Here is a 65,134-nt window from a genome sequence, read left to right as displayed (position 1 = left end):
GTTGCTGCCTTCAAACGAAGGAAGCTGACTGTCCTGAGATTTTAAGTGGTGTCACTCTGCTGACCTTGGGCAGCTGATGCCTAGCAGGTAGTTGACGAATATGTGGACCATGTCTAAATCAAGAAGCAGTTAAGGACAAAGCTCAGTCAAAAACATCACCCGTCTAATGAGAGAGTAGGCATGCACTGCGGTCAGCAAGTGGAAACTCTCAGCTTCCACTTCATTGGGCCTTCTTTTTGCCCACATATGCAGCCCTATAATTTCTTCATGAGTCAGTGAGAGTTGTGTGGTTACTGCTGAAAGCAAACAAAAAATGTGCCCAAATAATGCATTTTATGTGGCAATTGGCATCTCTGGATATCATATGCTGAGCACATGCCCACTTTCCTCTGAAGCAGAATGCGTGCCCAGCAGTGCAGTGGGTGGGTGAAATGAAATGGTGTTTGCATACACTGGGGGATATCTTGCAACCCATTTATGGCAACTGATCATGTAAACTTAAAAGCACAAGAAGAGCCCTGATGCATCAGACAAAAGGCCTTTCTGGCTCAGCATTCTCTTTTTCCAGTGGCCAAATAGATGTCCATGGGAAGCCCACAAGGAGGACATGGGCACAATAGCACCCTACTGGTCATGACCCCCAACAACTAGTAATCCCTGATAATACTAGAGGCTGGCAGCCAAAGATTTCAGACGAGTATGTGAAACTGAGGAGCTTAAGTTGCATGCTCATGTTATGGGCAGGGGCTCTTATACCAAGGAAAAATGCAAAGGAAGAATTCAGTGTATGCCTTCTTCTGTGTGACGGTCATGACTTTTCTTTCACTCATGGGTACAGAGATTACCTAGGGGCTGGCAAAACCAACTCCTGCCAGGGGATGCAGACCTAGTGAGGGGCACAAATTACCCATTAGACTATGGAGTGCATGATGTATATGCGTGTGGCAACATGATGCAGCTGTTGTGGCAATATCAAATGCAGAAGAAACTTCCTGTCCTTCTTGCACCATGGCACAAAGGCATGCAGTAAAGTGATCCCCCCCAGGGAGGAGCGCTGATACAGCTCCTTGCCAACAATGCAAGACACCCCATGTACACCTGATTTTCAGGAGGATCATTTGCTTTCCAGTAATAATGAGCTGACACCCATACAACAAAAGCCAGGAGTCCTGATGAGAGAATCACCTGAAAGCAAATGCTGACTGCACCAGCTGGAAAGTTAGGGAATATTGTTACCATCACTCCACTTTTCTAAGCAACGAGAATTTCCAGGAGCACAGTGCTTACCTGGGGCTTAGTTGCCATTGAAAGAAAGTCACTAGAGGCTTATGGTATTTTTTTAAAATAAGTGAGGTGTGTGTTCTCCTATATAAATAAAAAGGTAAGGTGTCATCATGCTCTGCAGCCAATAGGCTGCCCTGCCAACTGCAGCATGAGGAACCGCAACAGGACCAGGTAAGTTGTTTAACAGAGGGCAGGAAGCACCATGAATCACCTCTACCCTCCATTAATTGCACATCTACTGTGAGGTTTCACAGAGGGTGGAGGCCCTTTGCACAGAGGAGTGGTGGAGACCTCCACCTCAATATGTGTCTGGGCAGGAGGAAGTTGATGATATGATGGACCTGGATTCAATGGACCCAGATTTGTGGTGGTGGAGAACAGTACACATCCCAGAAGAGGAAGCCAAGAACTGGGAAGCAATGGAAGATGCGGAACATGAGCATGCAAGCAGATTCTCTAGTCCTGAACAGAGACAGCATTCAGAAGTGGGATAAATAGTACAGCATACAGTGGACACTACATCACTTGTGAAAGCCTGATGGAACCTCCTTCTTCTCCATGGACCAAGCAATCTCTTCGTATCTTAGAGCAGAAGGCAAAACAGAGACAGAAAGATTCCATTGCTGGCCACCATAGGCAGTAAGGAGGGGTTTGGAAGCTAGGAATTGCTGCAAAGGGGATGGAGCGGACACTTTGAGCAACATCCCAAGACTGAAGGGAGCATTATCAATGGTCTCTCTGTGTATTCTGTTGATTTAAAATAAAAGAACTAATAGAAACTCTCTGCATCTCTAATTTCACTAGGCAGCTAGCCTGGAAGTCATGACAGGTAAGGTATAAAGGGAGGTGGATTTGGTCAGGTGTCATGGAAGGGCAAAGGAGTAGACAGCCCCTGATATCTATCCATCATCTATCTATCTGTCATCTTTCATCGATCATCTATTTGTCTTTCTTTATATGCAGGTTGAACATAGCTGAAGGCTTCAACTTCCAGCCAGCTAAACTATCCAAAATGAGATCTCTGTTGGCAAACAAGTTAACTATATTTCAAGTTATGTTTCTCTGAAGAGTAAGGCCTTGACACAGTTTTGTAAGATTTGCAAGGACACCCTTTTTGGTGCTTTGAAAATGTTATATAATTGCTGTGGGAAACAATGTGGCAAAATCAATGCAGAGTCCCTTTGCATGTTGAAAAGAAGTACATGAGTGAGTCATTCACTTCCGCTTTCCTTGCTTTGGCTGCGACAATGGGAAATGTGACTTATTTAAGGAGTCCCCCCTCCCCTCCATTGCAAATCCATGAGCTTCAAATAACTTCTGGAGCTTGTCAGTACACCTTGGTAAAATGATGATCTGAGAATCCTACATTCAGGGTTACATTAGAAAGGCAGTGAGGAGGATGTGCAAAGGACTTGGGATGCTTCTGGATTGTCACATGAATAAAGTGGAGAGGGAAGTTGTCCTTCCTTTCTCATAGCACTAGAATGCAGGGAAATCCAATGAAGCTGAATGTTGGAAGCTTAAGGAGAGATGTACAGTGGTACCTCGGGTTAAGTACTTAATTCGTTCTGGAGGTCCGTTCTTAACCTGAAACTGTTCTTAACCTGAGGTACCACTTTAGCTAATGGGGCCTCCTGCTGCTGCCGCACTGCCAGAGCACAATTTCTCTTCTCATCAAAGTTCTTAACCCGAGGTACTATTTCTGGGTTAGCAGAGTTTGTAACCTGAAGTGTATGTAACCTGAAGTGTATGTAACCTGAGGTACCACTGTACTTTTTCACAGAGCACATAATTATACAGAGGAGGAAGTGATGGCCATAGTCTTGAATTAGCCAAATTCATGGATGATAAAGCTATCAACAGATATTAACTGTGATGACTATGCTCTGCCTCCATGGATAGAGACTGCAATGCTTCTGAAAACATGTTCCTGGAACTCACAAGTGGGGAGAATGCTCTTCTGCTCGGGTCTTGCTTGAGGCATCTGGCTGGTTGCTGTGAGAACAGGATGCTGGACTAGATGGGCAATTGGCCTGATTCAACAGGCTCCTATTATTTCTTATGCCATTTTTAGGTGGGATTCAAATAGACACCAGCAAATTCAGGTTGCACAGTTAAAGCTGCTTTGGAGCTCTGGTATAACAAACCCAGTTCTCAAGAAGAAAACGGAAAAAAGGTTACTTTTTCAATACGAAAAATGCATTGTAAAGTGTGGAATCACATTTACTTGATGCAACATTGTTGAATTTTTCTGCAAATGAATATAACGAATGCTCAATAAATAGCCAATGCCATCTAAGCACAAATAAATCACAAACAAATCAGAACACATCCTCAATAAACAAGTTATCTGGAAGCAACATCACTCATCCTATTTTGTTACTTCTTTCTAATTTCGAACCTCTCCTAAAATATCATGTTCACTGGCTCTTCTTTTTTAAAGTCTTGACTGGCAAGCGTGGTGAGATTCAGTTCATTCTTTCCAAGTTCTCCTTGCATTGGAAAGCTGAGTCTGGCCTGAAACATTTTATTATGATTTCCCACAGAATCATAGGGTTGGGAATGATCATATGGCCATTTTATTTAATCTTCTGTTGCACACCAGTAAAGCTACCTGCTTGGCATTGCTTGTTTGGATGGGGGAACGCCACCATACTGCAGGATCATATTTTGTCCCCACGTGTTGCTACAGTAAAAAACAAACAAAAAAGCAGCCTTGTCAATTAAAAGAAGAGCGCCATTCCAAGGGACAGGCAGGTCGGGCTCTGCTTGCTTTTGGAACATGCCCTCTGCCAGGCTGCCACCTTCGTGTAGGTCAGCAAAGGGTGTCTGTGTTCCAACTCCAGATGACTACGATTAGATTGAGATTAAATTCTCCCTGTCGAACCCTTCTGTTATCATTATTCCTACACCGCAGCCCCGATGCTCCAGGAGAAAGGGGACGAGAAGGCTGGGCGAACGCGCGCTTGCAGAGCCCTTTCCCGTTGCCACAGCCCTCGCATTCCCGCGCACTGCAAGCCGACGAGGCGGTGACTGAGAGTGAGGGCAGAGCCGAGCAAGGGCAGCAGCTTCTCCGAGGCTTCACGTCCCCACTGCCCATGTGCAAAGGGGCCGCACATGCTCCCTGGCCGCCTCTCCTCGGGCAGTGTGCACATGCTCAGTAGCAAGATGGACGCTTTTCTGATGCAGGGTTCATTTTGGTAGCGCCGCGGCGGCCGCCGAGCCATCGCTTCCCCCTCGAGCCGGCTGCAGGACCTCGGCTGGGCGATGGCGCGCTGCAGGCTGCTCAGCCATCTCCGGCTGTAATCCAGCGGGTGGACGGGGGCGCCGGTGGCATCCCGGCCGTCTCTCTCTTTCTCTCTTTCTCTCTCTCTTCCCTGGCTTGTGGTAAGTCCTGGACGTTGGCGGAAAGGGCCGCGTCGCTGGGCTCCGGAGGGGTTTCTCCATCCGCGCCCGCTTGGAGGAATGGCAAGGCTTCGGGTGGCCGCGGGGAGAAGCCGGGCGATTGGCCGTGCCAAGGCAACGGGCGCTCTGTGCGCTCCGTGCGCGCCCAGCCCTGCCTGGCTGCGTCCCCCTGCAGAGGTGGCCATCTCCAAGCCGCCCTCTCCCTCTGCAGCAGCTCCTGTCTTGCTTCCTTCTTTCAGTACCTCGGCCAGCACCTTTGCAGCTCCTGGCGGGGTGTTGCTGTTGCGCTTAGTGGCTCATTCTTCATGGCCGGCCCTTCCCAAGGTTGGGGAGGTATCTGGGGGCCTCCTTGGCGCTGTGCTGGTTGACGAAGGAGCCAGCCAGGGAGCCTGCCCTCGACTGTAGAGGCGGGAAACTCCAGTTGGTCCAAGAGGGAATATTTTGCTTTAGTCTGGAAATTGGAGGCGGTGGAAGTGGGTAAAATCTAGGGAGGTCTCTAGGCACCGCTGTCTTGATTTGTGTGTGAAGCAGGCAAGAAAGTGGCTTTGGCTTTGGCCAGAGATCCATGGTGCACAGAGGCCTTGTTGTTCAAAGGTGGGAGTGGGGAGGGCAAGCAAGGTCCTGCAAGGCTGGAGGTTTGTGTGAACACCTGTTGCCAAGGTTGCATAGGCAACTGTTAGAAGACGACAAAGAAAAACACCGACTGGCTTCAAATTGGCTTTCAAGACTCATCTTCTGGTGAAAAATGTGCTGTATGCCTTTTCCCTCTTCATTGGACTTTTGCCGCTTGCAATTCTTAGTGCTCCAGTGCTTTCTGCTGACCTTTAGAATACTGTAGGGGAAGAGGTCACAAAAGTCCCCTGGTAGGGAGGGTGGGGAAGGGTTGCTGGGAGACCTGGTACTGTGGTACTGGAGGGATAGGGGAAGCACCACCACCACCACCACTTCCCCCAGTGCTGCGGCAGGGAAGAACCGCCATTGTGATCATAGCTTGGCTGTGGGAATGGAAAGTCCCATGTCTTGCAATTTGGCTGGGAGCCCCGGCTGCTGTTGCTCTGGGCATAAGGAGATGCTTCTTCTGTTGCTCTTGGAAGGAAGACAAGAATGTCTTCTGTTGCTGTGACTGAAGGGATATAAATATCTTTCTGCTTTTAAGAAAAAAAAATGTGGCTGCATCTAGAAAAAGATGAATGGAGATGTAGAAAAATGCAGCCACCGTTATAAGATTCAGGCACTTGCTCTAGAGAGTGAAGCCCGGACAATTCCCCCCACCCCCCACCCCCGCTGCCATATAGTGCGGAGATCATAAAATGCAGAGGATTTTTTCCCTCCTTCAGTCAGTGCAGCTAGGAGCAGGCAAGCAGTATTTGGTACTGAACATGAACACTTAGCCCTGTTGGAAATGTGTTTGTTATTCTTTATGCCGATAAGAAATATTCAGTAAGAAAGATGCTGTGCAAATATAGTGTGATAGTAAATGTTCTCAGTGATGCAAGCAACACATGCAATTTGTTTCACTTTGTGAATGGGGCAGTAAATGCAAGACTAATGATAAGAGAGGTGATTCATTGTTAGCAAAGACACATGGTTCAGTGGGATGTCTTAATTAGTACTCATTACTAAAACTTCCCACTGATATTAATGGAACTAGTAGTGAAAATAAGGGTTGGATGGACAAGGCCTGGATCTGTATGTCTTGTATTTGCTCAATAATTGCAAGTATTTTTTTGTTGAAATGTTATAAATATGTGTATGCCAGCATACATATTGTAAGTTTTAGTTCTTGGGAAGCTCATCTAGGTGGATTTCCATTTAGGTAGCTTCCTCTGGAAGATGTAAATTTGTTCTGCAAACATATCAACACCAGGTCTGTAGGTATAAATTACCAACTATTAGGCAGCTGCTCATTTAGGAACCTAAGAATAATCCTGCTCAGTCAGGCCAAAGGCCTATCTAGTTCAGCATTTTGTTCACTTAGAGGCCAACGATATCTCTATGGACCCCCAGAAGTAGGACATGAGTGAAACAGCACTCTGCCCATCAAGATCCCCAGCTACTTCCTGTGATGCTGGAGGTAGTAGCCATCATTAGTAGCCTTATTGACATTGACAGCTTTATCCTCCATGAATTTGTCTGCATCCAAGTTGACTGTCATCACTACATGTTACGGCAACAAATTCCACAGTTTAAATAGGCATGCTGTGAAGAAGTACATCCTTTTGTCTGTCCCAGATCTTTCAACATTCAGCTTCATTGGATGACTTCTGGTTCTAGTAATATACAAGAGGGAGAAAAAGATATCCCTACCTATTTTCTCCACACTATGCAAAATTCACATAGCTTTGTCATTTCTCCCTACTCTTACTTGCCTTTCCCCCTCAAATAATTTTCATAATGAATGCATGTTCTATTAGAACACAATGGTCATGATCCAAGACAGAGTGAGTTTACTGGGTTTAAGCATGCCCAACACTATTCTAGACTGTAGCCAATAAATCTATCTAAATTATTCATACAAGCATTTCTAATTAATGAGAAATCCACATAAATTATCAGGGCAATCCTATACTTAGGTATTCGGAAATAAAAGCCCTGAGTTCAATGGGACTTACTCCAAAGTAAGCAGTAATAGCATTGCAGCCTTTGTCCAGTAGCTTGTCATTGGAATGATTTAGTGTTTACAATGATTTACTTCCTTGGTAGGAAGTTTTTCCTATTTTTCACATTCAACTTCATTAATATATGACTTTTTTTCCTCTTGCTTATCACAGGTCAACTTTTGTTCTGGACTTAAAAGTCCCCACAATGAAGTTTTCCCTGGCGATTCTTGGGTTTGTTTTCTTCTTCTTATGCATTGAAGAAGTCTACTCCAAAGAGAAATCTTCAAAGAAAGGAAAAGGGAAAAAGAAGCAGTATCTCTGCCCTTCGTATGTCCCTTACATATATATTTTTAATTGTGTATAATGACAGTGCGATAAAGTGCACGTTTATAGTTTTCTTATGAAATGATAGAGTTCAAATAAACAATATTAATGCACTAAGGGTGACATCCAGTGATGTCCACCCACTTGTGCAAAGGAAATCCACTTGTGCCACAGGACCTCTAGTTTTTCTCCTCCCCCCCCCCAATCCATCTCCCTGTGCACCCCCACAATCTGTGATCCCCTAATCCTCCATAGCAGCTTTCGGAAGTGTGTGTCGAAAGGGATTGCAGGTGGAGGGCAGGATGAAGAAGCCCTGTTGAGTGGATGCCCACTCACACTATAATGCACAATAATGTATTCATTTTATTTATTTATTATCAGATTATTGGAATTTTGGGAGCTATGTTTATACCAGTCAGGTGTTTTGTTAGTTGAAACTGCCATCAGCTTCTCAACAAGGTCTAACCATCAATCATGTATGTATATAGATATGTTACGTGCTCAATGTAAAGGGATGTCAGTAATAGAAAACTGATGGATGGTTCAACATTTTTGAGAGAAGCAAAGGGTCAGGTTGCATGGAAGAAACTTCAGCACATGACCTGTGGATAAAGAAGCCATAAAAAGTTGGCAAGGAGGAGTGACAAGGAAGGGGGGGCTTGGAAAGTGGGAAAGGGGAAGGGGATCGGTACAGCTGACGTTTACAGGGCCAGTGGCCGAAAGGAAAGATTGTTGAAAGCAATGGGCTGAGAGGCTGGGATTTGAATGCTTGAAGATGGGACAAATAGAAAAATGTGGCAGAAAAGAAGGTTAAAGGAGTAAACAGAACCAGGAAAAACCTCATGGATAGGTAAAAGGGTTTTTGGAAACCAAGGATGATGTGAAATCCAGAGAGGGGGTGGAACATCAGCAATGCCCTTGTTGATTTGATCAATTAAATCTTTGATAATGAGTGCCTGGTTTCCAGTTAATTTACATGCTGAATATTTTCACAGGCAATTCTAAACCAAAAACCCATGATATTCCCAGACCTCCTTTTCAGATGCTTTCCTCTGCCCATTGTGTGAGCAGTTGAACAAGCTTGTCCCCAAACCTCAAAACTATGGTTAGTGACTTCAAAGCAAGACAATATATGGCTCAGTATCCTGGGTAGTTTTGAAGCCATTTAACTATTGCTTCTGGGTTCACACGTAACAGGAAACAATGATTAGGTACTGAATCTTGGCTTGTTCTGTTGTTAGCACGAAGGGAGGAGGCAACTGTTTATTAAGTGGCTGTCTACTATTGAGTCTATATAATAACTTGGTAAGCCACTGATATGCAACAGAGATGGGGAAGTGAGCCAGAACTTTATCTGCCCCATAGTTCAAAGAGCTTGTTAGCCCTGTGTGCTTCCCAAATGCCTGACAACCATCTGATTATCAGGCTTTGGGAAAGTGGTGTGCAAAGTGCTTAGCCCAATGCCCACAAAACCCATTTTTATTTTATTGACCACACCCTTACCTGGGCGGATGGGTATGGCTTGCCCAAAATGACCTCCTGGGTCCAATAGGATGACCTGGTCCACAGCCTGCCATTTCCTAACCCCTGAACTATAATGCAGATTCTACATGGTCTAACCAAGAAGTGAGAAGTAATCAAAATGTGAGGCAGCCGGACAGCAATAAGATTCTCCTCACTATTTGAATATAGACAACTTGCTTAAGAAATGCACACTTTGGTAAATTATCACTTGGTAAATGCTTCTCTCTATCATCCATGGCTTAATAGAAAGTGCACTAAGTATTAATCTTTGCCTATATTTTGTCATGAACACATAGGCTTGAAGAAACATTCTGCATAACTTATTTTTTTAATGTTATATTTATGTTCCACCTTTCTTTCAAGTAGCTTGAAAGTTTCCCCCACACTTAAAATAGTAGCTTGTCTAATAAAAATAAAACAACACTCAATTGCTCAGTGATCTGAAGATGAATTATAAGGAGGATGTTGGTGTTTTCTATTTCTGGAAAGTACTGTGCAGAGAACATTTTCATGACACAAACATTTTATAGGTAGCTACAATAATTTAGCTAGTGTACTGCAAGAGATTTATGTACAGTCCAGGTTTATAATGTGTCTGCTTAAGGACAGAGTGTTACAGTGGGCAATTTGGCAATGCAATACATCTCTGGGCAAGTGCTTATAATTAAGTGTTCTTGGGCTGGTAGGGTTCTGGGTGCTGTGTAGGTAAAAGTCAGTATTTTACAAAATGTATCAATGCTGTTCCCTCAGGGCAGGCTGTTAGCCAGGTGCCATATTCTAGTGTTAAGTTGGCTAGTAGCAATATGAAGTCAACAGACGGGACTGCGGGGATGAGAATCTGCATGGGAAAAGAAGTTAATTATTATATTGCAGGCAAATATTTACTAGAAATGCTCTTCCATTTTCCAAATAGGAGAATTCTTGCCATGATTACTCATGCTTCTGTTTAGCTCTAGTTATGTAATTATTGACTGGTTTGAGAGGCTTTTCTTCTGTCTGTTTAGATCTCAGCCAGCTTGTTTCAACAGTTGCACTTTATATAGCATAACCATAAAGGAGTCATCAAATTGATATTGTATAGTTCATCTTTTTGTGGGGTTCTGCCTTTTAAGGAATGTCTTTCATGTATTATCTGCTTAAGTATAAGCTTGCTTAACCACTCCTTGTGTAAGATAGGTTGATGCAAAATTCACTTTTGGTATATGTTGCTTTTGTGTAATAGAAGGATTAGAGTGGGTCCCATTGACTTAGGTCGAACCACAATGGATGCAAAACTTTCATCAGTGCTCTGTGCCTGCCATTATTTCTATGTCCACTGCTGGAAGATAAATTATAACATAGTGTTGGTTCAGTAATTGGGGGACCCCATTGTAAGTATTTATTTGCCAGCATCACAACTCTTAGGATACTGTTTACATAATGTAAGGCAAAGTTCTCATGTACAAGGACTTAAGTGAGTACTATGGTTCCTGTTGCTTATTACAAGAAAGTGGATGTATATTTCTGGTATGTGCAGTTAATACAAGTTTGGGGTGAAATCTGGCATGACATGCTTCAGGTTAGGCCCAGTGTCTGATAATTTAAGACAGGGATGGGCAACCTCCTGCCCATGAAGCAGATTCACCCCAGAACTGTGTTTCATTCTAGCCCTTTGATACTCCACCTCACGTATCAGCTGTTCAGTGGGCAGGGGCTAAGACTGAAAAGGACTTTGATGTTGATGATGCAAGTGCAGCTACTTCTACAAGGAAGATCTTTTGCAAGAAGATCAAAGCAGAGGAGGAACTATCCTAGCAAATAGGTAGGCTCTTTGTAGTGCTGGGATAGTTCAGTTGGTAGAGCTGAGGCTATAAATCTCCGGGTCATAGGTTTGAGCCCCATGTTGAGCAAGAGATTCCTGCATTGATGAAGTTGGACTAGATGAGTCTCGTGGTCCCTTCCAACTTTACAATTCTTTTATTCCTTTTCCTTGGAAACATGCAGAGCATCCCTGCAATCTTCAGGATGCTGTTTTGAAGTTTGTGAACTTGAATAGCTGTAAGGCAGGCATTGCATTGTGAATTGATATTATTTCCATTCTTATGCTGGAAGTACTGAGTTCTTTTTGCCTTTTGAACATTCAGGACAGATAAAGGGTGTTGGGAAAATGGAAGGTGACACTCGACTGGAGTTACTAAGAATAATAACTATGACTCTGCTTCCATGGGAAATAGCTTTGTGTTTGTGCATGCAGCTGTGTGCATCTGTGCAAATGTGTTAAGGTGAGCGATTGTATGTATTGATTTGCTCCCATCCATTTTGTTGTCTGGCCTTGCCCTGTACCCACTGATGGGTTAAGATTCAGTGCCTTAAGACTCAATGTGTTGCCCAGAATAGGAAGTGTGAAAGGCTGCAGTGTTTCAGTAATGGATGCAAGCATTCTGTTTTGTGATTTTCCTTGACTGTAGTTTAACCTTCAACACTGTGAAACAGAGTTACTTGGCAAGAGAGCTTCTGTATGTTCCTAACAACCATAGAAACAGGAAACAGGAATGGACCACATTTCCTGTTTTCATGTTTCTTCTGATACATTTGGAAAAAGAGGCTGGTGTATCTATTCTATAGTATGGAGAGATGTTTGTCTTTTTGTTGTGGGATGAACAAACCAGAAATATGTGCATTACCATGTAATATACAACAGTCCATAAAAGTAAGATCCCAGTTTGTAACTGATTTTGTGTTGTCATAGTCCAACATGTTAACCACTACAGCAAAATACCTCTGTACACACTTGACTTACTGTATGCAGAACAGCAATTTGGGCTCATGGCCTCATGCATTCAAATCTAGACTGAGAGAGGAGAAGGGAAAACCTTTATGTACTGCAAAGGAAGTAGTAGTCATTTTAATAATCTATAGGAGTTTTTAAAAATAATGTAAATATTAAAGAGTCATTTTATTTTAAATTCCAGGCTATATAGCCAAAGACAAAATCCTCTTTACTGAACCTGAAGGTATTACTGAATTAATCAGGATGTTTAGTTGATTAATGGTTTGGTAACAAATTAAAAGCATGAGCTCATTAATCAGAAATGCTGATCCAGCGTCTTTCACTGCAACGACTGGAACACAAACTTCTGCTGTCTGCTACTTGTAGGCTCTTTCATGCCTTCCGTTAGAATCTGGAAGTATAGCCCAGCTGGGTTAGCGCTAAACAGAACAGATAGATAGGCCAGAAGAAGAACGAGAAAGACGAGAACAATTTTCCTCCCTTCCTGCAGGTGTTGTCCTGTGCTGTGTCTCTGACTATCAGTGGAATTTGAATTGAAGTAGGGCAAAATGTGTTATCCTAGTGTTAAGCTTAATCTTCCTTTGTTCGTGGTCTTTGTACATGTGGGCTGGCGGGAAGCGGAGCTTAGCCTACCCTAATAAAATTTCACTTTTTGAACAGAAACATGTGATTCCATTGGATGTAGGCAGGGATATGCTAACACTGGGAGTAAGGGCTCTTAATCTGCAGTAGCAGCTTGCCTAATGGTATGAGGAGTTTCCTGCACTGGAGAAGCATAGGGGGAAAGATCCCCATGGTAGCATAAGCCATAGAAAGTACCACAGGGGTAATACTACAGATCACAAACAAGGGAACAGATATATATATATATATATATATATATATATATATATATATATACATGAGATTTATGATTGCACAGGTGTGTTTCATCAGTGTTACATAGCAGCATGGGATTTGTAGTGCTTAAAACTCTGAATTGTTGTTGCTCATATATAGCTTGCAAAACTAGCAAGCTATAGAATTCATAGATTGGCTCTGCTGGAGCAGGCTTTTCTACAAGAATCCAATCTACCATGGAAGTATTTGTTTGAATTCATGTGGCAGCTATTAGGCAGCACTGCATCAAGGAGTGCTGTGATCCTGCTTCTCAGGAGAAAAGTGAAAGGCAGAGAAGATATTTGTTGCTTTGTTTGCCTGTATTCAGCAATGACTTGCTGTCTAATCACTGCCAGACATTACCCTGTTCTGTGAATATGCTTGCTACCATGTGATTTCCTATCTGCTAGCCTTGTGTCATCGCTAGCTTCTTGCTTGAATCTGCCTGAATGAACGGGGAGGGAACAGAGTCACTGCCACAAGCAATCCATAGCAGTTCTTCTGCTGGTGATGGACAAGCACCTTATCTGTCAGTCAGGGCTTTGGACCTTATGGGAACTACAACCTCTACATGGATGGCTACTACGTGTCATGCATTTTTCAAATAGCTATGCAAAGTTTCATTTTTGTACTGGTTTTAAAACAATGTACACCAATCTGAAAAGGTGTTTTGCCAGAGGCCATACAAGATTAAAATTCAAAGGGAGAGAAGACAACTCCCACCCCATAACCATCCACTCCTACCTGTCCCCATTCCCACAGCCCCCTCCCCATTCTCTTTCAGCACAACTTAGTTATCCAGGGCAGCCTTTGTTATTCTTATACCATGTGTGAAATGCCATTGCCTCCAATAGGTAATTTGTGCTGGAAGAGAAGGAAGAGGATTTTAGGGGTCAGGGTGAATGGGTGGCATCTAGGGGAGTTGGGTGAGTGGATGAGTAACTTACAAACCTTGGATTAGGTGAGAAAGCGAACCATTTTGGGGGAAATCATTAATCGTAGCAAGTGGGAGCAAGCTTACCCATCTCTATTTTCTAATGGCCTTGTGTCTTTAGACTTTATTATCATACCTGCAGCCCTTATGAGGCATTCTGGTTAGTTTTTAAGTGAAAGTGTAAGAAGTGTCCTAGAGAGACAAGTTGTCACAGAAACGTGCCAGTTAGTCAACACACAGTTCAAAGTTGGAGGTAACTCTTTATTAGCAAAACTACAATCTTTACAGATTTGGTTGAGTGCCTGGCCTAATGAGCAGAGTAGCTCATTGCCAGTGGTCTTACTCCATAAAAATCCATTGCCAAGACAGAAATTCCCCATCTCCTTCTTTCCAAGCTTTCTCTAAGCAATCAGAGACTGTGGCTTTGTGCAGCCAACATCTCTGCTCTTTTCATGCCTCTTCTGGTTCTGGGAGAATGGGGGAAGGGGAGCTTTTTGCAGCAGGAGGGGGAGAGACTCGTGACTCTTCATTAGCCTGACTCATCTCTACCTTTTGGACTCCCTCCTCCCACTCTCCTGCTTCAGCTTCTGACTCTGATTGTGAACTTCTCTCCGCCCCACACTCTCCCAGCTCACTAGGCCCTGTGACCTCTTCAGCTTCCAACACCTCCTCTTCTCCCTGTTGTCCTTCAGACCGCTCACTGTTGTCCCACCACTCCTCAGGCTCTGAGTCCCTGGTGGTTCCCCAGCCGGTTCCTCCCACCATTCCTCTTTGTTCAACCAATCCATGACTAGCTCATGTCCCCTCCTTACATTTCCCACCATTTCCCAGACTTGGGATGGCAGTTGGATGGCAGATGTGAAAAAAAGTGGCCCTCCTGTATTCATGGAGGCTCCCTACGGTTTTTGGAACCCTAATTTTCTAGGGCTTCTAGAACCCTGATTTTTCCAGGGTTCCAAAATGTGTTGGGAACCCAGCACAAATACAGAAGGTTCCCCATTGCAAACAGGTGCCCTTTGCAAGTTGGAGGGAAACTGGAACAGTGATGTGGAATGGAGAAAAGGTAGTGCATTCATTCCCACAGCTCTCCTTCACATGTTTAATGCCTGAAGGTGGCATATGTCATTTTATGAGATGCACTAAGGTTAGAGATGCTCTGTTGATATATCTGTAACATTTTTGGTTCTCACGAGGCAGGCTAGGAGATTCCAATACAGTATCGCTTATGTGTAGGAGGCTCTAATTGTGGGCATCAGCTTTCTTTGTGGGCTCAGCCACACTGATAGCTGTTCCTGCCACTTCTGGTTTTCTTAGCTTTTTCTTCTTGCCATCTGAGCTGACAGCAGATGCTTCATCATGGCAGTCGTTGAGTAAGCCTGGCATAAGCAGAGAGGCCCAAGCAGAGAGAGCTGCAGTGTTAAGGCCTTCTGGCCACATGGCAGCATTCCAACCTCACAGTTTACTATTATGTAGAAGGTTATGGTTATTTAAGCCTTGCCATAAAACCCCTGTTAGAACATCTACTGTATGCCATTTCACTTATAATTTGGTCAACTTATAAAACATCTCCAAGCCAAAGTCCCCCCCCCCCCACTCTTTTTGCTTCTGACCGAACCCAACATTTCCCATCAGTATGTATTGAACGTAAGGCTTCTTCACAATATTGGGAATTCCTGCCATTTTCATTTGAGGGCATTTGACTGGCATTTGGGGTGCCTTCAAAGTACTCATGCTGCTGCTTCAACAATGGTTGCACAGCTGCTAGCTTGCTGGTTGGCTGGGCACCCTCTTCGTCACCAGCATCCTACGATGCCTAACTTTCTGGCATTTTATGAACGAACTCTTTAACTGATTCGAAATAAAAAAATTCCTTCCTGTAGCACCTTAAAGACCAACTAAGTTAGTTCTTGGTATAAGCTTTCGTGTGCATGCACACTTCTTCAGATACACTGAAACAGAAGTTGCCAGATCCTTCTATATATTGAGAAGGTGGGGAGGGGTATTACTTAGAAGGGTGGTGGGAATCAGAGATTGGCAGATAGCTGAGATGAGCCTGTTGACGACTCTTAACGACTGTAATAGGTCTTACAGGAAAAGGCAAGGGGTGAGAAGGTGAGAAATGGCTTAGTCATATATAATGAGATAAGAATCCGATGTCTCTGTTCAGACCAGGTCTCTCCATTGTTTTAAGTTTGGTAATGAGTTGTAATTCAGCAGCTTCTCTTTCCAGTCTATTTCTGAAATTCCTTTGTAGTAAAACAGCTACTTTGAGATCTTGTATAGAATGTCCTGGGAGATTGAAGTGTTCTCCTACTGGTTTCTCTGTTTTGTGATTCTTGATGTCAGATTTATGTCCGTTTATTCTTTGGCGTAAGGTTTGGCCTGTTTGTCCAATATAGAGAGCTGAAGGACACTGTTGGCATTTGATGGCATATACAATGTTAGACGATGAGCAATTAAATAGTCCCGAGATGGTATGTGTGATGTTGTTGGGGCCAGTAATGGTGTTGATGAAATCTTAAGATCACCATGACCTAAAGACATCTTAGCAATTGTAACTAGGTTTTTAGAAAACAGCAATGCCACCATATTAATAGCAAGAGCTCTCCAGACACTCAGACCCTGCATCCCATTTGATGCCCTGCATTCAATGCACTTCCATAAATGGGTCAAGCAGGTATACATTGTTCAGAGGGCCAGTGTATGTTGATGAACCCAACCCCATTCTCAGAGTTATCCAAAGCCACGACAATATGGTTTGGAGACCTACCACCTCTAGTAGTATGTGCAACTCCTTACATCTCAACCACACACTATGTGATGCCCTGCACTCACCATGGCGATGCTCCTTATCTCATAGGGCATGTCCTGACCAATATGCATAATGGATAAGTAAGAGCCCTCCCAATAGTTTGGGGTCATGGGGTACATTTGAAAACCTCAAAAATTGGCAATGTTCAGAATGTCCCCCCAACCAACAGCCCTCCTCCTAAAAGCTGAGTTTGTTTGCTTTTTAAAAATTAAAAAACGGGGGGGGGGCAGGAAACCTTGGTGGACACCAAGGGGATGTCTGAGAATGCCAGGGACACCACGGGTGCCACATTGGGGACCCCAGGGCGAGATCATGCACAGGTTACAGCTTTTCCAGGGGGTTGCCAACTTTTGCTGGATAATGAAGACAGATGACATTTTGCTCACAGTGACATATGCGCTTGACATTCACAGAGACATTTACATCTACTTTTGTTTCTAATCACTTTGATTTTGAAGACAGAAATGGAAGAAGACATGCCTGTTATGAATGCAGAAAATCACGGCAACTCTGTATAGTCTGGTTGAGCCTGATTCTAAACCAAAGGAAAGGAAGACTGGTTTGTGTGAACCTTGTATCGGCACAGCATCTGCTATTCTGTTAACGGGGGGTGGATTTTATTATTTATTTATTTTTACATTTTTAGCTTTCAATGTGCATACAGTGGTACCTCGGGTTACGGACGCTTCAGGTTACAGACGCTTCAGGTTACAGACTCCGCTAACCCAGAAATAGTACCTCGGGTTAAGAACTTTGCTTCAGGATGAGAACAGAAATCGTGCAGCGGCAGCATGGCAGCAGCGGGAGGCCCCATTGATTAAAGTGGTACCTCAGATTAAGAAGAGTTTCAGGTTAAGAACAGACCTCCAGAACGAATTAAGTTCTTAACCCGGGGTACCACTGTATTAGACAAACACCGTCTCCCTCGGCCTGAAAGCGAGATGAGCGCTGCAACCCCATAGTCACCTTTGACTGGACTTAACTGTCCAGGTGTCCAAAACAAAACAAAAAACAAACAAAAATTAGATCCAGGTTTTTCAGAAAAAGTGTGGCTCTTTCGTTCAAATACATTACAAATTTATCTTCTGCACTGTTTTTGTTTAATTTTTGGAGCTTGAATCAAATATACTAAGATCAACTGTCTAATTCTAACACAAATAAACAGTGTACATTATTTTTAACAGACAGCAGTCAGCTGAAGATCTTGCAAGGGTGCCTGCAAATTCTACCAGCAACATCTTGAATAGACTTCTGGTTACTTACGATCCCAGGATAAGACCAAATTTCAAAGGTTGGTTAATGTACAATAACTTCAGTTTAGCTGTTGAAGCTACTTAAAAATTTTGTGTGTGTGTGTGTGTACCAACAACCAATTACATTTTATTCCCTTAATCCTATGGAATGGACTGATGAGATTCCAGTCCACAATAAACAGAGAGGTAACGGAGCCCTTTAATCTGAGCCTGGCTTGTGAAGTTAAAAGAGAAAATCAATTAATCACTTAGGCTACAATCCTATGCATGTTTACTGAGAATACTTCTGAGTAGAAGTTGGGGCAATGGCCAGGAAGTGTCAGATAAAGTGATGGGCAAAATGGAACCAGAATAGAGACTCAAAACCAAATTAATTCCATCATTAAAAACTCCTGTGGGGGTTGTGCCTTATTCATCTCACCTGCCTCCGAAGGCTGCCCTTCTGTCCTTGATTTGGAAGGAGGCCAGGCCCAGATACGTGACTCAGGCAGACATGCAACAGGCAACCTTCTCCTTGGAAGGTGGTTCATTTCTGCCCATCTGCATCAGGGGGATTGTAGAGCAGAGGTGGTTAAGTAGATGCAGTGAACCAGATCCTTATTTCTCCTCTTACCAAGCCGCATTGTGACATGCGGGTGGGGATACCCACCTGTCAATCACATGATGTCACAGTGACATCAGGTGACCCATTTTTTTTTTTTTTTGGCTTCACTATTTGAAAAATGTTTTTATTTCCCTAATGCTGTTGTGAAATTCGAAATGTGCTACTTTACCAGGGATCATTGCTCTTGCAATATCTGGGGTTGTATCCAACTAAGTTATATTTTGAGTTGGCCAATTCAAATTTATAGGCCTAAGCTAGTGATATCCATTAATTTCATTGGGTCTGTTCTGAGCAGCACTACATTGCTCAACAGCTTTGGCAGCCCTATTAATATATCTATCTTTTTTTCTCTCCCAGTTCTTCAGCCTCCCTACCCACTGCATGAGTCTTGAAACAGAACTATCCCAATTCTTTTTGTTATAAAGGTTTTTTAAATGTGGGGAAGAGATTGTTTATTTTTACTATTGAAAACTATGAGACTTATTCTCTCTCTCTCTCTCTCTCTCTCTCTCTCTCTTTTAGGAATCCCAGTTGATGTAGCAGTCAACATTTTCATTAACAGTTTTGGATCAATACAAGAGACAACTATGGTGAGGCTGCTGTTTCTTGGATATCTGCTTGTGGGTTTATTAACATAATTTATAGCCTACTTTCCATGAAACCAAAATAGAGCTGTGTAAACATGCTTCCTGATTTAGGCTTCATATGTTGCCATTTTCTTGCCTGTCTGATGCATTCTATAATACGTTTCCAATAGGATTACAGAGTGAATATCTTCCTAAGACAGAAATGGAATGATCCTCGACTTAAACTGCCCACTGACTGGAAGGGGTCTGACTCTTTAACTGTAGATCCCACCATGTTTAAATGTCTGTGGAAGCCAGATCTGTTCTTTGCAAATGAAAAAAATGCCAACTTCCATGACGTCACACAAGAAAACATTCTTCTCTTTATATTCCGTAATGGAGACGTACTGGTCAGCATGAGGTACTTTTTCTTTTCAACTGCAAAGTTTTATTATAGACTTTGAACAAATGAAAGTCTCTGCTTGATTAACTGAGGCACAGATTTGGGATTTTTAAAAAATTTAAATTAAATTAAATTAAGTACACAATACTTTTGAGAAATAAAGTGGAGCTACTATATGGTCAGTGAGACTGAATGCTTGCTTGAAAATTGTGAGTTAGAATGGCTGTTGATCTGAAATGGTATGGCTATCTGCAATCTTTCTGAGGACATGAACCACTGGATTTGGGAAGTTAGAAGGGTGTTCACACGTTACGTTCAACAAGTGTACAATGAGTACCTGTGTGTGCAAATAATTGAGCTGTTTTATAACGTTGAATGAGTGTAGTCTGTATACTTGCATACACAATAGCTAAACTGTAGGAAACATCAAATCCTTCATACAATGTAGAGACAGCTTATACCTGTATTCAGTGTAACATAAGAATATGACAAGCACAGGGATCATTCTCTTCCACTGACAATTTCTCCCATTCACAACTCCACATGGATACTATACAGATAAATCCACGAGCCTGATCATGTCTCTGTGCTGTATGCTGTAATGAAGCATGTGTTTTCTACGTGCTGAAAATGTTGCAATGAAACACTCCTAGAGTAGAAAAATAAGTGCATCTTTATATGAATACATTGCATACTGATCTGCTACATTTGTGAACATGAAAGCAAACAACAGCCACCACCTCCCCTTTTAACTTGAAGATTGCTTTGAATTGCTCACAAGCTTTCGGTTTATATTTCCAGATTATCCGTTACGCTTTCCTGCCCGTTGGACTTGGCCTTGTTTCCTATGGATACACAGCGTTGCAAGATGCAGTTGGAGAGCTGTATGTAAATCAGATTGTGCATAAAAATAGCTACCGCTTCCTGTTGTGCCTATATAAACTGAAGAAAGGATACACAGTGCACAAGGCTTTTGAATGTGGACTTGTACAGTGGTTTCAAAAAATCATGTTCATTGGTCTCCGTCTTTTATAATTCAACCCCTAGCTGTGGTACTTTGATCCTATGCATCAAAGTACCTGGGAGTAAGTCCCACTGAACTCAGTGGGAGTTATGTCTGAGTTAAAGTACATATAATTGTGCTCCATAGGCCTGATCTTAAAATAATTTGCTTGGAAGCCCAACTGGTTTTCACTGAAATTTATATCTGTCAAAGGCTGTTAGGATCATGGTGTAGTTTTAGCAGGGATGCTTATCAACTTCAGGGATTCTGTATCACAAGAGACAGCAGAGGGTGGGTGGAACCATGCCAAAGTAATGTATGTGATAGGGAGGAAAGACCTGTGGACCTACCTCCCTGCTCCTTGCATGGATTGGGGTGGGCTGGGTAGCAATGGTGTTGGAGCCATGCGGTTGCATGGGGAAAAGATTCACAGGTGGGATATCAAAAGGGAGAAAGCCCAATCCTCAGTAGAGATATAACTCAACTTTGAAGGAGGCACTTGCAGCATAGTTTCAGAGGACAGTCTTAACCAAATGAAAGGTTATTCAAAGAAAAGGTGGTCCTTCAGATAGACTGAGACCAGACCCATATAGGGCTTCTCAAGTCAAATAATGCATGCTGAATTGTGTCTGAAAACAAATTGGAAATCAGGGAAGATGTTTCAGCAGCAGTGAGATATGACCAGCATAAAGAATACCCATGAAATAATGAGGCTGCCATGTTTCGAGTCAAATAATCTAGGGGACAGTATGATTGAGAATTATAGAGTTGGAAGGGACCACAAGGACATCTAGTCCAACCCCCTGCTATGAAGGAATATATTTTGGCTATTGCATTTGTTATTTTTATCTCTTAATCCTTTTTTCCTAAACACCTAGTTGGTTACACTACCGATGATTTACGATTTATCTGGCAATCTGGTGATCCTGTTCAACTGGAGAAAATTGCTTTGCCACAATTTGACATTAGGAAAGAAGATATTGAATATGGCAACTGCACCAAATATTACAAAGGAACTGGTATGTAATATCAAACATTGATGAATTTCATGGCATGATCAGACTCTGTTCACCTATAGCAGTGGTGTCCAAACTTTTCAAAGAGGGCCAGATTTGATGAAGTGAAGGACCAACCAAAGTTGTTGAGCTTGCACCCCAGGAAATAAACTGCCATAGGGGCCAGATTAATGTTTGGATTAATGTTTAGATGATCATTGACATGTTAACCACAAAGTGATGAGGACAAATGCTCTCTCTAAAATAAGATATCAGAATGGAGGGGAAGTCATGTTATGTTTTGCAGCAGTTTATGCAGTCCCAATATCTGTCTTATCATTCAAAATATCTTGATATTTCTAATGGGCTATCCAGGTAGAACAGCAGCAGCCAATGTCGTACCCTTTAGATGTTGCTGGTCTACAGTTCCTGTCACCCTTGACTATTTGCTGTGTTGGCTGGGGCAGATGGGAGTTGGAATCCAACAACATCTTGAGAGCACCACATTGTCTACCCTGATGCAGGATATAGATAGCACTCAACCCTATGAATGGTATACTTATTTGTGAGATAGAACATGTTTGAGAAAATGCACCTATATTTCTGAATGGTGCCAGAAACCGTAAACAGAAATATAATATGTCAGTTACTCTGGATGTGAGTGAAGCAGTTAATGATTCACCACTTCCAGAGCCCAACCATTTTCCATTTTCTCCCCCAGCATTCTTCCTCCCCCTTTCTCATTGAAACCGAAGGTGGGCAAATTACTCGGGCGATCTTCAGGCTGGTGCAAGTAAGGGGCCCAGTCCTGGGGAAACAGAGGGACTTTGGCTGTAGCAGATCCAAGACGGCTTCTACCACACATATGAAACCTGACACCACCACCAACTGGTGGAATCAGCTCTATGCCAGTAGAACTTTTTGCAGGTTTGAGGTTGGAGAACCTCCCCAGAGGACATGACCCTTCCTGCCAGCAGCCCTTTTTTCCACCAGTGGAGAGGCACCTCTGCTCAGTCCTAGCCTCCTCCAGTCAGCAGATCTGGGGTTGGGATTGCTCTGTTCCTTGTTACACTGAAGAAAATTAACCACATAGGCAAGAACTCCAAGGAGAGGGGGACTGAGATACTTAATTCACTGGGTCTGTCAGAAGAATAGGTTTTTCACTGGCTGTCCTAAAACATGGAGCTAGAGCCTAAGTAGCAACAGACCTGTAACATTTGCTTGAGGGGTTTGCCTGATCTGAAATTCAGCAAGTGCACTAAAATAGGGTTTGTTCAAGTGATGCATTCCAAGTAGAGCTCTTGGTGATGCAGCCAGATAATTTTAGACCTTGGGCTTAATGGCCTGGACTATATTAAATGGTCTGATTTGGGATTGGCCCCATATAGAAGAGTCAGAATGGATATTTTATGATGCAAAAAAAATAATTTCTACTCTGGTGGTAACATATACTTTGTGATGGAATTAATGGTCTCCATTATCCTATTTTGGAGAGGTCAGAAGGGGAGTAAATTCCAACAAAGTCAGTCAGGTTAGATGTCTGAAATTACATGCATGATGTACCAACAGTTAAAACTTGTTTCATCCATGTAGCTTAATTGTTGGTTCCTGGAAGCAATTTTGGTAGGGCTTTCATCTGTCAAGTGACCCAGCAGTTGCTCATGGGACGGGTAGTGTTGGAAATGCCATGACTTTTGTAAGCTGTCTAGGTATCCTTTGTACTTAATGACATGTATTTTCGGATCTTCTACTCTAATACTTCTGATGGCTTGATGTTCAACCAAATACTAGGTCTGTTAAGTGGTTAACAAGCCAAACTTATTGCGTGAACAGGGGAACAGATTAGTACTCACTATGAAGTTGTGCCACACTTTTTAACAACAACAAAAAGAGGTGCTGATATTGCATACCATAGAGTACCCCCTGAAAAATTTCACCACTGACGCTACTGCATTAAACCTTAGTTCCTGAAACCTGATCTGTGATTATGCAGATTGCTGCTAGGTAGCTGCAGATATTTCTTGCTAACTATGATTGTATTAGCTGGCCTTGATAAGTACTAGATGATTAGCTTAGTGAGTCATACTAGTTGACACTATAATCAGCATGGGGGCATTATGATGAGGTATGTAAGAGGGGGAAATAATCAGACCCTCATCAAAGTGATCAGTGGAGGGGGTGGATTGCTGACTCATTTGCATTAGAGCTTTATTTTTGCCTGACATCAGTCCATTAATTAATTAATTTCATAGATTCAAAATCAGTTAATGGCTTCAGTACAAATGCTAGATTTTTGTGTGTGGGTCTAACTGTAGTAGCAAGATGAAGAAATTCATAGTCTGCCGCCATTTTATGGGGCAGTATCTCATCATATCCTGAAGATTGTAGGAGAACGTAATACAATTACAAGGTAATTGCATTCAGAAACAAATGGCATCATATATTTTATTCAGTTATATCACTGTTTCTTCCCTATTTCATTTCATTTCTCTCTTAAGCAGTGATTGCCAAAGTCCAGCTACCAGACTAACTCTCGTTGTTGCCCCAGGCTGGTTTTTACAGCTGCATATTCTTTGACTGGATTTTGAATCAGATTGTAATTCTGCAAAACTGAGATGCAATGTGTGTATTGGCAGCTACAGCATGGGGATTAATTGTTCTCCCAGTTATGAGCTTACTTTTAGAAGAATTGGAATCCTGATAGCACTTAACACTACTAAACGTATGCTAAAGAGCAATCCAGCAAGTTTCTATGCCAGGCAGGGAGGAGAGTTGGATTGAGTTGTTGCAGTCACTTTGCTTGCTCTGCTGTTACAAGGGCAGGGCTGAGACAAAGGGATTCTGAGCCAGTCTTGTAGCCATCACCTGCTGTGGCCTCATTCAAACCCAATTGTTGCACCAGCCTAGACTTGGTGCTGGGATTGGCCCTGATTGCCCTGGCCCTCCTCCAACTTCTGTAACCACTGTGGTGTCACTGCTTCATAAACCCCACCTCCAACAGGGGATAGGAGTTAGGATTGCACTCTTAGTGTGTTGGAGCAAACATGGATAGAAACAGCACAAGCAGGAGGAAGTTTCAAGATATCTCTTGTGTCCAGTTTTGACTATTGAATTATTATTATAATGAAACTGCCAGCTGGCTTCCCTTAATGTGAAATTTACATTGTTCATCTCGGTGACTAGGAATGTTATGCTTTCTATTGAAATATAATATAAGGGCTTTTAGTCAGAGCAGGAGTGAATTTCTGACCTAACACAAACAGCTGAACACATAAAAGTCATATATAGTATGGAAAATGAAATAAGAATTTGACAATCTGTGGAATCCGTTTATAAATGGCATAGAAAGCATTCCACTAGCTTAAGATCATAAAAGAGGAGAGGATCAAATAACCAGTACATGTTCAATATGTTAATTAGACAATTTTGCTCTTCGTGTTTAATTTAGTTGTATTTGCCCTGGACTTTTTAAATGATTATTCCCAAAACCATTAGCAGCGAACTTTATGTTTTATTATGAATGTTCGTACTTAGGTTTGTTGTGTAAAGAGGTTGACTAGAGAGTGGTCAGTCCTGTGTCTGAAGCTCTGCACTCATGTGTCACTCAAAATCATCGAGAAAATTCATCCAAACATAATTTTTTTATTTTACAAGAAGAGATTTGTACTGTCACACAATGAAATTTCATTACATAGATTTTATTTCCCACAAAAAACTAGGAAATGGAATACTGCCATATTGGCTATGGCGTAATATCTGTCTATGTTTTATATATAAGAAGATGTAATCCTCTTATGGAAACAGACCTGCCCTTTTTGTCACTATAGGCAGAGGAGGATACTGTAGGTATATGTGCACATATGTGAGTGTGAGAAACCTCTTACATTCACCAAACCTTAGTCTTGCTTTTATTTTTCTCCTTTCAACTGACACAGTGCTGCTGAAAGCAGATACTCTCCTTGTTCAATCTCCCCCCACCCAAAGTATTTAAACCTGATTTAGGGCAAGCTCAAAGTTCAGGACAGCTTCCTTTGAAATCATATGAAGAACCCACAAAATGTGCAGCAGGGAGCTGGGTGATTTTAAAGCATCCGTATCTGAGACCAGGGGCTTCTAGAAACATGAATACCTAAACATGTCTATTCTTTCTCCAAAGGTTATTACACCTGTGTAGAAGTGATCTTCACTTTAAGAAGACAAGTTGGCTTTTACATGATGGGCGTTTATGCTCCCACGCTGCTCATTGTCGTCCTGTCATGGCTCTCGTTTTGGATCAATCCTGATGCAAGCGCTGCAAGAGTGCCTCTGGGTAACCTGAGTTTCACCTGAAGTCAGAACCACCCAGTGTCACCCAGTGTCTGTTCTGTGGTTGCTTCAGTAGCAGATTTCATTGGATTACTGAAGGCAACTCAACTCTCATGGCATGCTCTTCACTCTCATCCCAATCTTCTCTTTTTCAGTCCCATACATGTCTCCACTTTTTAAAAGACAAGATCTGTAGCCTATAAACAGGTTGCTCCTGTCTCTGCTCACTAAATCACCACTGTGGCGTGTATGAGTGCAACTGTGAGTAGAACTTCAGAAGCATTATCAGCTTTGGGGTGCAGGGGTAGAATAACAGATCCTGGATCTTTGAACCTTAGCCAGGGGGAGTATATGGGGCTTCACCAACATTTGTTGAACATATGGGAGTGGGATGATGAAATGCTATGATACCCAATTCCATCTGTAGATTTCGGCTGAGAGTGAGTCTCACTCTCAAGTGAGCATTTCAGCAACAGCCCAGAGAACTTGGATTCCTATTTTTGTTTCATCACCAATAGGTTTGAGGGCAACCCCCCCAGCAAACCACCTTAGCACTAGCCTGGCTTTAGTGTAAGTTGGTTTCTCGATGGGCCCTAGTGAATTCTAGTATGCACCCACAGTGCCCCTCAAGCTTACCTAATGGTGGAAAGTGAGTAATGGTGGCTCTAAGCAGCTGTCAGATGATGAACCACAAGAGCCAAGTACCAAAATAGCCATGAGGTAGACAGCAACAGTGGCGCTTTAAGCATCCTAGCAGCTGCCATGTTCATTTCCTAAAATGACCTTGATGTTCAATTGTTTCAAGAGTGATGCTACATCCAGGGCATTGGAGGAGTTGGAAATAGTCTGCACCCAGCAGTCCTTTGAACACCAGTTCCCAGACTACCCTATCCCCAAAAAAGTAAGCTTAAGCTGCCCTGAGCATGCATCTGTGTTGGTGGGCCCTGAGGCCCTAGCAGTTTTCCAAAGATACCATGTGATGCTGTTGCCCCCTTCAAGGAAACTTGAAGATGGTAATACTGATGGTATCACACAACTAAGTTTCAGACTTAACTATGAACCTTGCAAATAGAAAAGTGAGACAGGACAAGCTGTCACCAGCCAAAGGGAAAAGGCTGCACAGGTACACTGAAAGGGCCCCCCACATTTATTCAGTTTGTGGGGTGGTCCTAAGTCACTTTAGCAGGGGGAAGATGGTGTGTCACTGTCTTTAGTTCTTTCTGCATGAGAACTAGGACAGGACAGGCTCCTCTAAATCAAAAGTTGTTGTTTAGTCATGTCCGACTCTTTGTGACCCCATGGACCAGAGCACGCCAGGCACTCCTGTCTTCCACTGCCTCATGCGGTAGGGAATCCTTTTTAGACCACATGCCAGAGGCAAAAGAGGATGAAGCATTCCAGGCAAGCAAAAACTCCTAATTGTGGCAGAAAGGAGGGCTGGCAAGGGGTGTGGCCAAGGGGGGGGAGAGAGTTGCAAGCGCTAGATAGAGAGGTCTGGTGGGGCATATTTTCCCACCTGGTCTGTGGTCTCTCACCCAGCCTATGGTCTACACAACCTGTTGTCCTCCTGTTGGCTAGCCCCCAGGGCCTTCAAATTCCAGCATGTTCAGAAGCCCTTCTCTGACATTTTCTGAAGCCATAATACTGTTGGTTTCAGAGCAAAGTGGCTACTTGATAGAAATCTTTCTTCCACCCCCTTCAGCCAGATTACACATTTCCTTTGAAATAGAGTAAGATCTTATTCTTTTCCATCTCTCTGAGGCTGAACTTTTCACCCTCAGATTCAAGGCAAATGGAAAGTAGCAGCAGGCCACAGTGACCTCCACTGCCCTGTTGAACAAAGCAATGAAAGGACAAGCTGAACTCTTATTCTAAAATCTGAAATCCATTGACTGAGGTTAGTTTTCAAACTTTAAATAGCTGTGAAGTACAAGGTATTTGAAGGACTATAGAATGTAGCTCTGCAAAGATGAATATCCTTGGCTCTTTGCTGTCAAAGGTGGGCAGTTGTTAAATTCAACACACATTTTTCAAAGTAGCAACATAACAACAGGATGGACGCTTCAGACTGTTTTGAGATGTATAAAATTAGTACCCATATAGACAACCACTTTGATTGCTACATTCCCTGCAGGGAAACTCGGGAGCAGTCAAGGCACTTGGTTTCAATATTACTCCATCATTTTGTGACATCTAAAACACCATTTGATTGGTGGTAAGAACTAGCGCTGATAAGGGGGAAAGACATAGTTGTGCCATGATAAATAGTGCAGTTAGCAACAATAAAAACCGTTTGTAGCCATCATTGCTTATATATGTGTTCAGAATTATTATGTGATCAGTGCATGCACCGGAATCCATAATTCACCTTGTACATTCATTTTCATCTCCTGCAAAGCATCAGCAAGTCCTGTTCCTTTTTAGGAAATGTCATCCTTTAGGAACCGGCAGCATAAACATGGGAAGAGGCAGCAAAGAGGGAAAGGGCTAGCAGCGCAGGAAAGCTTCTATTACATTCTTGGATCTTTCCCACTCCACTTTAGGTATCTTTTCAGTGCTCAGCTTGGCCTCAGAATGTACCACGCTTGCTGCCGAACTCCCCAAAGTGTCTTACGTGAAGGCCTTAGACGTGTGGCTGATTGCCTGCCTTCTCTTTGGGTTTGCTTCACTGGTTGAGTATGCCGTGGTTCAGGTTATGCTGAACAACCCAAAGCGAATCGAAGTTGAAAAAGCCAAAATGGCCAAAGCAGAGCAAGCAGAAGGGAAAGGCGGAAATGCTGCTAAGAAGAATACTGTGAATGGCACAGGCACCCCTGTGCACATCAGCACTTTACAGGTAAGTGCCCTTATTGTGTCTTTACTTTTGCTAGCTTGCTCAATTTTCGGTTGTTTGTTTTTTTTAAGCATAGGGGGCAATGCTGTGTAGATGCTCAGTTGGAGGGTTTTTGCCTAAGTAGTTCATTGTATTTGATTGTGATGCTGCGGGGAAGCATTTTTGAAAGTTTAAGATGCTTGCTGAAAGAGCTTCTGAAGTAGGCACGCAAAGAAGGGTAAAAAAAAAATCAGACTTCTTGTCCCTGCCTTTAGCCAGAGGGAGTTATCTGCCTCAGGGAGCTGATTTGGGGTGTCATGGCAGCAAATGGTTAGGTATCCGATTTATTGTTTTATTTTTACTGCGAGGGAGGGGAAAGGCACTTGTGGGATTTTCTTGACTAGCCTTAGGGTAATATGTGCCATGGCTTGTGGGGAGAGGCATCATTTGCCCCTCCAAAATGTCATGGGAGGGCCCTGAGAACAAGAGATGTGCAACCGTGGTCCTTTGCATCAAATCCTAAGGGGGTGCCATTCAGAACAGCCCTTTTTTCTTAGAGGCCGCATGACATTGCCGTGGCAGTATAATGTAGTATTAGGTATTCTCGAAGGACCACCACCACACCTTGTACTAGGAAGATGCTTTAGCCATAAGTGGGATTAGTCTTTTAGCTCTTTAAACGAATCAAGTCTTTGACCCCAGGAAATTTTCTATTCCTGTCCATCATAAGACAAAATGTCATGCCTCGTGTTAAATGCTGTGATCCTGATCCATGGACATAATTGATTAACCTTTTTTTAAAAAAAAGAAATTGCAGTTCCTTGGGAATGGGGAGGGTAACGGCAGCTGCACTTGCCTTAATAATAATAATAATAATAATAATAATAATAATAATACATTTTTTATTTATACCCCACCCTTCCCGGTTCAAAAACCGGGCTCAGGGCGGCTAACAACAAATTTAAAACACTTAATTATAAAAGCAGCAAAAAATACAGTATAAAAACCATGAATAAAAATCAAAAATCAATTAGATAATCCCCAAGGCTAGCTGGTCCTACTTGGACAGCAAAGAGGCCAGGGGAGAATTAGCTGTGGGGTCTCAGAGCGGGTGATCTTCATAAAAGGGGAGGGGGAGGGAAGAGAAGGGAAATAAAAGATCAGGCTGAATTGCTGCAGTCTCATAACAGAGGAAGCAAATGAGAGCATCCTTTCTCACCATGGAGCACAGAAATGTTCTCTCTCACACCCTCCAGCTTTACTCTTTCCCATCCCAACCCTTACCTTTGGTGTGTGAGACACACACGCAGGGTGTGCCAGGTTAGAGAGAGCCAAAAATGTGTGACAGTGTCAGGACAGTGTGTGAGAGAGGTCTGTGTGCCTGTATTAAGTGTGGCTAGTTGTATATGTGTGTGTGTGTGAGAGAGAGAGAGAGAGAGATTGTGTTTGTGTGCTCCTGCCTCCGTCCCTCCAGATTAAATGGAGCTCCAGGGCCAGTGATGGAGCTGCATAACAGAATGCATTTATTGTCTCATCAATTATCTCAGAAGGTATTTTCATGGCTACAGTTGAGCATCAGAATGATTGCGCAAAACTATATCAGCTATGCAGAAGATGCATAGATGCATTGCTATTGCTTAATTCCAGCTGACAGTCATGGGGAAATGTACAGCTTAGCTTCCCCTCTGAACAGTAGGAAAACACAGCAGAGTTTGTTCCCTGGTGCCAGAACCTGCCTACCAAGAAACAAATTACCATCTTGCACCCTCTAGTGACTCTTTGCGGCATCATCATCATTTAGAACAAATTCCTTTTGCACATACATAGTAGGCTATGTTTCTTAGTGAAGCGGGGGGGGGGGGTGTGAGCGCTTAATAGTTCAGTTCAATTTGAGTATTCACACATACCATTCTCCTGTGCCAATCAGTGAAAGGAGTCCCTTAGTTAAAATTGTATGAAATTATTGTAGTCTCTTCCAGTTTTTTTAAAAAAATAATATTTTATCAATAACGTTTCATTTATAAGAAGATAGAATGAGAAAAAAGAAAGCAAGTAAAAGGGAATGAGATTGAAAAAAGAAACAATACTGTTACCTTAAAGGTAAAGGTAAAGGGACCCCTGACCATTACGTCCAGTCGTGGCCGACTCTGGGGTTGCGGCGCTCATCTCGCTTTATTGGCCAAGGGAGCCGGCGTACATGTGGCCAGCATGACTAAGCCACTTCTGGCGAACCAGAGCAGCACACGGAAATGCTGTTTACCTTCCCACCGGAGCGGTACCTATTTATCTACTTGCACTTTGATGTGCTTTCAAACTGCTAGGTTGGCAGGAGCTGGGACCGAGCAACGGGAGCTCACCCAGTTGCGGGGATTCGAACCACAACCTTTTGATTGGCCAGTACTAGGCTCTGTGGTTTAACCCACAGTGCCACCCGCATCCCTACTGTTACCTTACCATACATTAATATACAGAAATGCATATTCTCATTATCCTAATATACATATACTTTTCAATAACCTAATATATTCTGTGTAAACCCATTCAAAATATCATTGTACTTATCCAAGAAAGTCTATGTCTATAAGCTGTCCATTCATATGGTGCCACTGTGGTCTCTTCCAGTTGATCCCACAGCTCTAACATTATCCTTTTTCGGTTTGTGCTTTTGAACATACGTATGACAGTGCTAGCTCTGTCAGAGTTGTGGGTTCAAGCCCCATGTTGGGTGAACGATTCCTGCATTGCAGGGAGTTGGACTAGATGATCCTCACGGTCCCTTCCAGTTCTATGAATTACCTGATTCTATTGTTGTTTCAAAGAAGGTCCCTTTTTACACTTCCTTTAAAGGCATACATTCATTTTTCTCTCACTATTTCTGAAGGTAATGCAAAAAATTAATATGAGAGGGTGTGGTTTTTTTAAGGGCCAAATATTTCAGTCTTTCCTTGTAGGGAAGTTGATTATTGCTTTGGGTTGCCCAGTCCCTCAAGTTTTGAAATATCACATTTTCATCCTGCCCGTTTAAAGATACTGCACCCCCATCCAATATGCATTGGCTTAAAATAATGACTTTGGCATCATGTATGTGATGAATATATTTCTGAAGGTGATGAAAATGTAGGCAATCACTCCTGAAAGAGAAATATGTATATTGCTTGTGTATCTTTTATAACCTCTAACGAGAAATCTCCTGTCCCTTGCTTCTGATACAAATCAGCAGTCACAATTTTGGCTAGCATTGTCCATTCATATGTCCCTTCATAGTATTATCCAATCACAAAAAAATTGCCCATGTTTTCTTTCTTTCTTCACTTGTGCGGTTTGTCATCATGAATATTTTCTGAAATTCCTCACAATGCATTTATTTTTTAAAAAGGACACCCCCACCCAACTTCTGTTCAGATGGATAAACATAATTTGCCTTTGAGCAGATTGTTTAGGATTTTATTAGCATAGATTTTAAATAAATTACCATTATGGTCCCAGAACTCTGACTCTTTGATAATGACAAAATGTGTTCAGCATGAAAACTTTGATGGATGGAATCTGAATTGAGCCAGGTAGATGTTTATTTGCGTTTTTAAGGCATATAGATATATAGTCCAGCTGTCTTCATATTTATGCCAGAGTGGTTTAAAAATCCAATTGCAGATTAAGCAAGATATACAGTAAAACAATTAAAATCAATACACAAATAACACAATTGGAACAGCAGCATGAAAATCTGGCAGTTTGGTATATCTTACTTGCATGTAATTAACAGAGCAAAGAAACAACTGGAATAGCTGCAGAGTCTAGTTGATGTAGGCCCCCAGCTAAAATTACAGTGCAGTCCTAACCACATCTACTCAGAAGAATTCAGTGGGCTTTACTCCCAGGTAAGGGGTTAGGACTGCAGCCTTAGTCATGAGTCTCAAGTTGCAGCCCAACCCATATAGAATAGGTTAGCTAACGTGGTTATGTGCTTGCTAGAGTAATTCATGGCTTCTGAAATGCTGTTTGTTTGTTTTCCTAGGTTGGGGAGACCCGATGCAAAAAAGTTTGTACTTCGAAATCTGACCTGAGATCCAACGATTTCAGTATTGTTGGAAGCTTGCCAAGGGATTTTGAACTGTCAAACTATGACTGTTACGGAAAGCCCATCGAAGTGAACAGTGGGCTTGGGAAGTCTCAGGCAAAGAACAACAAGAAGCCCCCTCCCCCCAAGCCTGTCATCCCGTCAGCTGCCAAGCGGATCGATCTGTATGCAAGGGCGCTGTTTCCATTTTGCTTCCTTTTCTTCAACGTCATATATTGGTCCGTATATTTATGATAGACCTTTTTATTTTTGGAGGAATAAAGAAGTGTGTGCAATATATGCCATTCCATTCCATCATGAAGGCCGGTCTGCAACAATTATTTTGCATTTGCAAAGCAATATATTGCATATTAGATGCCCTATGTGACTGTAATTGGGGGGGGGGGAGAGAAAGGGGCATCCTGGTTTTGAATGAAAGCATGACACCGCAATGTCTGTGCTTGAACCAACTGTTGTATATAAATGTACAGCGTACATCCTGCTTTAGGAATATACGAAGGACAACGCATACTACATTATTGAAGCTGGACAACACTCCCTATGAACATAACCAAGAGTCAAAGTGTTTCTGATAATGAAACCGATGTGCACGCTGATTACCAGTAAGATCAATATTCTAGTATATGTAGTATTTAAAAGTTCTCCTTATGACTCTCAAAGCCAAGACCCATCTTGTTCTTGTATAAAGTTAAATGGCACTGTGGAAGAACAAGCTGATGTTGTAATTCAAATCATGTAGACTTTGTAAGTGGGCCAAGTATATCTTAAGCTGATCTTGTCTATGTGGAAAAATAAAGATCAGAGAATTACTAGTTTTGCAAAATCAGATCATTTATTTAAAAATTGCACCATGTGTTTCAGCATGAGCCAAGCGTGCTGCCAAACATAGTGGATGGGGACTGGTTCAGTGCAATGGACTTTGAAGAAGCCCAGGGCTAAAGAGTTCTGTCCTATCTATAAGGTCACTTACAGTGCAGTCCTACATACTCATTACACCGGGGATGGAGTCTTGCAGTTACTACACTAGTTAGATGCTCAGCCTGGGAAGGGAAGGATCAAGTACGGAACCAGAACATACAAAATAGTATAAAAAATTCAGATACAGCATCTGTGGAAATGCTACCAGCACCCACCAATCACGTACTGTGTCCGAGATGACACCTACAGGTTATTCACACCCAGAGGTAGCCAGGGAACTCACAGTGATAGAGACACGCCCCCCCCCAGCACAAAACCCTCCATCACCATACACTGAAAAAGCAAGATGGCAACATGCTGCCCTGCAGCTGACGGGCATCTCTCAGGTAAGGGCTTTGAATCCCCTTAGGCTCCTCGCAGCCTAAGCACAACACTTGCAAATAGAAGGTGCAAAACACAGCAGCCAAGTATACATGCAGATAGCACTTGCAGTCTTCCTGGGACAAAGGCTAGAGACCCACTCAGGAGGGTTTTATGGGCCAGGCCACACCCAGTGTTCTGTTGTGGTGATGTGGGTGGGTGGGCATTTTCTAATTTGCTCCCCTTCCTTGAAGTTGATCATAGGAAGAACCCTGTGTCCCTGGTCTGCAACGGTTTGAACTAGCTTCCTTTCCTTCCCACTGACAGTCCTGGATCGCTCGGGACACCTAGCCCAACCTAGAGCAATCCAGGGCTGTTTCCACGACTCAGGAAAAGCCCAGATCCCTTCTCATCACCCAATTCAGTTTAGGCTTTGGGGTTCAGCCAAATCCAGTGCTCAGCCCTAGCCCTCTGTCATGGATTACAACCTATAATCTCAAAGTTTACCATACAGTTTTAATGTCTCTATTTAGTGTTGCTTCCAACCATATAATCTGGAATGCAAGAGCCCTATCTTTCCCCCAAATCCACAAAAATATCTTTCTGCGGTAAGATCCTAGCAATTAAAATCACCATAAAGCAAACAGCCCACATTGTTTTCCTCACATTGAATCTCCACACCTAAGTTTGGTAACGAGAGCAAGTGAGACACTGCTTGGAAGAAAGCTTTGACTTGCACTGTCTTCTTGAGGTCTGTAATTTCAGCCACCCAAATAAAGAAATAGCTATCACACAACGGAGATGAAATTTATCCAGCCAAGACTGCCATAGTGAAGAGCAAAGAAATGGGGTTTGTGTATCTGAACATTGAGGGTACAGTGTCTTAATTAAGATTACAGTTGTTTGAGGCCCCTGGAGGAGAATCAAGTTACAAAGCTTTGTCAACTGACACTGATTCAGTCTTGCTTATCATGGAATTGCATTTGCGTTGTTTATTTCACAAACAGAACCATGTATTTCCTATTGACAGTGTACTTGGGAAAACAGAATGAGAATTTGACTTTGTTTGTTTGCAATTATTGAAGATTCATCATGCCCCAAATGCCATGGGGGGGAAAATGCCATGCGGGGGGAGGGAAAATGTGCTTGAGGAGTTTATTTATTTATTTATTTATTAAACAAAATTTGATTATAGTTAGACCTCTAAGTGGTTTGCACTAAGAGGATGAGATAGGAGTACTCTAATAATTAAACATAAATTAAAAAAAAAATATTATTTTACATATGGGACATTTCAAAGGTTTTTTTATTACAGAGATACAGTGTTCAGCGCATTTCATACGTGCAGACAGCAACAGCAGCTTATAATGTGGATTCCAATAACATGGAAATGAGTTCACGTAGCAAGCTGCCGATACGAGGAGTCTTTGAGGGAAGCCATTACTGTTTATAGTGGTATGAACTGGAGAAATAATTCTTGGTCCTGATCTATCAGGCGACATTCACAGGTTGAAACAGTGTATGGTGTTCTTGTATGAACTGAGTTCACACTCATACAAGTGCATACAATTATGCACACCCAGCTTAATCAGTGAGGCATTATATGCAATCCCCATTTACACTTCAGGGTATGAATGAGATAGGGCTTTTACGTCTCCATCCTGCAGCTGAATTGGAATTACATGGGATGGTTCTCTTTGGACATGCATTCCCTTTCACTGTTCATGCACAACACTTTCTTACGAACTGAATCATGTTGAATTGCATGGCCAGATTTGAGCAGTTAGTGCATGCCACACACATGACAGGATACACACACATAGATTCATCTCCCTTCAACTCACTGCTTCTCCAGATTCTAGAGGGGAAATAATTACCTTGTGCTGCAAACCCCTTTGAAGTATATTTTCCTTGTTAGCAAAATGACTTTTCTGTAATGATTGCCTACACTTTAACTTTACCATCTTTACTTTTCGAATTAATTTCTGTTCCTCTTTGCTCTTGTGCCTTCTTGATGGCCTTTGTGTTTATCACCAAGCATTTAATCAATAATGTAATAATTATTTTTTCTACTAAACTCACACAAGAGGATACATGAGAACTGTATGCTGTGATATGCTTGGTAATACAGGTCTGAAGTGGCATCACTGGCAAAGGCTGGGAAGCAGAGTACATGAGGAGGACAATCATGTTTTGTTTTGCAAGGTCATGAACTGTATCCCACTGCAACCATTTCCCTCTCACTTCAGTGAGGAGAGAAGAAATTCAAAAGGATCTTTTAAATCAGTACCATGATTTGTCAGATTGCTTCTTATTCTTATACTTCTTCAACTGCAAGCCACCAAGAGTGGCACCAAGACATTTCTTATCTCCTGATTCGCATGGCTAAGTGATGGGTTTAGATTGCTCAAAATAGATGTTTTGACACACAGGTGTCTTCAGAATTTCAGATAACCTAGCACACTCTTTTTCCAGCAGTTGGCTAAAACCTCGCCTATTTCATGTCCTTCAACCCCTAGGTCAACAGAATGAGACCAAATACAATTGGCCCATGTGATTTATTTATATTAGTATTCCATTTCTGCCTGCTTTTCTGCCCACAGGCCTCCAATTCAGCCATAAAACAGAAGACGGGCAAAAGCAGCACAAAGCTCCTTTCCAAACACCCCACTCTGTCCTATGTGAGAAATACCATAATGAGTATAATGACCATTATGTGAGCTCTAAATGTAAACCCAGCTAGAAGTCTGGCAAATGCATTTTAGACCAGTTGAAGAAGTTTCTGAGACATCTTCCAGGGCAGCTTCACACAGAACATGTTACAACAATCCAATCTGAAAGGTATCAGAGCATGGAGGCAAAATCACATCTGTCCAAAAGGAGCTATATGTAGTTGGTAAACCAACTGCATAGTTGGGAATGGGCACTCCTAGCCACTGAGGCCACCTGATCTTCCAGTGGCAATGTTGAATCCAGGAGTACCACAGCCTACAGACCTTCCAGGGGAGTGCAAGTCTGTTCAGAACAGGCCACCTCCCCACCTCCGGGACTGGAGAACACATAACATTTCTGTCTTCTCAGGATCCAGCCGATCACTGCTTCCAAGAACCATTCTGGCATCTGAGCTGCCTCTCCTGATTGAGATGGAATGGAGAGAGAAAACGGGGCACCTGCAGATGGATAACACCTCACTCCACATCTCTTGGCAATAGCTTCCATCGGCTTCAAATAGATGTTCAATAGCATGAGAGACAAGATGCAATAGCCCCCCATAACTGCTTTCTGAAAACAACCTCGAAAGCAGGAACAGGGCCACTGTAATACAGTGGCCCAATCATCACCTCCTGGAACTGGTCCAGAACGATATCATGCCAAATAGTAGCAAAAGTCACTAAGAGATCAAGGACTTTGTGCAGGGTTGAACTTATTTATCTCTCTCCTGACAAACCAGAGCAGTTTCGGTGCCTGAAGCAGGATGATGCATTTTCTTTTTTATGGTGATATGTAAGTAACCAGCCTATCCTTGTTCTAGTATCCTTCTAGGTAGGCTTTTCAGCTCAGCCTCTGGGTTGCCCCTGACTTCCTGCAGATTTACCATACTGGCCCAGTACTCCATCTAATACTGGTTGCAATCCTAGGTCTTTCAGTCCCTGCATGATCAGCTGCCTAAAGCCCTGTTCTGACTGATTCTAGGCATAAATGCTGCCATCCTTTCCATGCGTATCAACCCTGTGGATATTTACTACGACAATTACACATGAATAACACATGAGGTTTAAACAATGTATTATATATACCCATAATATTTTTAAGTGCTTTCATTCCGACATTCATTCATCGCTTCAGTGACCATTCAAGACATCTACAAGGTATCTCCCAATAGTATGTTTCCTTGCAGTTTGACACTGAAGAAATGAGATACAAGGAGCAAGGGGGGGCAGAGATTATCTTCAGCTGTGTCAGCCCAGTTCAGACCCCTCCCTCACAAAAAAAAATCTAGGCCTGGATGGGAATCTGCTAAAGCAGCCATAAAGATCTCACTCTTGCTGCACTTCTGCAGCTTTATTTGTAACCCATCTGCTAACATGCTGCCATTTGCAAACTCCTTCTATTGCTGTTAGCTCCTTTGCGGCTCTGGTTGTGACACCCACCATTGCCCCATTCCCTTCAGTATGCCATTCCCATTTTATACCCATGTACATTTTTTGTCCATTAGTTTGGATGCAGGCAATCAAGAAACCAACATGTCTTTGTTGGAACTGGCCCATTGCATTTGCAATGTCATGGTTGTGCTCCCGAAAAAGCCTTGGGAGAGACTTTATTATAAACAAATGGTGGCAATCTGTATTGGCGCTCTCAAACACTGCCGTTTACAATGGGATCGACATCGTTTTCTGCACCATTACTGTAGTATAATCCTAATAAGCAATCTAATCCTACACTGTTCTGTGCAATACTATAATGCAATCCAATGAGATTATCAAGTGGAACACAAAGTGCTCATCTCAGCCAGAAGCTATATATTGCATCATTTTTCTTGTGGTCCCATTGTATTGCTTTATTCATTGAATCATATCATACCACATCATACCTTCTCCAGCATTGAATCTATGTAAAACACTGATCTACGCTCTCCAGTTTATTTTAAAGAGTAATACAAAAAGGGGGCAGATGATGAACAATACAGTTTAATTAAAAGATTTTTCACAACAAGGTTGCCGGGGGGTGGGGGGATTTTTCAAGATGCAAAATAGATGGTAAAAAAATACGATCGCTTCTCTACACAATAAACTAAAAATAGCCGGAATAGAATCAATTTATGCAAGGAAGCTTCCCGCTGAGAATCTGATGAGAATTGACAAATTGGGCTAAACTATTTTGGATGGAGGAAAAGGCTATATACTTTTAAAAGAAACAATCACAACAACACTCTTGTCAATATTCAAAGCTATATTAAGAAAATCACAGAAAATGGTAAGAGTGGAAAGAATGTGAAAATCATTTAATTTCATGCCAAAGTCATCCATTGGAGGTGGGCCTTTCTCTGTATCTCATAAAATATTTACCCTATCTTTGATTTGAATTGACAATGAACAGACAGCATAAGAAAGCAAATCATGCTATATTAGAGAAGATTGAAAAAATCCTGAATAGTAAAGCTGCAATTCAAAAATGCTTACTGAGAAGACAACCCAGGAATAAAATGGTGTAACACAAGTGATGGGTTGATCCTGGACCACATTTCTTAATAACATCTGCAGGGGAAATGAGAAGTGTAAGAAGCTAAGCATGTGCTTGAAGTCTCCCTGATATATCTGTGCACACACCATACATTTAAAGCACTTTTAAAACAACATAGAAGAATTTAATGTCACACTCATTTACAGTCATGTAGTAGTGTATTCGTTGTCCTGGCGGAATGCCTTGTTTATGAGAAAGCACAGGAAGCCAGCATTGTTCTCATGGCTGGTTGCCCTTCAGATTGCTGTAGTCCTGATACTTCTTGTTGCACAAACGGTTGTGCAACAAGCTTCCACCAGCAGAACTGCTGTGCTGCTTTTCATATTGCATAACCTTTATTTTTGCCCTTACACTTCACAACAGCCTTTGCACTGGCAGTTAGAGAACGTTGAATCCAGGCTCATCCATTTAAAGCACACACACACACCGAAAGAAGCCTGGGAACTGTAGTCTACTCTTCACAATTCCCAGCAACTTTAACAAACTAGAGTTCCCAAGATTCTTTGTGGGGTGGGGAATAATGGGTTTTATATGAATGGTATTTATGCAGCCTAAGCTTAACAGAAAGTGGAAATTATAAGTTTTATCTTTGGAAGGTATTGTTCTCCCCCCCCCCCCCCCATAACAGAAGGCTTAGGAATCATGGTGGCTGAAATATGGCACATCAGGGTTTTATAAAAGGCAAGTTGTTGCTGTCAGCTGGCATGCTCTCCTGAAAATTTATCAAATTTCCATAATATATCTGCTCTTGCAAAGCTTGTCTGCACTAATTAGTCAAGGGCTGTCATGAAGTGGTACATCTATTCCATCTATTCTCTTAATTCAGGGCCCCACTAGAGATGGCAGGAGCAGCAATGGTTGTTGTTCATGTGCCTTCTCCATTTCTGTATAAAGTGGGGGGTTGAGGATGGGTTTGCAGAACAAAAGGATGAGCAGTTGAGGGGTGGTGATGAATCTTCCCTTCCTCTGCATTGTTGCCCTGATTCCACCACCACAGACTCTTGTCTCTCAACCCAGCCCTGATTCCAAAGACAGAATATGAGAATATAAGGAAGCAAGACATCTTGTTATGTGATTTTCTCTGGGATCTCTAAGCTTCCCTTGTCCCTGAGAGGACAGCTATGAGAAGAATAGCATGATTGGTTAGTGGGATGATGGTACACTTTAAATCTCCTTCCTCTTTCAAAGAGAGATGGCCCAGCAATGGTGGTGAAAATACCTTTGTTTGTTAAAATAAATCTCTTCAATTGCATTTTATTGTTGTCATGGGGTGGGGTGGGGGGGCTCAGTGGTTCTGCCAATAACAGAGGATCAACCTTTTTCCTTGCATGCTTACCCTGGAAGTAAACTCAGCTCCACCAATGTTTGCTCTGCAAATCTATGGGCATATTTTAGTTTAGGAATGGGCAAATCTTATTTCTCTCAAAGTCTACATTCTCCCAAAGACTACATTTTCTCAGGGATAATCTGTCAGGGGCCACATACTGGCAATGTTGGTAGGGCCAGTTTTATTTTTCTAGAAAAAGAGGTGCTGGAACTCAGAATAAGCTGTTGCTTTAAACACCTCTCTTTTTCTCTGATAATGGCAATGGTGCTCACCTGAGAGGTGCCAGAACTGAGTTCCGGTGCCAAAATCCAACTATTCTGGACAACAGCCATACAAGAAATAAACAAAATAACCAAGCAAGTATTAGAAATCACCCCAGAATTGACCTTACTAAACATCTTCCAAGACAAAGAACCTTACACCACAAAGAACTCATAACCCACCTACTTTCAGCAGCCAGAAGCATCATAGCCAGACACTGGAGAGACCTGTCAGGAATAAGCATGGACCAATGGTACCAAATAGTATGGGAAACAGCCTTACTAGAAAAATTAACCAATAAACTGAAACCGACACAGGGACAAATAGAAGAAGACACCTTCACCCCGGTATGGCTCCCCTTTATCACATACAAGACAACGACAAAAACCCACCAACAACATACAAATCAATATGGCTAACCTGATCCAAAACAGCCACCCACCCAACTCACACATGAAAACCAAGATCACCACAGCCAACCACAAATGAACAACCACACCCTAGACCAACCCCAACCTCTCTCACCGCCAAAGGAACACAAGCGAACAACAAAGAACCTACACAAACAACGCTGTCACCAAACCCTACATATAGTAAGTAAAATAGTAACACCGTCGCCCACCCCCACCCCCACCCATCTTTCCCCCCTCCACCTCTTTCCCCCTTTTCTTCCCAATATCTCAACAAATGAAACTGATTTGTAAAAATGTTACATGGGGAAAAAAATGTGGTAGGCCCAAATGTGGGTGGGGCTGAAGCCAAAGATGGCTTATTGCTTTCTCTTTCTGACATTCCCTTTCCCCCCTCCTCTACTGCTGCCATCTCTCTCCCCCCTGCCCATTTCCCCCTCCTTGGCACATGAAATTAGGGCAAGGGCTTCACCAGCTTAGGCCACAATTTGCCCATCTGTAACACAGGTGGTGGGTTGTGTGCTCCAGCAAGATAAGAACTGTACCGTTCCTCCATCACACTAAAGTAGAAGTGGGTTTTGTTGTTTTTGCTTTATGTCCATTGGGAAGGACATAGACTTAGGGGCAAGCCAGTGGACAATATTATAACTGTGGTTCCCCTTACACTTCTCTCGCCACAGTTCCCTACTTGGTTTTCTGGGAAGAAAACTCAGTGGCACTTGCTGCTTTATTTTTCCCTAGTGGGTATCTCTCACCAGTAGGAGGGAGGATCTCTTCACTGGCCTTTGCCAGGTGCCTGATTCAGTAGACAACCCCACACCTGGTCAATATTTTTTCATCTGAGAAACACACCACAGAAAAAGGGAAAGCCTCTGGTAAGCTTTAGCAAGGCAAGAGAGAATTTGTGCTTTAACATGAATGGAATGAAACATCCAGTGTATGCAATTTCACTGCAGCCCTGAATAACATGGCAACACTTTAGGAGATTGATAGTGGGTTGTAATATACTCTGGAACCCAGTTTCCAATTTTGCACCTTCCTTCTCTTCAGTAAAGTTTTTCACAAGTACGCAGAAGCTCAGTAATTATGTTCTGCTACTAATTTTAAGATATGTGTTTGGCTATGGATGTCTCTCACCTCAGTCTGAAGCTACAAGCTCACAATATTTATTCATTTATACTTGAAGGTGATATATCACTATTACAATTCCCCAGTACACTATATGATATTAAACTACAGTAACCAAATAATAAAACAGACAAAAACACAATAAAATTCCATTATAGACAGATGGGGGCCTCTTTCCAATTGCCTGCAGGTTAAACCTAATGTATATTAATCTACTACTAGTCTGGTGCTCCAAAGCAAGATGAACAAATAGTGGTGTGCACCTGTGGGTCTGTATTCATATGATCATTGTGGCACCTTTCCTGAATGTACAAAATGTCACAGCTAAACGTGGGCGTGTATGCAATGGGCACATGTAATCAAATGTGTAAGAATGTGTGCTGAAGAGATCAATATTCACACTGGCTTTCCTTTGAAGCTCATGAAACTCCAGACAGCTGTTTCTGGGGAAGAGAATGTAGCTGAACCCCGTTCCTACTTTTTGACCCGGTTTCCCCACCTTTCAGAGCAAGAACTTGGCCTCGGTGGAAGAGTGAAAAATTCAGGCAGACCAGCTCTAGCTGGTGGGCGCTGATCTCCTTGCTTCTTTTTAAGACGGCATTCTCCTGCCCGCCAACGCGTCTGATTTTTTTTTCAAGCGATTAGCATGCAGAAAGCGAGCGAGCTGCTCCTCCTCCGACCAAGATGCTCCTTGAACCGTCCGATTTGGGGAAGCGGGGGAGGGGAAAGCAAGCAGCTCTGGAAAGCAGGCCGTTTCTAAGTTACGCTTTGGCACAACCCACACCATTCTGCTTCTCTGGATCGGAAGCCTGATCGCTCGCAATAGGTGGGGAGGGCGGGGGTGGCAGAAACCGCGATTGTCCGGTGAAACGAGAGAGAACGAGAGAGAGAGAGAGAGAGAGAGAGAGAGAGAGAGAGAGAGAGCGCTCTTCGCTGCAGCCGTAGGGGGCGCGGAAGGGGCTGCTTTGGACCAAAGCCTGGCTGTCCCCGGCTGTCTTCCGCGGCGCTGTCCGTGGTGCTGAAAAGGACCAGCCTCTTGGCGAGCCCAGCCGCCCCCAGCAGCAGCAGCAGCGGTGCCTTGGCCAAGGCGCGCCGAGCTCGCGCGCGCGTCCAGGCCTACGCGGGGAGGGGGCGTACGGAGAGGGGGGGGCATAAGGAGGCTCTCTCTCCGGCGGCGCACGCGCACGCCGCCTCTTCCCTTCGCTCGCCTTGCCTGGCTGTGCGCGAGTGTGCGGTGTGTGCGCGCGTGTGAGTGTGTGAGTGCGTGAGGGCGAGAGAGGCAGAGCTGGGCGAATGCGTGTGCTCGCCGGCGAAGGAGCTGTACCGAGGCGACGGCAGCACAAGAGCAGCGTTGAAAACGGCATCCCAGGCGCCTCTTCCCTTCCCCGGGCTGGCCTCGGGAGCACTGCAGCAGCGGGCCAAGGCTGCTTCTCTATCCACCCCCTTCTTCCTCTTCCTCCTCCTCTTCTTCTTCTCCCGCTGAGGGCTCATTTCCAGCTCGGGTCCTTCATCTGCTCGCCCAAGATGCAGAGGATCTAATTTGCTGAGCGACAAACGGGCAAGGGAGGAGAAGGCAGCGGCGGCTGCAGCAAAGGAATATTCTGTGGCTTTGTGGATGCTCTACTTTTCATGGCAATGCAAAAGATCCGGCAGATTGCTCTCTTCCTGGCTCCTTTGGTTTGGGGACTCATCTGGGGGGTCTACTCCAACGGCATACAAATAGGTGAGTGGCCCCGTCAGAGAGGATCCCATATATATATATTGTTAGATGAGATTCTGGCACACGGTCACCACTCAGGTCCAATTGCCGTATTCATGGCATGCACCCTTAAATCCAGCCTTTTCTTGCTGGAGTGGATGCTTGCCAAAAAAAGGAAAAGTGCCTTCATTTTAGATCAACTCCTGTCCCCTCCCCCTCCCCCATTCTTAAATCCAAAGGTTACCCATCTTCTCGAATCCCATCCCACTAGAAGCAACTCCTTTCCACAAGCCAGTTCATGGCTTGAAACTAAACACTTCACTGATGACATTTGGGAAGGTGCAATCCACATCCCACTGAAATCAGGATGGGGAAGCCAAAACCTCCCACCTTTCATTGCTCTAAATGGATCTGGACTGCACCCTTCATGTGAGGAAGGCAGCACACCATGTGCTTTCCAGATATTGTCCCCCTTCCAAGCTCAGTTTGGGTATCTGGACCCTGAAGGGGAGGGAGATGGATGAGATTTTAGGATATAGATCATCCCTAAGGTCAGTGAAACTGGCAATCTGAGGCAAGTCCCATGGCAAATAAATGAAGGTCTCTTTCTCTTCGTGAGTCTGGCAGCGCTACTGCCGAGCCTGCAGCACTGATGTCCTCTCTGTGTGTCTCTCTTGTTCTGTCTTTATGTGTGTTTGTCATCCTACAGGGGGGCTCTTCCCCAGGGGAGCTGATCAGGAATACAGTGCATTTCGGGTAGGGATGGTTCAATTTTCCACTTCAGAGTTCCGACTGTCGCCCCACATCGACAATCTGGAGGTGGCCAACAGCTTCGCTGTCACCAACGCTTGTGAGTCATGAATGTTCAGTTCATTCAAATCCTCCCCTCCCCTCCCCTCCCCTCCCCTCCCCTCCCCTCCCCAGAAACCCTTTGCTCCTGTGTTGGTGGAGTTAGGGCAGCAGGTGCTCTTGTGCATTAAGCAAGTGTGTGTGTATGAGTGGGGTGGGAATCATGACTTTGGCATTCAGCTGCTCCAGAGAGCCTGGGAAGGCTTGTGGGGCAGGGCGTGAGGGGATTAAACTATGGTGAATGCACCCATCCATCCAGCTAAATTTCCCTCTGGAAGATGGTTGCACCATTGCCTGCTGAGGGTGGTCCTGCTCTACTCCTGTCCTGCCACTTGACCCCCTTCAGACCAGATCATACCATCTGCTTTGCATTTTGGCTAGAGACTTCCAAGGATCTCTCTCTTGTGCTTTCAATGTATTACATAAGGTTGGCTGCAGTCATGACTGATTGTGGTGTAGGGAGGACCCCACCCTGCTCCATAATGGAAGCCCCCATGGGCCCTGCCTATGTGGGGTGTGCTCTTATTTACCTCTGCATGCATTGTGACTGAATGTCATGTCAACCCTTTCTGCATGGGTATTTGCTTTGTGAAGGCAGGTCTTTCTTCCCCGAAGAAATGCTTTAGAGATGCAGGGAGAGAATGTGGGGACAAGAGCTTGCAGGACAGCGGCATTTGGGGCTTTCTTCCTGCCTTTTCCTGCAGGTTCAGGGGCACCGGCTGCTTAATCCTGTCCACTGCTGGACATAGTGTATATTTTCACCTTCCCACAGCAGAGTATACTGAGAAGATGAATATTCAGCACACCATCTTTCCATAATAGGGGAAAAGACATTTGGCACCAGGTTCCTCTGCCTACTCTTCTAAAAGCAGTGTCCAGAAGCAGCCTGTTGTCTTACTGGGCAGAGTTGCTACACATATGCAGGAGGAGAAGGAGTGGGCAAATTGGGAGGGGTGGCAAGATAGCATCCTTGTGTGTGGTTGCACATGGCACGGGACCATATATCCCAAGCCTGTTCACTGCCTTGTGAAGGCTGCCTCAGTAATTCACAAGTCCACATTCTGGCATATGCCTTATGCTTAAAAAAAGAGAGAGAGATTCTTGAGGGATGTTTCAACCCCCAAGGCCTCTTTTGGTGTAGGAAAGGGTGCATAGCAAGAGGAAGATTGGGGAAGCAGCAAAAAAGCTGCAAGTGGATTGTTGATTCTGAACAGCAATAGCTGCAAGAGGCACCGATCAGCCATTTTCCTTTTTGCAATTCTCCATATTAGAATTACTCTGCCCCGTCCCTTTCTCAATAAATCACAGCACTCTCAGGAACATTTCCTTGATTTGGGGGGAGGAAAGCAACTGAAGAGTAAGCACAGAATGAGTCCTGCATTTGGGGTAGAAATGGCTCTTGCCTGTGTGATAAGCCTGCTACAGGGAACATTGCTTTTCTGGAACAGCAACCTCCTATGACATAGATTCAGATGAATTTTTAGTATATACAGTATGCACATGTGACCTGCCCTTCGTCTCTCACTTGGCATCATCTTGATATTTCTCTTTTGTAAGGCTCAGAGGGTTTTCTAGAAGGCTTCAGTAACAGGCACAATGTAGCTATTGCAAGGGTGAAGTAGCAAAAATAATACCATGATAAAATCGAATCTGAAAATGCTCTGTTTTTCATGAAGTTCCTCAGCTGGAATGTACATCTCCTTAGGGGATATATTTGATGGAACAAAGAACAGTTGTCCCTGGCACTACCAAAATGACAGCTATGAAATTATTTCATTTTTTGTTTAAATCATCCAGGTAATGGGAGGGTTCCTTGATTAGATTTTTGTTCAGTTCAGTAGAGTCTCCTATGATGCTACCCCTTTGCTATGCTGGAGGTAAAAACAGTAACTGAATGGGGCTTAGTTAACATTAAGGTCTGAATCGTTGCTCCCGTGCAATGCAATGTAACTGCAAGAGAAATGTAATTCTGTCAGTTTGCGCTCGTATTGAATTAAGAACAAACAGATACCTCACAACACACGACTGTAAGAATAAAGGTACAATATCTTAAAAATTGAAAGCTGAGCAGGGGAGGAGGAGAGTGAATGAAGTGATAGCCTGAGCAGAAAAATCGCTGCCAGCTAAGATGATTAGAATTGCAATTTGTCATACTGTCTTTAAAGGAATGTGTTCCATTCTGTCCCCAGTTGATACAGGCATTTTCTAAGAGGGCGATGTCAAGGGTTTTAAAGCCAAGAACTTGAAGAAGGGGGAGAACAAGAACAGGGATGTGCCCACATGACCCCAAAGCACACCCCACACATTCAAAAGATTAGGGAGTTGATTGCCAAATGCAGCTTCCTGCAATGAAAATGAACATTCCTAAAGGAGAGCTGTGTTATAGCAGGGGCAACCATTGCTCCTGTGGCATCGTAGAACTATTCTGTTGTGGCATAAGCTTTTGCAAGCAACATCCCTTTTCACCCTATTCATTAACTTTCACCCGATGAAGCAGGCTGCTGCCTTGGAAAGCTTATGGAAGAGTCAAATGGGTAGTTTTTAAGGGCTCTTGGTTGATCATGTAGAAAGAGACTTCAAGAGGACAGCTGCTCAGATGGAACAGGGAACAGGTTTGGCAACTGACATTTTGCTTCATTTTGCCTGATCAACAATGGTTACATGCAAGGCTGTTTAAAATGTCTAATTGATCTGGGGAGAATCCTATTGATTCTGCTAACTGCTGTTAACTGTAGCATCCAAGGCTGGTTTCAGAACCTGTGTTCTGAAGCATAACGCTTGAGTATGTGGACATAATTCAAAGGAGAGATGACTTTGGAATGCATGTAGAGTGCATTTTCCTCACTCCCATACTTCTCTTGTTAAGGATGAGGCCTTTCCAGGCAGACGAAGGGATTTCTAGGAAGGAATTACCACTGCTGTCTTTTTCCTAGAAATAGAGCACTGCTATTGAGATCTGAATAATCCATGTCACTCAGATAATAAGGGGACATTGGTGTTCAATATTAGGAAATAGAAAGCTAGTACAAACCACTTTTCTTTTTTTTTAAGAAATCTTTAAGAAAACAGAGAAAGGATATGTTATGGGGGGGAGCACAGCTGTCACTTCATGTGATGGTGGGTGTTTTTAAAAGGGGTGGGGAACCAGTGATTCTCCAGAAGTTGTTGGATTCCAGCTCCCATCAGGTCCACCCAACATCAACAAAGATCATGAGTAGAATCATGGAACTGTAGCGTTGGAAGTACCATGAGGGTTATCTAGTCCAACCTCCTGCAATGCAGGAATCTTTTCCCAACGTGGGGCTCAAACTCACGACCTTGAGATTAAGAGTCTCATGCTCTACCAACTGAGCTATCCCAGCTGCCAGCAACAACACCTGGAAGCCCCACCTTTGTTTTAAAATCTGAATTTGGTGGACAGTTTAGAGAAAAGGCACTTGTAAATATAGTCAAGTATGTTTTATAAAATGTCCCATTGGTCTAATTCAGTAATCTGTTATTTATTTATTTTTTGCAACACCATCAATGTACATGATGCTTTAGCCAGGTCCCTTCCCCAATGAGCTCCCCAAAAAGCCAGGTCCCTTCCCCAATGGGCTCCCAGTCTGAAGTTTGACAACGAGGAAAACAGAGGGCAAAGAGGAAAGGGAGGTGGGGAAATATTAGATTAATAATTAAATCAGTGTGGTCAATGGAGTTACAAATACTTAGGCTTCATTGCAGTTGCCACTGGATGTTCAGTTTAGGAAAGAACCTCAAATGAATGATGGTTTCGAGGAAGGAAGTAAAAAGGTTTGGCAGCCATTTAGGTATTCTGGGATATGAGACAGCAAGAGAATAAGTGGCCGACAGTGGTAATGTTTGAGGTCATAGGCAGAGACATATTGGGAAAGATGGATGGGGAGACAGTTTGGGAAAAGGTTATGGAGCCCTTTAAAGGTTAGGCATTTGTGATGGCATTGGGAAGGGATTGGAAGTCAGCGTCGGAATCTGAGATGTGGTGCAGCAGTCATGATGCAAATACAGAGCCTTCAAGACATTCCTTCTTTACTTCAATGGAGGAACCACCCTCACACACCAAAGGGAGGAGGTACACTGACTTGCAATGCAGTACACGATATTTTTCAAGAAACTGAATTTCAAAAAATCCCTCAGCACTGTTAATTAGATTGTGAGATCATTTATTAATGGGAAAGCTTCCCCTGTTATATTTCATCTTGGCATTCTTGGTTTAGATTCTGCATTTTCAGAATACTGTTTTTGTATTTATATGTTCACCAACCTAATGCTGCTTGGCCTGCAATCTACAAACTGATTACTCTAGCCTGGGTCGGTTCTGGAGCAGCAGGTTCCTGATTTGCTCCTTGGCCTACAAGTGGTTTCCTCACCTGCTCCTGGAACATTTCAGTGGCAATTAACTGATAACTAATCTGAATATTCTAAATATAATATAATATAATGTAATATAATATAATAATATAATAATATAATAATATAATATAATATAATATTATAATATAATATAATATAATATAATATAATATAATAATAATATAATATAATATAATATAATATAATATAATATAATATAATATAATATAATATAATTGCCAGTGCCATGTCATATTTAGAGTAGGAAAACTTGGGTTGAAATTTATTACATTTTAATATTAATAACCTGATGTTAATATCATATTTAGTATGTCTAGTGGTGATACCTAACTGAAGACCCGTTCACCATTTATGGAACTTTTATTTCCTGTCGTGTTAACCCTCAGATACTAGCTATCCCTGCTACAAACACACACATTATAAATTTTGTTGGAATGAGTAATCAAGTATTTGTCCATGAGTTAGTGATTTCCTTCAGTCTTTTTAAAAGCCAGTTGGCTAACTTGGGATTTGGAGCAAGTCCCGTTGAATTCAACTAGAATTCAAGTAGAATTACATAGTTAAAGAGATGCTATCAGCAAAAAAATGCTCGTGTATGCTTCCCAGAAACAGGTGAAATCATTGGCTCAGATATTTGTCTCAATATCTTAACCAGAGCTTTTACAATAGCACCCTAGGACTAGGAGGGGCCTGCAGGTAACAATGACTAACAGACACTTTAGGACTAGTGTTACTTTTTGACTGGAATAAAAGCAGATCAGAGGATAGAATTCCACCCATGTGCTGCCGCAGATCAGGTGCAGGGAGCTCTCCAAATGTTACTGAATTACAATTCCCATCAGCCCCTGGAAGTGTGGCCAATGGCAAGGGATGATGGGAGTTGCAGTTCAGCAATATCTGGAGTGTCAAATGTTCCTCATGCCTATAGTAGATAATTAAGTGCGCTTACTTAAAATGGTTTCAGATTATTTCTTGGTTAGTACTATCAATAACAAACAAACAAATATGTAAATAGGAACCAGTCTAAAATTACAGTCAAAGCTTTCCTAAAACTGACTCCCTCCTAAAAAGGCATTCCCTTAGGTCTAGTTCACAAATGTATGCCTCTTGATGACTCTAGACTTGATTATGCACCCTTCTAATCGTATGAACTAATGCTACTGAAAAGCAAGGCATCTGCGATGACACCTGGTGGCATGTACGCATGCAAGTCATTACTTGATGGCACAGTCCTCATAAACATGTACAAGGAAACCACCCTTGAGTCTCTGGTGAAAAGGATTCTAAGATAGCTTCAAATGAATAGGTTGTGCTAATGATATTTCTTCAAAGCCAGACTTCAGTTAAGACTGCAATTCTAAGCATGCTTACTAGGAAGCAGGTCTCACTGAACTAAGTGGGACTTACTTTTCAATAAGCACATTTAGGGTTGGATTCCAAGACTTGTAATAGGATCCTGGGACTTTTGCTGGTCATTTTCTCATCCTTTGAAATCTTTTCCTCATGTTTGAGGACAGAGCTTTATTAGCAGGTGGTTGCCTCAGCTAGCTTTTATAAAAGAGCCTACAGGAAATTGTGTGTGTTGCCCATCAACAAAACAGAATATATAAAAGTAGATAAAACTACTTAAAATGCTTCCGAATTTTGTTTATGATTAAGAACAAAGTTTTAAAAGGAGAAGTCAAAGATCTTATGAAAAGATAGACTCTGAGGAAAATAGATTTGGCACCATGAAGATATTATGGGACTTGGGCAGCTGGAAAGCCTTAGAGGGGCTGCTTAGAGTTAGTACGTGACAATGTTTGGTAACTGACATAGAATCATAGAGTTGGAAGAGACCACAAGGGCCATCGAGTCCAACCCCCTGCCAAGCAGGAAACACCATCAGAGCACTCCTGACATATGGTTGTCAAGCCTCTGCTTAAAGACCTCCAAAGAAGGAGACTCCACCACACTCCTTGGCAGCAAATTCCACTGTCGAACAGCTCTTACTGTCAGGAAGTTCTTCCTAATGTTTAGGTGGAAACTTCTTTCTTGTAGTTTGGATCCATTGCTCCGTGTCCGCTTCTCTGGAGCAGCAGAAAACAACCTTTCTCCCTCCTCTATGTGACATCCTTTTATATATTTGAACATGGCTATCATATCACCCCTTAACCTCCTCTTCTCCAGGCTAAACATGCCCAGCTCCCTTAACCGTTCCTCATAAGGCATTGTTTCCAGGCCTTTGACCATTTTGGTTGCCCTCCTCTGGACACGTTCCAGTTTGTCAGTGTCCTTCTTGAACTGTGGTGCCCAGAACTGAACACAGTACTCCAGGTGAGGTCTGACCAGAGCAGAATACAGTGGCACTATTACTTCCCTTGATCTGTATCACTGTATGTGACACCTACAAGCTGGCTTGAGTTCATATTTAATGTTTATGTCTTCCCAATTATCTCCATGTCCTATGCAAACATCCATGCTTACAAGTGTCATTACTAAATCTTGCCCCCCAAAAGATAATAATAATATAATAGTAGTAATTTATTATTTATACTCTGCCCATCTGGCTGGGTTTCCCCAGCCACTCTGGACAGCTTCCAACAAAATATTAGAAATACAATAAAACATCAGACATTAAAAACCTCCTAAACAGGGCTGCCTTCAGATGTCTTCTAAAAGTCAGATAGTTGTTTATTTCCTGGGCGCCACTACTGAGAAGGCCCTCTGCCTGGCTCCCTGTAACCTCGCTTTTCACGGTCAGAAGGGCCTCAGCACTGGACCTCAGGGCTGAACAATGGAGGTGGAGATGCTCCTTCAGGTATACTGGGCCGAGGCCGTTTAAGGCTTTAAAGGTCAGCACCAACACTTTGTATTGTGCTCGGAAACATACTGTCTTAAATTATCTAAGATGAAATTAGTAATATCCTATTTAGGGATAGAAATAATGTACTTGGCAAAGGCTTCATATTAAGACAGTGCTACCTTTTTGCAAGGCACCTGTGTAATTTAGACACATCAGTTCTATACATACTGTCCTGACAACAATTCCCATCGAGCTCAGATGGACTTTGGACTTGCTTCCATCGGAAGAGCCCATTCACAAGACTGCAGGCAAATGAGGCGTCCAGCAGATGGCAGAGTGCTCCTAGTGATAGGAAGGTAGCTCTAATTTAGTCACTCGGTCTTGTCTCTATCAGCAAGTGAGAGCTAGGACGTGACAGTACAAACCTGTAGGCAAAAATGTTTGCTTACTGTACATTGTATGCGTGGAATACACACGCTCAGGCATGTGTTGAGAGATTATGTATTTGCAATGTGCTTTAAAGTGGGATTAAGGAATCGGCATGAAAAATGTAAGAACAATAATGAGAATCAATGTATGTAGGGGTCAGTAAATAATAAGCCACAGGCCTTGTGCTCTCCATGTTCTCTTTGCCCTGATACCTGCCCTTTATGAACATTTTGCATCTGTTCACAAAGCGATGGGGAAAAATCACCCAGAAGAGCAAAGTTTTGCAGTGGGGAGAACTGGTTCATGAAATGTGCACATATCATTTCTGGTTAGCTCAGCTGCCTAACTATGTTTGGTAGTTAACATGCAAAGCATAGGAGCAAACTCTTAGGGCCATGGGGACTTCGGCCCCCACAATAAAATATTTGAGGGAACCAGGCCGCCACAAAGTTGATGGCCATTCCCAGTCAAGTGGTGTGTGTGCACTGCGTCATATGATCGATTATGCAGGGCAGGGCTTACCTGGGTCCCCATAATATTTTATTCAAGTTGGCACCCCTGATGCAAAGTGATCGAGGTATTTACTGTATGCAGTATTGACTATATTGAGTTGGTCTTTTATGACTGCCTAAACAATTAGGTGGGACGCGGGTGGCACTTTGGGTTAAACCACAGAACCTAGGACTATCAGAAGGTCGGCGGTTCAAATCTCTGCGATGGGGTGAGCTTCCGTTGCTCGGTCCCTGCTCCTGCCAACCTAGCAGTTCAAAAGCACGTCAAAGTGCAAGTAGATAAATAGGTACCGCTTCGGTGTGCTGCTCTGGTTCGCCAGAAGTGGCTTAGTCATGCTGGCCACATGACCCGGAAGCTGTACGTCGGCTCCCTCGGCCAATAAAGCGAGATGAGCGCCACAACCCCAGAGTCGGCCACGACTGGACCTAATGATCAGGGGTCCCTTTACCTTTACTAAACAATTAGGTAAAGGTAAAGGGACCCCTGACTGTTAAGTCCAGTCGTGGATGACTCTGAGGTTGTGGCACTCATCTTGCTCTATAGGCCAGCGTTTGTCCTCAAACAGCTTCTAGGTCATGTGGCCAGCATGAGTAAGCCACTTCTGGTGAACCAGAGCAACACACGGAAACACCGTTTACCTTTCCGCCAGAGCGGTACCTATTTATTTGATGTGCTTCCGAACTGCTAGGTTGGCAGGAGCAGGGACCGAGCAATGGGAGCTCACTCAGTTGTGGGGATTCGAACCGCTGACCTTCTGATCAGCAAGCCCTAGGTTCTGTGGTTTAGACCACAGCGCCACCCGCGTCCCTACCTAAACAATTAAGAGTTGCCCAAAGCATTAAACCACACTTTAAAAAGATATATATGTGAGCAGAAACTTTTCCTTATTAAAACGTCAGGGTTTAGCTTACCACTGATGAAATGGGCAAGGATTGATGGAAGAATTTGCACACTGATGCATGGCATAAACCAATAGCTACACGGTTTTCTGGAACAGGATTGTTCACTTCAATAAAATGAGGCTTTTCATCCTTGCTTCTCAAATGTGAACCCGCAAACCACCTCCTGTGCATTCCACATTGGGCCAAAAGATTCCTACATCGCAGGTGGTTGGACTAGATTATGCCCGTGGTCCCTTTCAACTCTACAACGCTACATTTCTATGATTCCTTGTGTGGCATAGACCTGTAGTGGTTCACTACTACATTTGGCCTCACCATGAAGCTTGCAACCTCAGGCTATCACTTTTGTAGCTCTTTCACAGCTGTTCCCCTCACAGCTGTCTCACTCTGCTCCTCTCCCTCCACAGTTTTCCTTTTCTCCCACTTTCAATTAGTATTCGGCTCCCGTGTCTTTGCTGGGACAGAGGTTACTCTCCCTCTTTGCTCCTTATCTCTCATTTGCTGCTGTGTGCTTGCCAGCCACTCTTTCCTCCCTGTCTTCCTCTCTGCGCGCTTTTGCTGCTGCTATCACTCTCTCCCACCTGCCATCTTGCAGTGTGTCACTTCTGGCCCCTTGCAATCATATAAATGAGAAAGAAAATATCTCTCCCCCTCTTTAGATTTTTTTTTCTATAGGCAAAGTAATGCAGATTTGATTGATGAATTAATCAACTTAATCATGACTAACAAACTATGGCTGCATTCATATAGCAGCTTATTTTATTTTCCACGATGTTTCCCTGACTGTTATAATTTCCACATTATAATTTGAGCTTTCACGGGACATAAAAACCACTTGTGGAACTGTATTGGAACACAGCAGAAGTTTAGCATGCATTTCTTTGTTATTTGCTTCCAGAAAAAAAACCCACTTGCAAATAATGAGCCTTAAACTTGTATTAAATAGAAATGAGCACAATACTTGCACTGTATTCCACTGTATTTCTGGACGTGGCTTTTACGTTCTGTGAAGGCTCAAATATGATGCAGAAATTAACAGGAAAGTGCAATAATTTGCTGTGTGAATGCAGCCTATGGCTGCAATGTTAACCCCATTTATAAAGGAATAAGTCCCATTTTATTCAATGGAGGTCACTTCTGAGTAGACCTGATAAGTATTGTGCTGTTAACATTTCTTTAGCTGAATTACAGCCCTTATTATAATTAATAATTTCTGGAGCATAGGGTGATATCCAACGTTTCATAGCACACCCACTGAAATCCATGGACGTAGGTGACTTAAATTCAAAGAATCTATTCTATCACAAGTAGGATATTGTCCACAATTTCTTATATTCTACCAGGAACAGAATGTCCATTGAATGTGCATTGCATTTTCCTGATATTCCATAAAATCCCAAATGGCATACTAGTTATTGCATGGAGATACATATTTTTTCCAGAGTGTGCATATCATTCCTGTCCTTGTGGAGGATTTCCCTACAGTGTGCAATAACAGTGTTATAAAAGTAAATTGTTATTTTTTCTATGGTAGTTTCAGTGTGGAGGTAATATATGTGAGATCCTACAAGTCAGAATGTGTTAGTGTGAGAAAAGGTTGAGGATTACAATTTTAAATCAAAGCTTACAGCTCTGAAGGGATTTTTGCACGGTGACATTCTGACTAAGGGAACACTGATTCATTCATTCCAGAGCCATTGGATACATTCCAGCAGGAATCCCATAAATATGGGAGATGCTCAGAAGCACCTATGCTATCATGAGAGGTGGGCAGGAGAGTTCACCATGGATTGCATCCTTTATATTAATTCAAAGTCTGTGAGTTGAATCCAGGTTGGGTTAGTAATCCTTTAAGTTCCGATTGGAAGCAATGCACTTAAAAGTGAGTTGTGACCAACTTCTCCTGCTGATTTCAGTGAGATTATAGCTACAAACCAATACACACTTCATCTTGTTCAACTCAGAAGAGTTAGAAGTATAGGACTGCACTGTTAAGCACAGCTAAATTAGGTACTAATCCTGTGCACAGTTTCCTGGGAGTAGGCTCCATTGAACACAGCTGGACAGAGAAAACATATATAGGCTTAAGAGTACAGGTCTGGCTCCAACCCAATAGCTGGGTAAGGTCAAGGAGAAAGGAAATCATTGCTATTCTAGAATACAAGGCAGCAGACTGTATTGTTAAGGTTCAGTAGTTTAGATATTTTCAGACAAAATATGAATGGCTTCTTTGAAAAATGGCTCAAAAGTAAATGTTTATTGGCAGCAGTAAATACTGAACCTTTCTTTACTTTTTCAATAAAAATATATATGAAGCCATGGAGGGGAATTATTGACTGATGTATGCAGACTGATTTATTTAGAAAAGGGATTTATTTAAAACCCTTGAATCCCACCTTTCCAAAGCTCAAGGCTGCTTACCTAAAGCATATTACAGCACCATTTATTTAAGCAATCTCTGTTTCCTTTTGTGCTGCTTTTCCAGCTGGGCAGCTGGGGAAAAAAATCAGTGGAACCAAACGGGTATTTATTTATTTATTTATTTATTTTTCATTCCATTCTCCAGCCCAAAAGGCTCCCAAAGGGGCCTATGATGATAAATAAAAAGACAGTTATGCCAGTACTTCTGCATAACAGCATTGGCAATATGCCAATAGAAGCATTTCTTCTACTGTAAATAGCAGATGTGGAGGGCCCCAATTCATATCAGGACCATGGAAGGGTTAAGGGATAAAATATCTCCTTCCCAGCTATGATCCCAATCCAGCTTGCCATCCCACACTGGCTATTTATTTTTTATTTAATCGGCATTAAGCATGTGAGCAACATCAGGTCTAGCTTAGCCCTTATTCAGCCACCCCTTTAGCTACTAAAATTCACTGGGCATTGCCCCCAGATTGTGAGCCTCCAGATCTTTTCTCTATGCAACATATTGCCTTTCTCCAGCCTATTGCCACCTTTTAGCCTTCAAAACCCTTTTCCTATGCGACCTGTTGGTTTGGCAAGCTCACATGTGATGGTGAGTATTTGAGTAATCGAGGATGGGGATGCTGCAGTGATCTGGCCACATACTGAAGATGAGATCCTGGTTTTGAATAGCAATTTGCTTGCTGTGATTAACTCCCCAAGGGTTTGAGTACTGGATAAACAGGGTCTTCATGCAAGACTGAAAGCCAGTCATAATTGAGACAAGAGACCATATACTGGCAAGAACAGTATTATCATCACTGGTCATGAGCCAATAGCTTTGATGCACATGAGGAGCGTCAGGGGTGCTTTATTATTGTTGTCTGTGATCAGGGCAGTATCTGGCACCAAATCATGACCCGCATGGGCAAACACCATTTGCTTCCAATGCTCAAATGTACTCGGTGAATAGCTAGACACTGTGCATTTTTAGCCTCATTTTTTCAGCTGTCTCTAATACCTCTTTGACATTTTGTGTGGTATTAAAAGACAGTTAATTAGATACAAGTGACTTATCTTCCAGGAAGAAAAGTTGTGGGTGTTTCCCAACCCCTATTTAAAGGCACCATCAATTGCACACCTTTGATTTAGTTTAAAACTGGGACCATGGAAACATATTTAATTACTGGGTAAATTCTGCACTTACACACTAACCTTGCAAGTCAGATGTAATTAAAAAATAAATTCTGTGCTGCATGAAATAATGCTGATTGCTTATATTACTTATAAAGATGTGTTGGTTTAAATCCATTAAAGATTTGCCATACCCATCATATACCAAAGCCGGGACACCCCCACCATGCCCTGTCTACCCAGGCCTCCTCAGCCTGCTGTGACTCCCCTTGTCCTCTGCCTAACCTTCACTGGCTTATTGCTGCTGCTGCCATGAAGCCAAGATCTCCTCTGCCAGGCCCACCATGGCTTCTGCCATACTTCCAGAAGGCGGTCCCACACTTCCAGAAGTGCATTTCCAGAAGTGCAGCCCAGCTTCCTGAAGTACATCAGAGACCACAGTGGGCCTCAGTGGAGGCCTCACAGTGGCAGTGGGAGCAGCAGCAGATGAAGTGGGACATCCAGGATTGACATCAGAAGCCAGAGTGGCTTTTGTCAATCTGAAATGTCTCACTCAATGCTCGATGATTGGCAGATATGCCATCAGAGTTGATGGGGGAGGTAGGAACCCCAGTTCTGGATCAGCTTTTCATTTGCTGTATCATTTGCTGTGGTGGCCAGAACAGCACTGTAATGTTGTCTTCAATAAAGCAATGTTTCAACAGCAGCCATTCACATCTATGGACAAAGAGATGCACTTGGGGGTGGAATATCTGGGTGGGGCTACTTCTGCCTCTTACTATAGTGACTGAAGAAAAGCTCAAGTTTTAGTCTTTCTGGGCTAAATTTATTGATTTAGTTCCGTAGAACTAAATAGGATTCATTGTGAACTAAGTCACTCTGAGCTGCATTGTCCTTCCCTTCCTTTCCTGCATCCTATTCTTGGTGTGATCCTGGAGGGTAATAGAATGTTGGGCTCCAAGTTTATTTGGTGCTTTTTTAAGATTAAACTTGAGATTTTAAATGTTCAGGGATAAATTCTGCATTTTCAGGAAATTGATGTCAGTGATTTGATTTATTCCAACTTGGCTGAGGGAGCCGGCGTTTGTCCACAGACAGCTTCCGGGTCATGTGGCCAGCATGACTAAGCTGCTTCTGATGAACCAGAGCAGTGCATGGAAACACTGTTTGCCTTCCCGCCAGAGCGGTACCTATTTATCTACTTGCACTTTGACGTGCTTTTGAACTGCTAGGTGGGCAGGAGCTGGGACCAAACAACAGCAGCTCACCCTGTCGCAGGGATTCAAATCGCCGACCTTCTGATCAACAAGCCCTAGGCTCTGTGATTTGATTTATTCCAACTTTATTTCATGTACTCTCGTTTAAATCACAGTAATCAAATTTGTGGGTGTGTTTTGCCTATATAACCCAATTGTGTGGTCCCGGGATGCACCCTGATGAACAGATGACAAGGTTCATATGCAACAGAAGCCAGAACTGCACTAGCTGGTTGTGTGTTACTCAGGAGAGCTGCCAAGCCCTTCATATTTTTCTTGGAATTCCACTTGGTCAGAGATGAAAATCTGTACCAAGCATTTACAATGGACATTCATTAGAGTGACATGCCTGGTTGCCCTCTGAAATGGATCTGGAATCTTAGAATTTTAGAGCTAGCTGGAAGAAAACTTTGAGGTTACCTCATCCAGCTCAATGCAGGAATCTACAGTAGAACCTTCTCCCGAATCTGGTAACTGGCACAGAATCCATGGAACTCCCTGCTTTCTCAGCTGTTCACCTGCTATTAAGACATATTTTGGTATAAACTATGCTGTCCTCATTGCTTAGCACCTGCCTCCAAGGGTCTGTTCACATTCTGCCCCATCATAACTGCTGACATACTGCGATGCCTTATTCCTTAAAGGTCCCATGGTTGCTGCATCTTTAAATTTCATGGAAGCGATATGGTGTTGGCCAGTTTTTATTACATTACAACCTTTCATACCTGATCCAATTTCAATTACATAATGCTACATTTGGTTTAATAGGACATTGCGTTTCCCCTACTATTGTAAGTCAAGGATGCTTGGTCAGCAATGCTAGCCCACATTTCTATTTATAGATGTTTCATACTGTACCCAGGTGCTTACTGAATGATTTTTTTAATGGTAGGGGGAAAGGATCCTACCACCAAATAAATTAATTACTCAAGTTTATGACATGTGAAAATATTTTACTGCAACATTGTAAAACCCGATTATGTCAGTATGGTGTTATTTTCTACTGATGCTCTGCAGTTTGCTGAATGGTGTTTTAAAGGTCTACATCCATTTTAGATGAAAATTTTCTCTTATAGCTTTGAACTGGCTTTCCCCCTCTATTGATTGTCTCAATTAAACATTGCATTTGAAGAAACCTTGTTATTCCATTAGGAAACTGGAATAAATCAGTTATTTATTCCAATGTAATTTTCATTTACTTATGTGAAATCAGTCCCAGTGATCTTACATGTAGCCGTGTCTCATTCTTATAATCAAGGCTCTAGTGAAAAATGACCTGCGGGACCATTAGACGATATTGAAAAGTTGGTACATGTGCAGAGGAGAGCAACCAAGATGATCAAGGGTCTAGAAACCAAGCCTTATGAGGAATGGTTGAAGGAGTTGGGTATGTTTAGCCTGGAAAAGAGAAGGCTGAGAGGAAATATAATAGCCATCCTCAAATATCTAAAGGGCTGTCACATGGAAGATGAAGGAAACTTGTTTTCTCCTGCTCCAGAGGGTAGGACCTGAACCAATGGTTTCAAGTTGAAAGAAAGATGATTCCAACTAAATATCAGGAATTATTTTCTGATGGTAAGAGCTATTCAACAGTGGAATGGACTCCCTTAGGAGGTTGTATGTTCTCCTTCCTTGGAAGTTTTTAAGCAGAGGTTTAATGGCCATTTGTCATGGATGCTTTAGTTGAGATTCCTGAATTGCAGAGGGTTGTACTAGATGACCCTTGGTGTCCAAGTCTTCAATTTTATGATTCTATGAAATGCTGTTGATTCCACACTATTAGTGCATTTTCTGTAATGCTTAAACTATTTGCAATTCTGCTATCTTAGTTGCAAATGTGCTTCTTAACATTTCTTGATTTGGATTAGTACGGCTGTGGTTTATTTAAATCATGCAGTATTCAGAAAGGCTGGTGTCAGGAAGCTTTTGCATAGCTCGGCTAGTATTTTTAAAGGAAATAACAGACTAAAATTTCCAATCTATGTGATAAGAGAGATGAGGAGGAATATAAAGTCAGGGTTTTTCCCCTCTTCAAAATTAGCTCCTAAATACTCCTAATTTAAGTGTTTCCAGGGTTATTCTTATCTTTGCTTTGCAGATTTCTATCCCTTAACTTTTCTTCCCCGCAAGTGTGAGCCTTTGCCAGACGCAGAGATGTCCATCTCCATGAGAGATGCTTGAAAGAGATTATCCTTGACTATGCTAATTCTCTTACAGCAATCTGTGGTTCCAAGTTATTTTATTGCCACTCAATTAGCATTTGCATTTATTTCTCCTGAACTCTACAAAAACGGCTCATATGAGAGCAGGTTTCTTTCAGAACAATGGTTAGTGTAATCAAGAAAATGGCTTCTTTGCTGTCAGGCAAGAATCCGATGCCCCAGAGCTTAGAGATTTGTATAGATTGATTTCTATCAGACAATTCATTACCAGTAGAGTTACTGCAGATTTAACTAGCTCATGAGTGGTATGAGTAATATCCTTCAAACAGTACTTCAATTTGCTGTGGTTGTGTTAAATCACTTCCTGAAGTGTACAGTGCTTGCAGTCCTTTTGATAGCTTTGTTCTTTCAAAACCACGAGCCCTGGGCTTACCCCTGTTCTGAAAACTGAAGCTACCATTTAGATTGCCTCCAAGACACCCATGTCACTGTACAATAGCATCTGATTGCTAAGAATACATTCAATTTTTTTGTCCCTATCAACAGAATATTGGGTAGGCTGTCTTAAACTCTGTGGACATTTCATTCATTTATCTGTTTCAGGTGTGGAGAACCCCTGGGCAGGGGATCCACTGGCCAGGGGATCGAATTTGGCCTCTGAGGCCGTTTTCCACAAGCCATATCCAACTGCCCATTAGGTGATGCCAAAGGAGCAGGATTTAACACCCCATCTTATCAGCTGATGTGCTGCAGGGGTTAAATCTTTCTCAGTTTGGCAGAATCTAGAAACTTGTGAAACGAGCTTCTAGGGGGACTTGTTTTACACTTGTTTTTGTTAAGCAGCCTGAGTGCACATATAGTGTTGTTTCAAAGCTGAAAGCTATTTGAAAAACAGTTTGCATTTTGGCACGAGGACCCGCTGTTTTTTGCCTCAGCTGGTTAAATGTGATACTTTGCATTTGGCCCCATTAGACAACATCAGCATAGATACCCAACAACTATCGTAAGGAGAATTCCTTGCATGCCAGCCAAGAAGGGCACTAGGATCTGTCTAACTGAACTGGGAAAGAGTCTAGATCAATATGAACGTTCTTTCACTGTGTGTTGTGAAAGAGGAACGGATCTTATACATCGTAAAGGAAGGTCAAACAAAAACCTGGGATTATTATTTTTTTATTACAGTGTGTAGGAGAGAAAACATTAACCCTGAGATCCTTTAAAATGCACAGCTGGGCAATATACTGTACTTTCATTAGGGCCATGCATCACCTTCATGTGTGCCTCCCTGGGGAAAACATTCCGTAAGTGGTGCACAATCACTGAAAGGGCCCATTTCATGCTGCCAGACATCCCATGGAAGTGGTACATGAAGAAGGCTCTCAAATGATTATTGCTGGTTAACATTATTTCACTTTAATTTTGTCCATTTATCCTAATCAGCAATGAGAATTTAAGGAGAAATCCAAGGTATCTCCATGAATGTTCATTCTCCATGCATTGATAACAGGAGATTAAATTTCAGCAATAGCATAGGTGCTGGCTCCTTGGGGCCGAAGCACTTTTGACTCCCAATTATTTTTTCTAGGGGCCTGAGCTCCCTCAATGTTCAGAAGACATTCTGCTCTGCCCACTGGCTACTTGTAATGCCAGGATGTCGTGCAACGCCAGGACGTCGTATCGGACCCCCTCAATCATCCTGAGACACTGGTGCCTCTGAGCGCTAGCATTCCTTATTGCCACTCTGTATCCTGGCTTATATCCAGATTGTTTTCTAGATGAGGTGCTGAATTTGGCATTATGCTTGCCTCCAGAAGATGCTAAGGCTGTAATCATATGCTTGGGAGTAAGTTCCATTGGACTCATGCATAGACATGTACAGAATTATGAAACAAGAGTGGAATAAGATATAACAGATGCAGTCCTCATGTATAATTCTGTTCAGTTCCCCCATGATGTCTAATGAAACTCCATGAGTGCTGTGATGTTATGCTGTGAACACACCAATCTACATCACTGGGTGTCATTGACAATGGTGAAGAAACTCGTGAGTGTAATGACATCATGTCACATGTTTCAGTAGACATTATGGAGAAGAGGCAGCAAACTAGACATGTGCATACATTGTGCAGCAGTCCTGTGACATCAGAAATGGCAGGTATAACCCTGGGAAATATATATATCAAAGCTTAAAATATTTTTATCCCACTCCCTTCAAAGTTTGTGTGAAATTTGATTTTGGGACACAAGATCGACACAAGAATCTCATTGATGAATGAGACACCGTGTCCCTGTCAAACAAAGCAGTACTATGTTGAATGTTTTCTTAGAGATCCCAATCAGAAGAAAATAAAACCCTGCATTTAGATACTGTACATCCATCAAGTTAAAATGCATGAGGTCCAGAGTTGCCAGATTTACTTAGAGATGGGTTAATTTCAGAAACCTGGCCCCAAATATTAGTGGTATGTGAACCTAGCTTGCCCTCCGTTTCCACTCGTTTTTGTGATTGTTGTGATTCCTTAAAATAAAACCTTGTGTGCTTGCAAAAAAGAAAAGAATGGATGAAGTGACTGGCCTCAGTTTGCCTATCCAGATAAAAATCCAGAGCCTGCTCTTATGAGTAGCACCTGTAGTAGGGTAGAGCCATGGAGCCAATCTCCTAAGAACTGCATGTTGTAGCTTCCTCGGATGGTGTGGGTTGAGTCAGAAACAAGATTGGACTGTGAGGTCATATTGGCAGGAGTGCCCAATTGGCTCTGCTATTGTGCTTGTGCGTCCCCAGCCACACACCATACAGGTAAGTAGCCACACCACTGTCAAGAGAGTGGCTCTGTGGCACTGTCCTACCATGACGACTGCCCTTGCCCACACCACTACTCCCTTCTTCTTTTATAAATTACCTGTCATTTTGATGGGGTGACAGCCTCTGCCTCCCTCTTCCAAGCATTTAAAACTTTGCTCAAGCAGAACCCCGGGAGTAAGCAGCATTTGGAAACTGAGATCTTGACGGCTGCCAACTCCATAGTATGAGCTCAGGGATGTCAGAGAACTGCATTTACCAGAGCTTCTTGTGGTTTCAAGTGTTGTGATGGAGGCAGGCATTCAGTGACCTTGTTGCTCTCTGGTAAGTTTACAGGAAGGAAAGGAGGCAGGACTAGCTAGCAGGCTGACAGAGGTGAGGGTGGGGAGCGTGAACCCTTAATATGAGGTAAATTGAGTCCACGCACAAAAGGCCAGGGTGCAACTTGAATGAAGCTGTTTAAACTGGACCTCGCCCTTCAAGCTCCCCTGACTTAAGCTTCATTCCCACCACTCCTACCATCTGTCTGTCATTCAATAGGAACTGACAAAATATAGTTTGATGCTTCAAAATGCACAGCGTGCTTTTTGATAAGCAAAAGAACTATGGAGGATTCATTGTGGCATGTAGCACTGGGCAAAATCAAATTGCTGAGAGTTTATATAAGTTTATCCCTTTGGCCGTTCTGCTGATTACACATTGCCCTTCAGCAGTCTCTTGCTATTACTCTCTGTGGAGTATAATTGCAATTCCCTTTTGCCCTTGACCGAGTGACCAAGGCATTGACCTCCTGTGCCTTCTGTGCCTTCTGAAATGCGTAAGGTGGTTTCCTCTTTCTCCAGGGCAGGCAACAGCAGCTGTAATTGTGCTAGCAGGTAGCATATATGAAAGAGGATGAAGATTAATAAGAACAGCTGGCTTGGCCCACAAAAAAGATAATAAAGCATGTTGGGCATGATCCAGCTAATGCTAAGCACTTTTGAGTTCAGTCTGAGTACAGTGGGGGAGATATTCATGGATGATTTCATCTCTTCCACTGAAATCCATGTAATTTAAAAGTGCTTTATCCATGTAATTTAAAAGTGCTGGCACAGGCTCATTATAGGTAGGGTGTCAATGTAGGGGAAGAATAATTTGTGTTTTTAGAAGGCACCTGCATTTATTTATTTATAAATATATAAAAATTTGAATAGGACTGTCAAAAATTATTTAAAAGGATCATATGGCAAATGTATAAAAAGTGTGATAAGCTGAACCGATGTTAAGCAAAAACTGCCAACAGAATAACAATAAGAAGTTGACCGATTTTAGGGTGCGTTTCTATACTGACATATAGAAAACGCCACTGCACTCAGTGGGATTGAGTTCTGAGTAGACATGTTAACTGTAACACCTTTTAACTGTTTCATCGTTTCAAGTCAAGGCTATTCTTTTATTTCTATTTTTATTATTTATGTATTTATCTAATTTAATTTCTATACTGGCCACAGGGTGGTTTACAATATAAAAATACGAAAATATATAACATAGTAACAAACAAAGCAATAATCCACCCACATTATCTTCTATATTTTCTGTTTCAGAAAAACAAGACAAACCAAACGGCTTAAA

General features: G+C 42.7%; 2 protein-coding genes across 6 annotated transcripts in view; both read left to right on the top strand.

The window, feature by feature from the left end:
* Positions 1-4,395: 4,395 nt before the first annotated feature.
* On the top strand, positions 4,396-33,360 carry GLRB (glycine receptor beta). 5 transcript variants are annotated; one of them, XR_013990586.1, is made up of 12 exons: positions 4,396-4,671; positions 7,461-7,616; positions 17,717-17,823; positions 18,912-18,979; positions 19,147-19,376; positions 20,160-20,242; positions 21,240-21,380; positions 25,513-25,665; positions 25,817-25,922; positions 26,467-26,562; positions 27,443-27,558; positions 28,205-28,337. XR_013990586.1 is itself a non-coding variant. In XM_081021388.1 (10 exons), exons 2-10 carry the CDS (start codon positions 7,495-7,497, stop codon positions 32,783-32,785), a joined length of 1,494 nt encoding a protein of 497 aa, XP_080877514.1. In that variant the 5' UTR covers positions 4,403-4,671; positions 7,461-7,494; the 3' UTR covers positions 32,786-33,360. The 5 variants fall into 5 exon arrangements, 1 of the variants encoding a protein (XP_080877514.1); XR_013990585.1 differs by lacking the exon at positions 26,467-26,562; XR_013990584.1 differs by lacking the exons at positions 26,467-26,562; positions 27,443-27,558 and having other exon boundaries at positions 28,205-28,338.
* Positions 33,361-43,333: 9,973 nt separating this feature from the next.
* GRIA2 (glutamate ionotropic receptor AMPA type subunit 2) overlaps positions 43,334-65,134 on the top strand; it is an 81,510-nt gene continuing 59,709 nt past the window's right edge. The window contains exons 1-2 of the mRNA XM_081021422.1: positions 43,334-43,919; positions 44,605-44,745. Coding sequence (XP_080877548.1) covers positions 43,826-43,919; positions 44,605-44,745 — 235 coding nt within the window. The 5' untranslated portion in view covers positions 43,334-43,825. The remainder of the gene's footprint in view (positions 43,920-44,604; positions 44,746-65,134) is intronic.

This window comes from Podarcis pityusensis (assembly GCF_964106645.2).
Source record: "Podarcis pityusensis genome assembly, chromosome: 9".
Lineage (NCBI taxonomy): Eukaryota > Metazoa > Chordata > Lepidosauria > Squamata > Lacertidae > Podarcis > Podarcis pityusensis.
Note: the sequence above shows the minus strand (reverse complement) of the source record. Positions and strands in the feature narration are given on the sequence as shown.

Coding starts and splice junctions, on each gene's coding strand:
- GLRB (XM_081021388.1), top strand. CDS start 7,495: ATGAAGTTTTCCCTGGCGATTCTTGGGTTTGTTTTCTTCTTCTTATGC. Junction 19,377..20,159: donor GACGTACTGGTCAGCATGAG/GTACTTTTTCTT, acceptor TTATATTTCCAG/ATTATCCGTTACGCTTTCCT. Junction 21,381..25,512: donor CAAATATTACAAAGGAACTG/GTATGTAATATC, acceptor CTTTCTCCAAAG/GTTATTACACCTGTGTAGAA.